This window comes from Hevea brasiliensis, chromosome 2 (genome assembly GCF_030052815.1).
Source record: "Hevea brasiliensis isolate MT/VB/25A 57/8 chromosome 2, ASM3005281v1, whole genome shotgun sequence".
In the NCBI taxonomy this organism is placed as follows: domain Eukaryota; kingdom Viridiplantae; phylum Streptophyta; class Magnoliopsida; order Malpighiales; family Euphorbiaceae; genus Hevea; species Hevea brasiliensis.
Window position 1 is genome coordinate 106,049,647 of NC_079494.1, and position 60,948 is coordinate 106,110,594.

The 60,948-nt window shown below is 32.7% G+C and overlaps 7 protein-coding genes across 8 annotated transcripts in view; 4 read left to right on the forward strand and 3 right to left on the reverse strand.

Moving 5' to 3' along the window:
- Positions 1 to 3,334, forward strand: part of LOC110638745 (uncharacterized) — a 3,506-nt gene extending 172 nt beyond the window's left edge. The window contains exons 1-6 of one of the 2 annotated variants that reach the window (XM_021789417.2): positions 1 to 99; positions 189 to 365; positions 498 to 1,510; positions 2,076 to 2,486; positions 2,559 to 2,788; positions 2,892 to 3,334. The exon at positions 1 to 99 is cut by the window's left edge and continues 171 nt beyond it. In XM_021789417.2, coding sequence (XP_021645109.2) covers positions 1 to 99; positions 189 to 365; positions 498 to 1,510; positions 2,076 to 2,486; positions 2,559 to 2,788; positions 2,892 to 3,149 — 2,188 coding nt within the window. In that variant the 3' untranslated portion in view covers positions 3,150 to 3,334. Of the gene's footprint in view, positions 100 to 188; positions 1,511 to 2,075; positions 2,487 to 2,558; positions 2,789 to 2,891 lie in introns of both variants that reach the window. The other variant, XM_021789416.2, reaches the window with a different exon arrangement.
- Positions 3,335 to 23,779: 20,445 nt separating this feature from the next.
- Positions 23,780 to 25,758, forward strand: LOC110638777 (60S ribosomal protein L34). The gene is made up of 4 exons (XM_058137573.1): positions 23,780 to 23,982; positions 24,114 to 24,193; positions 25,244 to 25,353; positions 25,434 to 25,758. Exons 1-4 carry the CDS (start codon positions 23,904 to 23,906, stop codon positions 25,525 to 25,527), a joined length of 363 nt encoding a protein of 120 aa, XP_057993556.1. The 5' UTR covers positions 23,780 to 23,903; the 3' UTR covers positions 25,528 to 25,758.
- Positions 25,759 to 26,144: 386 nt separating this feature from the next.
- LOC110638776 (glutathione S-transferase U10) lies at positions 26,145 to 27,175 on the reverse strand. The gene is made up of 2 exons (XM_021789459.2): positions 26,796 to 27,175; positions 26,145 to 26,675 (listed from the first exon to the last, which is right to left on the reverse strand). The coding sequence occupies exons 1-2, from the start codon at positions 27,117 to 27,119 to the stop codon at positions 26,316 to 26,318; spliced, it is 684 nt and encodes a 227-aa protein (XP_021645151.2). The 5' UTR covers positions 27,120 to 27,175; the 3' UTR covers positions 26,145 to 26,315.
- Positions 27,176 to 28,607: 1,432 nt separating this feature from the next.
- LOC110638783 (protein FEZ-like) lies at positions 28,608 to 30,661 on the reverse strand. Its single transcript, XM_021789467.2, has 3 exons — positions 30,064 to 30,661; positions 29,686 to 29,987; positions 28,608 to 29,548 (listed from the first exon to the last, which is right to left on the reverse strand). Exons 1-3 carry the CDS (start codon positions 30,242 to 30,244, stop codon positions 28,802 to 28,804), a joined length of 1,230 nt encoding a protein of 409 aa, XP_021645159.2. The 5' UTR covers positions 30,245 to 30,661; the 3' UTR covers positions 28,608 to 28,801.
- Positions 30,662 to 37,910: 7,249 nt separating this feature from the next.
- On the reverse strand, positions 37,911 to 42,408 carry LOC110638766 (uncharacterized). The gene is made up of 10 exons (XM_021789445.2): positions 41,993 to 42,408; positions 41,815 to 41,906; positions 41,521 to 41,628; positions 41,211 to 41,293; positions 40,784 to 40,917; positions 40,415 to 40,464; positions 40,172 to 40,264; positions 38,986 to 39,077; positions 38,709 to 38,815; positions 37,911 to 38,527 (listed from the first exon to the last, which is right to left on the reverse strand). Exons 1-10 carry the CDS (start codon positions 42,227 to 42,229, stop codon positions 38,486 to 38,488), a joined length of 1,038 nt encoding a protein of 345 aa, XP_021645137.2. The 5' UTR covers positions 42,230 to 42,408; the 3' UTR covers positions 37,911 to 38,485.
- A 6,189-nt stretch (positions 42,409 to 48,597) lies between these two features.
- On the forward strand, positions 48,598 to 53,692 carry LOC110638778 (probable methyltransferase PMT2). Its single transcript, XM_021789461.2, has 7 exons — positions 48,598 to 48,953; positions 49,656 to 50,310; positions 50,405 to 50,615; positions 50,695 to 50,989; positions 51,174 to 51,563; positions 51,979 to 52,056; positions 53,186 to 53,692. The coding sequence occupies exons 2-7, from the start codon at positions 49,663 to 49,665 to the stop codon at positions 53,415 to 53,417; spliced, it is 1,854 nt and encodes a 617-aa protein (XP_021645153.2). The 5' UTR covers positions 48,598 to 48,953; positions 49,656 to 49,662; the 3' UTR covers positions 53,418 to 53,692.
- Positions 53,693 to 56,621: 2,929 nt separating this feature from the next.
- LOC110638753 (protein PHYTOCHROME KINASE SUBSTRATE 1-like) lies at positions 56,622 to 58,797 on the forward strand. Its single transcript, XM_021789426.2, has one exon. It carries the CDS (start codon positions 56,967 to 56,969, stop codon positions 58,488 to 58,490), a length of 1,524 nt encoding a protein of 507 aa, XP_021645118.2. The 5' UTR covers positions 56,622 to 56,966; the 3' UTR covers positions 58,491 to 58,797.
- The last annotated feature ends 2,151 nt before the right edge of the window (positions 58,798 to 60,948 follow it).

The following is a 60,948-nucleotide window of genomic DNA, read 5'->3' on the forward strand; positions in this document are numbered from 1 at the left end:
TGTGTATGATAATATGTATAGGGTTGTTAGTTTTTTCTGGGGTTTTGTCTGCAACTACACTTTTCATCTGTTTGGTTCGTTGTTCAGACACATCTTCAGGTGTGTTCTATTTGCTTATCTGGGTGTGATTGATCATTCTTATGTTTTCTTATTGCGCCACATTAATGGGTTGTTTCATTTTCTGGCAGATTTCAGAAGGGAAATTTTGTGAACAAGTTTGAATCCAATTCTAATGAGGTTTATCATCAACAAGAAGATGATCAATTTGGTTCAAGTTGCTCTCAGGATTCAGAGACAGATAAAAGCGATGCAGAAGAAGAGAATTCTGTTGTTATGGAGAGTGCCTTGTCGGCAAGCACTAATAGGTATGAGTTCTTGGCTGGGAAAGGCATATGTGGATTCTTGGAAGAACCAAGAACATTGAGCTTTACTGTCCATGAAGTGTTCCTGGATTCAAATAATGATGAAATTTTGAACACTTCAATTTTTGATATCAGACGCTCCACTGACGAGGAATTCCAAGACGTTGGACTAGATGCAGAGGCAGCGGATAAAGCAGAGAAATCAGGGGCCTTGGTCAAAAGTTTTGTCGTTGACGAAGCTTCAGAAAAGAAACAGGAACAAGAAACATTGATGGGAGAGAAGAATTCTGATGAGGAAAATTTAACTTTTGATGATGGAGTCACTGTCGACAGGGGATTTGGAAATCATGAATTAGATACGGAGAAAACAGAGAACTCGATCACAAGTTCGGTCATTGAAGAGGCAGAGAAGCAAGAACTGGAAACATCCACCGGGGAAAAGATTTCTGATAACCTAGAGACGGGTGGTTTAGACCATAGCTCTGAACTTTCGGTTAATAGAACTGTCGGTGAAGTATTTGAATCTGAAAGTCTCATTTTCATCTATGAGGAGAAGATGGAACATAGTAGAGAAGCAGAAGGAGTTGGACCTCAAAGTTGCATGTCGTTGGATGAGAAGGCAGAACATAACAGAGAACTGGAAGCTATTTTAATGAGAGACCAATCCATTGATTCAGATGATGAATATATAGAATTACAACCCCAGAAACAGAATTCAATTTTATTGGATGTGGAAATATTGTCTACAGAAGATTTAAGCAATGTTGATGAGAGAGAAGAAGAGCAAGAACTAGTCCATGAAAAGGCAGAACCAAAATTTGAAGAATCTAGCTTCCAGGAGCAAAAGTACTCTGATTCACCTGTCCAAATCGAAGCAGATTACATGTTTGAGCACCAGGACATAATAGAACAGCTAAAAATGGAGCTGAAACTAGCAAGAACTGGGGGTCTTCCAACAATTCTTGAAGAATCAGAATCTGAAGAATTGGAGACTCCGAAGACGGTGCAAAAGCTAAAGCCAATGAAGATTGAAGACCAAAAATTTGAGCGCAAAGATCTCCTGGATGGGATTCACAAGGTTTACAAGAGCTACTCGGACAAAATGCGAAAATTGGAGATCTTGAACTTCCAGACCATGCACTCACTTGGTGAGTTCACCATCTAACCTTTTTGCCTGTATAAATCTGATCTTTCTCATCTGTGGATCAAACAGATTGTATTTTTGACTTGTATGACATTAGGATTAACAACCGTTATTACTGTAAATTTTCTTACCAAGGTTTCACTGTAAATAGACAACAAGACTAGAATATTCTATTTGGTTTAGCTGCCTGATCATGCTGCAGTTCTTTTTTTCTCGGAAGTGATTTTTTCTGAGAATTATATTGCGTGGCGTGTCTCCATCCTATTTATTCCCATCATTTTTCCAATAATAATGAACCTATAAAGCTATCAATCTACTTTCCAGTAATGAAACTCTGGATGCTATAATTAGTTGGAAGTCCATGTCCTGGAATTTATTGCTAGAAAGCCCCACATTTTCTCTTTGCCCCTTGTGCTAAGATCATTGGATCAATAAATTTCTCTTCTTGTTCTTAAACATCCTAAGAGAAATAGATTTCTCTTCTTTTCCTTTTGTTCAAAGCAACTTATAAAGATACGAAATAAGACAATGACCAGTCCATACTCACGGGCTTTGTGTTCCGCCTTCAGGCTTACTGCAGATGAAAGAGACAGTTCAGTTTCAGACAGCTCGGAAATCTTCTGTTACAGCAGTTATCTCTCTTCTTTCGCAGAACTTATGGTTGTGCAAAGGGACGGCGGTGGTTGATCCAGTGAAGAAGGTGATTGCAGATATGCATAATGATTTTGAAACCATATATGTTGGACAGCTTTGCCTTTCCTGGGAAATACTCCAATGGCAATACCGGAAAGCTCAAGAATTGCAGAAATATGACTCTCAAGGATCCCATCAATATAATCAAGTAGCTGGTGAGTTTCAGTTATTTCAAGTCCTGATACAAAGGTTTCTGGAGAATGAGCAATTTCAAGGTCCCAGGGTCGAGAATTATGTCAAGAGCAGATGTGTCCTTCGTAGTCTTCTTCAAGTTCCTCTAGTTAGAGGTAACGACAATTGACAAATCAATCATTTGAACCATCATAAACCATATTCAACTCTCTGTACTTGAACTGCAGATGATAGTTTCAAGGACAAGGGAAAAAGAGGAGATGACAATGAAGATGCAATTACAAGCCAAATGCTCATAGAAACAATGGAGCAATCAATGCTGGTTTTCTGGGAATTCCTTCGTGCCAACAAAGATGAAAGCAGTGTGATCTTGCAGGGTCATCAACAAGCCCATATTAATCTCCAAGAACCTGTAGATTTAGAGCTGTTAACAGATATTCGATCCGATTTTCAGAAGGTATGTTCTCTAGTCTCCAAAATTTATGTTGATCATAATTTGAAGCCTTGAGATAATAATAATAATAATAATAATAATAATAATTAATTTTCATGTGATGCAGAAGGATAAAAAGCTTAAAGACATATTGAGAAGTGGAAATTGCATAGTGAAGAGATTCAGAAAGCAACAAGAAGATCGAGTGCATCATATTCACACACTGTTCATAGCTCAGGTGGAACTGAAATTGGTTTCTAGAGTTCTAAACATGTCCAAACTAACAACAGATCAATTGATATGGTGTCATGAGAAATTAGACAAAATTAACTTCTGTAATAGAAAAGTTTTTGTGGAGTCCTCATTTTTGCTCTTTCCATGTTGACATGGTGAGTAGTCAGGATTGCAACTTTCTTTCTGTAGATAAATGCTTTTCAGAAGGTTTAAATATCAACGTATACATGTAAAGTTATCATGTCATACATACTACTACGGATTTTTATTGTTTAGACTCTGTATATCATGAAACCTAAACACGAGGTTAATAAGACAACTTTTCCTTTTCTTCAAGCTTATGCTTTATATCCATATAATTGAGACGTAAACTCGCGACATCGTAGAATTAAAATTAAATAATTTAATTATATTTTTTTATTTAATTATGTTTTAGAAAAATATGGCTCTAAAAATCCAACCCATTAAATCATTGAAGCACTTGAAATAATTGAATTCATTGAAACAATTGAAGAAATCTGGTATGCGATTTGGCAAACCAGTATTTATTTTATCGTGAATTGCACTTAATCGACTGTGATTTAATTTTTTTAGACGAATTTTTTTCTTAAAAAATTTATATTTATTAATTGATAAACTTTAAAATTAATAGAAATTTTCCATTAAAACATTCAAAATTTTAAAAAATAATTCTATTCAAGTAAAAAGTAGCAAGAAATGTTATATAATGTCTTAATTTTGCTAATAAAAAAAAATTAAATGTGCTTTAAGATCTTACCTAAAAAAAATGGTGAAAATTAAAAGTCTTTCTTCTTATATTAGAATTCTTATTCAAACAAAAATAATTAACTCGATGCTTACATAGTTTACAATTTTTAAATTTAATTATATAAAAAAATTAAATATTTATACTATTCATTAAATAGTGCATTTACAAATTGTAATATACATAAATATATAAAGTATTTAAGTAAATTAGGATACTTTTAATAGGATTTCCATTTCTCTTAACATAAAACTCAACTCAACTCAACTAAGCTTTTATTCCAAAGATTTGAGGTCGGCTATATGGATTCGCTTTCTCCACTCTAAACGATTTTGAGTTAAATTCTTAGAAATATGTAATACTTCTAGATCATGTTGTACTACTCTCCTCCAAGTCAATTTAGGTCTACCCCTTTTTTTCTTTTTATTCTCTAACCTAATGTACTCTACTTGTCTAACTGGAGCCTCCGTATGTCTACGCTTCACATGACCAAACCATCTCAATCTCCCTTCTCTCAACTTATCTTCAATTGACACCACTCCTACCTTTTCTCTAATACTCTCATTACGGACTTTATCTAGTCTAGTATGGCCACTCATCCAACTTAACATTTTCATCTTTGCAACTCTTATCTTAAACGCATACGACTCTTTCAGTGCCCAACACTCACTATCATATAACATAGCCGGTCGTATGGCTGTACGGTAAAACTTTCTTTTTAACTTATTGGGAATATTACGATCACATAAAACTTCTGTGGCACATCTCCACTTCAACCATCCGGCTTTAATCCTATGACTAACATCCTCCTCACATCCTCCATCTACTTGAAGGACTGAGCCTAGATATTTAAAGTGATTACTTTCGGACAGTACCACTTCATTCAAATTAACTCCTTCCCTATCACAAGTTTGGCCTTCACTGAACTTGTAATGTATGTATTTTGTTTTCATTCTACTTAACTTAAAACCCTTTAACTCTAAAGTACTTCTTCAAAACTCTAGCTTTATATTAACTCCTTCTCGTGTCTCATCTAAATTTTTAATTAGATAAAAAATTCTTGACAAATTATATTTTTTAATAAAATAGGATTTAAATTTAAGTAAAAAAATAATCTAACCAATCAAATTAAAGATTTATTCAAATAATATTTAATTCGTATATTATTTTTTTAGTCAATTAAAATAAAACAAATTTATAATTTAATGTATCAGTTTGTAATTTTAAGAGTAAAAAATAAATAAATATCTAAATTCTTAATTTTTTCATACAACCATATTGTACTAATTTTTGAGTTAATAATACTTAATACAAGACTCTTGCATCAATTTTAAAATATAAAAATTATGTAAGCATCAATTTTAATATATAAAAATTATGTACGGTTAAATTAATTCTAATCAACTTTAAATTTATAACTCCCGATTAAATACTACTAAATCAATTTATAGGCTTGATCTTAATGCAATAAAAATTTTAAAATTAATAATTTTTTATTTTTATTTTATTTAAAATATATTAATTTTCAATTAAAATAATGATTATGATATATTTGGTATCCGAAATAAATTTAAGCCCAAAAATAATTTTGTTAAAATTAACTTAGAATAATTTATATAAAAAAATCAGTCTTAAAATTGTATTTTTTTATATACTTTTTTTTTATTTTAAAATTGGTAATTTTTTTATTCTTATTTTTCAATCTTTTATTTTTAAAGATAATATGAATTGCAAAAATCAATACAAGTCAACTCAACTCAACTCAACTAAGCCTTTATCCCAAAAATTTGGAGTCGACTATATAGATTTGCTTTCTCCACTTTAAACAATTTTGGGTTAAATTCTAAGAAATGTGTAATGCTTTTAGGTCATATTGTACTATTCTCCTCCAAGTCAATTTAGGTCTACCCATTTTTTTCTTTATATCCTCTAACCTAATGTGCTCTACTTGTCTAACTAGAGCCTCCGTATGTCTACGCTTTACATGACCAAACCACCTCAATCTCCCTTCTCTCAATTTATCCTCAATTGGCACCACCCCTACTTTTTCTCTAATACTCTCATTATGGACTTTATCTAGTCTAGTATGGCCACTCATCCACCTTAACATTCTCATCTCTGTAATTCTTATTTTAGATACATACGACTCCTTCAGTGCCCAACACTCACTACCATATAACGTAGCCGGTCGTATAGCTGTACGGTAAAATTTTCCTTTCAACTTATTGGGAATCTTGTGATTACATAAAACTCTCGTGACACATCTCCACTTCAACCATCCGGCTTTAATCCTATAACTAACATCCTCCTCACATCCCCCATCTACTTGAAGGACTGAGTCGAGATATTTAAAGTGATTACTTTGGAACAGTACCACTCCATCCAAACTAACTCCTTCCCTATCACCAGTTTGGCCTTCACTGAACTTGCAATGCATGTATTCTGTCTTCGTTCTACTTAACTTAAATCCCTTTGACTCTAGAGTACTTCTCCAAAACTCTAGCTTTCTATTGACTCCTTCTCGCGTGTCATCTATCCGAATAATATCATCCACAAATATCATGCACCAAGGAATACTCTCTTGTATATGTTTCGTCAATTCATCTAAAACTAATGTAAAAAGGTAAGGGCTTATAGCTGATCCTTGGTGTAATCTAATTGAGATCGGAAAATCTCGTGTCCCCTCCCACTGTGCGCACAATAGTAGTTGCTCCTTCATACATATCTTTCAACACTCGTATGTACCTAATAGATACTCTCTTTTATTCTAACACACTCCATAAAATATCTCTTGGAACACTATCATAAGCCTTCTCCAAATCAATAAAAACCATGTGTAGATCTTTCTTCACATCTCTATATTTCTCCATTAAGCTTCTAATGAGAAAGATCGCTTCCATAGTTGAACGACCGGGTATGAAGCCAAATTGATTGAGAGAGATGTAGTCGATGCTCCACAACTCTCTCCGACAACTTCATAGTATGGCTCATGAGTTTAATTCTCCTATAGTTTGAGCAATTCTGTATGTCTTCCTTATTTTTAAAAATAAGTACTAAAATACTCATCCTCAATTCATCAGGCATTTTCTTTGAGTTTAGAATCTTATTAAATAATTTAGTTAACCATGTGTCACGACTCAACCAATGGGCCGGACCGGCACTAGGACCTAGGCCAGCCTAAAGCCCCCGAGGCCCGTAGTAAGCCTAATTATTCATTAATCCAACTCTAAGGCCCATTTGGGCCCAATATCAAGAAATCAACCGGACGGAGTCCGGCCATAAGGTGGACCTTTCAACGGGGAGTTTTTGACTCACCCGACCTGTAAACAAAATATATCATCAATTGGGGAGCTCAGCTCACCCTCCACATACTCATATCAACATAAAGATAAATGGGAGCTCAGCTCCCTCATCCAGTCCATCAAACATGCATATAGTAATTTTACAGGTCCACATAACAATTTATATTACAGACCCGAATCAATTAATATTTCTAACACATGCGGAAATTCTAGGAGTAAATAAAATTACACAAATATTGATAAACAACCTGCGAAGGAGAAAAGCAGGTTAACCACAATAAAATCCTCCTGTAGCCTGAAAAAAATATTGAACAGGAGTGAGCGTTCGACTCAGAGAGTAAAATATCAATTTTAACCATAATCTCTATAACTATCTAAAACTAATGCACCCTGTAGAGTGAAATGCAACACCAGCAATAATTTCACATCATAACATCAAAAAGGTAATTTGGAGCACTCACGCACCCGGTAATATCAATCATAATATATATGGGAGCTGATCCCCTATACAGCTCTCTTAATTCCAACTGTGCCAGCGAAGAACTCAGCTCGGACTTCCACTTAATAACCAAATTGGGGTCCCAGCGAAGAACTCAAGCCGTGTCTACCCTGAAGGACCGGGTCCCAGCGAAGATCTCAAGCCGTGTCTACCCGTCCTATCCATAGTCCACACCACATCACACGCACGCCAACGCACGCACACTGCTCCAAATTACCACAACAACATACATGGCACTTTCACAGTTATGAATGCAACATAAATCGTGCCTAAAGTTTATCTACATAGATATATGCATATAAGTGATGCATGGGCATGCTTAAACATATAATAATAGTGAAATTACAATTAAAATTAATATTTTACTCACAGACTTGACAACGGTCACTATGGCGGCTGGGCGGAGGAAGAAGGCTGTCCCGGCTCACCTGACAATTACATTATAATTATTTAACACAATTGACTCAATACAAATCATAAAAAGACCAAATACGTCCTAAGTCGTGCCGAAAATTCTGCAGAGTCTCCCCTACACCTAGGACCTACCCAACCTGCAAAAGGGCTCAAAACACACTTCTATATTCGTAACTCATAGATCCACAATTCAATCACATTACACAGCCCCTCCTGGGCCCATCAACTCAGTCATCCATCACAATATGTAAAATTTCAATTTAGTCCTTATAATTGATCATTTTTGCAAAAACTACCCAAACAAGCTCTAAAAATTCTAAAATTTTGCCCCGTGGTCCTTAGCAATATTACTAGGCTATTGCAAAAAGAATCATAATTTTCTGAGCTACCACGAATATTTTATGGATTTTTAATCCTATTTAAGCACTAGAAAATTACGAAAAAATAAGGTTCGGGTTTACCTTTGCCGATTCTGACTTCAGGGATGCGCTCGGGACGTCTGACAATGGGGGGTAGCCAAAACCTCGGTCCAATTCGGAGACTTTTCCGGTAACGGGTTTATCTGGCCGGAAATTCATAAACCCGGACAACTGTCGAATTTCCGCGAATTGAGGATACCTACACGAAGCCCACAACACGGGGGTTAGTATAGAAATTTTACGGAATTTTCTAAGCTCATTTAATGCTCAGAAAAATACTGCGAAGTTCCGTGGGACCCACCGAAAAACGGTGTCGGAAAAATTTGAAATTTATATCGCCGCAAAGCTCTCGACGAGTGGAGCGCTCTGGTACTCTCGGTTTTCTCATGGGGTTTACGGTTTGTGAGAAATCTAGCCCAAAAGTCAAAATGGGCTAAAACTTCACGGGCAAAAATTGGACAAACCGCTATATGGATTTTGGTGTTCTTGGTGTCTATGAAAAGCTCTCGACGAGTAGATGAGTTTAGACACAAGACCTGGTCCGATTGGTGGCCGGATCGGCCGAATTTTGGCCAGGAAGATGAACGGTCGCGCGCGCGTGAGCGTCGCTTCAGGAGCCGTTTTCCGGAGTTCCAGGCGGCGGCCGGCCATGGGGGAGGGGTGAGGCGGCGCGCCAGCGAGCTGGGGTGGCAGGGGAGGTGGCAGCGCGGCAAGGGGAGGAGGGAGGAGAGAGAAAAAGAGAGAGAAAGGGAGAGGGGTCGGGACGCGCGGGGAGGAAGAAGGAAGAAAAAGAAAAGGCCGGTCCGATTCGACCGGTCCGATCCGGTCTGGTTCGATTCGGCCGGTTCGATTCAGGATACAAAATTTTAAATTTTTACTCTGCCTCGGGACCGAAAACGAGGTCCAAAAATTCCTAAAAAATTCCAGAAAACTCAAAAAAATTCGTAGACTCCAAATATATTTTTAGTTTTGCCACGTGGTCTTTAAATAAATTTTTAAAAATCATCAAAGTTTATATTTTCGGAAAATCGAACCCGATTTTTAAAATTCGAAAAATCTCAAATAATTTCTTAAAATTTAAATAAAATTAAAATATCAATAATACTCATAAAATAATAAAATTTAAAATTTTGGGGTGTTACATTCTTCCCCCCTTACAGAAAATTCGTCCTCGAATTTTACACAAGGCAGAATAAAGTACAAGATTACACATTGAACAGATAAGGGTACTTGCTATGCATGTCCCGTTCTGACTCCCAGGTACACTCTTCCACCGACTGGCTCCTCCACAAAACCTTAACCATAGGGATCTGTTTTGATCTTAACTGTCTCACTTGGTAGTCCACTATGGCTACAGGTTGCTCCTTAAATGTCAAATTTTCTTTTAACTCTATCACATCCGGCCGTAGTACATGGGAAGGATCTGGAATGTATTTCCTGAGCATGGAGATGTGAAACACAGGATGAACATGAGAAAGGTTGGGTGGTAGGTCCAACCGGTAGGCAACTGCTCTAACTCTATCAGTAACCTCAAAAGGTCCAATATACCGAGGTGCCAACTTGCCCTTCTTTCCAAATCTCATGACTCCTTTCATCGGAGAAACCTTCAGGAATACGTAGTCGCCTACTGCAAACTCCACATCCCTTCGTCTGGGGTCTGCATAACTCTTCTGCCTACTGAAAGCTGTTTTCAATCGTTCCCTGATTAAAGGGACTATCTCTGAAGTGTACTGCACTAGGTCTACATCATGTACCTTTGCTTCTCCCATTTCCGTCCAACATAGAGGAGACCTACACTTTCTTCCATAGAGTGCCTCATAGGGTGCCATCCCGATGCTGGAATGGTAACTATTGTTGTAGGCAAACTCCACCAAAGCTAGCTGATCATCCCATTGACCTCCAAAATCCAAAACACTCATGCGAAGTATGTCTTCCAGTCTGTGGATTGTCCTTTCAGACTGTCCATCTGTCTGAGGGTAGAAAACCGTACTAAAGTTCAACTGTGTGCCAAGTGCCTCTTGTAACTTTCTCCAAAACCGAGAAGTGAACTGGGGCCCTCTGTCAGATATTATGGAAGCCGAAACTCTATGCAATCTGACTATTTCTCGAATGTAGAGTCGGGCGTACTGTGCCACAGAATATGTAGTCTTCACAGGCAAGAAGTGAGCTGATTTGGTTAGAACGTCTACAATTACCCATATCGAATCATATCCTCGCGTGGTAAGAGGCAACCCAGTCACAAAATCCATAGTGATCATTTCCCACTTCCATTCTGGGATAGGGAGCTCTTGCAGCTTCCCTGACGGTCTCTGGTGTTCAAACTTCACCTTCTGACAAGTCAAGCACTTGGACACGAAGTCTGCTATGTCTCTCTTCATGCCATTCCACCAATAGCTATCCTTCACATCATGGTACATCTTGGTGGAGCCTGGGTGGACATTGTACAGTGTATAGTGTGCCTCTTGCATGATTTCATTTCTGAGATTGTCCACATCGGGCACACATATCCTAGAACCTTGCATAAGGGCGCCATCATTGGCAAACCCGAACTCACCACCTTCACCTTGCTGTACTCTTTCTATGATCTTCATCAATTGTTGGTCTCTGTGCTGGGAAACTCTAACTCTGTCCCACAAGTCTGGCCTCACTGAAAAATGAGCCAACAATACCCCCTCATCTGAAAGATCTAGGATTAAACCTTGATCCATTAACTCATGTACTTTCCGAATCAACGGTCTTTTCTCTGCTGAAATGTGCACCAAACTGCCAGAAGATTTTCTGCTCAAAGCATCTGCTACTACATTGGCCTTCCTAGGGTGGTATTGGATAGTGCAATCATAGTCTTTCAGAAGCTCCATCCATCTCCTTTTTCTCAAGTTTAAATCCCTCTGTTGGAAGATGTACTTCAAACTCTTGTGGTCGGTGTATATATCGCACACTTCACCATACAGGTAGTGTCTTCAGATTTTTAGTGCAAAGACTACAGCCACCATTTCCAAATCATGGGTGGGGTAGTTCTGTTCATGCCTCTTCAGCTGTCTTGAAGCATAAGCCACTACTTTTCCATTCTGCATCAAAACACAACCTAGGCCAACTCTGGAGGCGTCACAGTACACGGTGTATCCTTCACCACCCTTAGGTAGTGTCAACACAGGGGTGGTGGTTAGACACTCCTTAAGCTTCTGGAAGCTCTTCTCACAGTCATTTGTCCAAATGAATGGAACATTCTTCTGAGTTAACTTAGTTAGGGGAGCCACTATCCTAGAAAAATCTTGCACAAAATACCTATAGTAGCAAGCTAGACCCAGAAAACTTCGCACCTCAGTGACTGTTGTAGGCCTAAGCCAATCAGTTACAGCTTTAATTTTCTTGGGATCCACTTGAATGCCGTCACTAGAAATCACGTGTCCCAAGAATGAGATGTTTTCTAGCCAAAATTCACATTTAAAAATTTGGCATATAGCTGGTGCTCCCTCAAAGTCTGCAACACCATTCTCAAGTGCCACACGTGTTCTTCCTCGGTCTGAGAGTATACCAAAATGTCATCTATGAATACGATGACAAAACGGTCCAAAAATGGCTTGAACACCCTGTTCATCAAGTCCATGAAGGCTGCAGGTGCATTAGTGAGTCCAAAAGACATCACCAAGAACTCATAATGACCATATATTGTCCTGAATGCCGTTTTGGACACGTCCTCATTCCTGATTCTCAACTGATGGTAGCCTGATCGTAAGTTTATCTTGGAAAAGAATCTAGCCCCTTGGAGCTGATCAAACAGGTCATTGATCCGAGGAAGTGGATACTTGTTCTTCACAGTTACCTTGTTCAGCTGTCTATAGTCAATACACAATCTCAATAACCCATCTTTCTTTCTTACAAATAGCACAGGAGCACCCCAGGGTAAAGTGCTCGGACGTATGAAACCCTTGTCCAAAAGCTCCTGTAGTTGCTCCTTTAACTCTTTCAATTCTGCTGGTGCCATCCTGTAAGGCGGCATTGATATGGGGTTTGTACCCGGCACAACATCAATGCAAAACTCTATTTCCCTTCCTGGTGGTAACCCTGGAAGCTCATCGGGGAAGACATCCATGAATTCTCTGACAATAGGAACATTTTCCATGTTAACACCTTCTACAGATGTATCTCTCACCAATGCCAAATATCCTTGACATCCATGCCTCAACATTTTTCTAGCACTAATTGCTAACACCAAATCATATAGAGCCACGCTCCTGTCTCCATCAAAGCTAAACTCTTCCACACCAGGTATGTGGAAATGCACCTTTTTGTTCCTGCAGTCTAAAGTGGCATAATGAGTTGCCAACCAGTCCATCCCCAAAATTACATCAAAATCTATCACTGGTAGAGGAACCAAGTCTGCTGGGAGGATCTTTCCATCCACCACTACTGGGCTACCCGGAAAAACCATATCTACATCTATGTTGTCACTAAGTGGGGTAGCTACCGACAAAGGGCATTCTAAAGTTGTAGGGTTTTTACCCAACCTCATGGCAAACACAGGGGAGACAAATGAGTGCGTAGCACCTGGATCTATTAAAACACGAGCCTCATAGGAACAGACCAGAAGAATACCTGCCACAACTGCATTTGAAGCCTGAGCATCCTGATGGGTCAGGGTGAAAACCCGAGCTTGACCCCTACCCTGAGTGGCAGAACCCTGATACTGACTTCTACCTCCTGATCTGCCTCCAAATCCACGTCCCCCTTGTCCTCGGCCCTGTTGGCCAGCGAATCGATCACTGCCATGCTGGAAGCACCCGGATACAACTGACGAGGAACATTTGCAACAGAACCTTGTGACCCCATCTGTGGCTCGCTGAACATGGGGTATTCCCTAGCAAAGTGACCTGGTTGGCCACACCTGAAGCATACTCCTGAACCCATCATACAAGGTCCTGAATGTCCTCTTCCACACTGTGCACAAGGTGCCAAGGATCTGAACTGCACCAGACAGGCTGTACTCGAATCGTGACCACCGCCTGGATCCGCACTCAGTCCGAACCCTCGGGATTTGTGTCTAAAACCACTTCTCTTATTCCTGCTTCTTCCTCTGTAATTAGTTTGGCCACCACTATCCGTAGTACTCATGTGGGAAACACCTAAAGAACCCTCTGCTCTGTTTTTCTTTGCTCTTCCGCTGTCATCCACAGCATAGCTAATCTCTATCTGTCTGGCTCGATCAACTACTACATCAAAAGACTGATCAGATATCATGGCCAGGTTTGCATACCTCCTGTCTAGCCCCTTTAGGAATCTCTTCACCTTCATAGTTTCTGTAGATACTGCTGTAGGGGCATACCTGCTCAACTCCAGAAATTCTGTAGCATACTCATCTACAGACCTGCCATTCTATCTTAAGGCCTCAAAGGCCCACTGCTTTTGATCCCTGAAGCTTTCTGGCACAAACCGATTGATGAACAGTTCCACAAACTGAGTCTACGACAAACCCTCCATCCGAGGTAATATGTAGTCATTCATCCATTGTCTAGGCATAGGCCCCATGACATGCTGCATACACTCTATAAGTCTTCTATCAGTCAACTGCAATTCTATTCCTGCCTGTCTGCAGGAATCCAAAAACCGATATGCATCGTCTGACACATCATAAGTACCAGGCACCAACTTCTTGAAATTTATGATCTGTTTGTAAGATTCCCCTCTTGGTGCGGTGGACTGCTGCTGCTGTGGAGGGTGGACCATATACTGCGCCATCATGTCGATGGTTCTCTGCAACCCAGCTAGAGTAGCTGCCATGGGGTCCATGGGACCCTGTGCCATGAAAGACTGATCCTGAACTGTTGGCAGCTGCTCTTCTACTTGAGCAGCTCTAGGCCTCCTACCCCGCCTCCTCGGGGTAGGCGCTTCATCCTGTGCTGACACCTCGTCAGGCACATCCGGTTACAGTGCAATGGCGCCTCTCCTGTTTCTACGCATTTTCCTGAAATTCAGCAGCATTAGCCCACAAAATTCAAAATTACTCATTACATAGCTCTATAGACTCATATTTACACACAATATATGAAGCAGAAACTAGAAGCAAAGATGACAATGCAAGACGAATGTGGACCCTATTTTTTCTGCATGTGACTCCTAGTAGACTCTTCCCAACACCTTAGATGAACATTCCCTAAGAATCTGGAGCCTAAGCTCTGATACCACATTTGTCACGACCCAACCTATGGGCCAGCCTAAAGCCTCCGAGGCCCGTAGTAAGCCTAATTATTCATTAATCCAACTCTAAGGCCTATTTGGGCCCAATATCAAGAAATCAACCGGACGGAGTCCGGCCATAAGGTGGACCTTTCAACGGGGAGTTTCTGACTCACCCGACCTGTAAACAAAATATATCATCAATTGGGGAGCTCAGCTCACCCTCCATATACTCATATCAACATAAAGATAAATGGGAGCTCAGCTCCCTCATCCAGTCCATCAAACATGCATATAGTAATTTTATAGGTCCACATAAAAATTTATATTACAGACCCGAATCAATTAATATTTCTAACACATGCAGAAATTCTAGGAGTAAATAAAATTACACAAATATTGATAAACAACCTGCGAAGGAGAAAAGCAGGTTAACCACAATAAAATCCTCCTATAGCCTGAAAAAAAAATATTGAACAGGAGTGAGCGTTCGACTCAGAGAGTAAAATATCAATTTTAACCATAATCTCTATAACTATCTAAAACTAATGCACCCTGTAGAGTGAAATGCAACACCAGCAATAATTTCACATCATAACATCAAAAAGGTAATTTGGAGCACTCACGCACCCGGTAATATCAATCATAATATATATGGGAGCTGATCCCCTATACAGCTCTCTTAATTCCAACTGTGCCAGCGAAGAACTCAGCTCGGACTTCCACTTAATAACCAAATCGGGGTCCCAGCGAAGAACTCAAGCCGTGTCTACCCCGAAGGACTGGGTCCCAGCGAAGATCTCAAGCCGTGTCTACCCGTCCTATCCATAATCCACACCACATCACACGCACGCCAACGCACGCACACTGCTCCAAATTACCACAACAACATACATGGCACTTTCACAGTTATGAATGTAACATAAATCGTGCCTAAAGTTTATCTACATAGATATATGCATATAAGTGATGCATGGGCATGCTTGAACATATAATAATAGTGAAATTATAATTAAAATTAATATTTTACTCACAGACTTGACAACGGTCACTGTGGTGGCTGGGGCGGAGGAAGAAGGCTGTCCCGGCTCACCTGACAATTATATTACAATTATTTAATACAATTGACTCAATACAAATCATAAAAAGACTAAATACGTCCTAAGTCATGCTGAAAATTGGGCAGAGTCTCCCCTATACCTAGGACCTACCCAACCTGCAAAAGGGCTCAAAACACACTTCTATATTCGTAACTCATATATCCACAATTCAATCACATCACACAACCCCTCCTGGGCCCATCAACTCAGTCATCCATCACAATATGTAAAATGTCAATTTAGTCCTTATAATTGATTATTTTTGCAAACACTACCCAAACAAGCTCTAAAAATTCTAAAACTTTGCCCCGTGGTCCTTAGCAATATTACTAGGCTATTGTAAAAAGAATCATAATTTTCTGAGCTACCATGAATATTTTATGGATTTTTAATCCTATTTAAGCACTAGAAAATTATGAAAAAACAAGGTTTGGGTTTACCTTTGCCGATTCTGACTTCAGGGACGCGCTCGGGATGTCTGACAATGGGGGGGTAGCCAAAACCTCGGTCCAATTCGGAGACTTTTCCGGTAACGGGTTTGTCTGGCCGGAAATTCACAGACCCGGACAACTGTCGAATTTCTGCGAATTGAGGATACCTACACGAAGCCCACAACACGGGGGTTAGTACATAAATTTTACGGAATTTTCTAAGCTCATTTAATGCTCGGAAAAACACTGCGAGGTTTCGTGGGACCCATCGAAAAATGGTGTCGAAAAAATTCGAAATTTATGTCGCCGCAAAGCTCTCGACGAGTGGAGCGCTCTGGTACTCTCGTTTTTCTCGTGGGGTTTACGGTTTGTGAGAAATCTAGCCCAAAAGTCAAAATGGGCTAAAACTTCCCGGAAAAAAATTGGACAAACCGCTCAATGGATTTCGGTGTTCTTGGTGTCTATGGAAAGCTCTCGAGGAGTAGATGAGTTTAGACACAAGAACAGGTCCGATTGGTGGCCGGATCGGCCGGATTTTGGCCGGGAAGACGAATGGTCGCGCGCATGCGCTGCCGCTCAGAGGCCGCTTTCCGGCGTTTCCAGTGACGCACGCGTGAGGGAGGTGAGGCGGCGCCGCGAGCCGGGTGGCAGGGGAGGTGGCGGCACGGCAAGGGGAGGAGGGAGGAGAGAGAAAAAGAGAGAGAAAGGGAGAGGGGTCGGGACGCGAGGGGAGGAAGAAGGAAGAAAAAGAAAAGGCTGGTTCGGTTCGATCCGGTCCGGTTCGATTCGGTCGGTTCGATTCAGGCTACAAAATTTTGAATTTTTACTCTGCCTCGGGACCGAAAATGAGGTCCAAAAATTTTGAAAAAATTTCGGAAAACTCAAAAAAATTCGTAGACTCCAAATATATTTTTAGTTTTGCCACGTGGTCTTTAAATAAATTTTTAAAAATCATCAAAGTTTATATTTTCGGAAAATCGAACTCGATTTTTAAAATCCAAAAAATCTCAAATAATTTCTTAAAATTTAAATAAAATTAAATTATCAATAATACTCATAAAATAATAAAATTTAAAATTTTGGGGTGTTACACCATGTCACTCCCATATCTCCCAAACACTTTCGCACTTTAATTGGTATTCTATCGGGTTAACAGGCTTTATCCACTTTCATTCTCTTAAGTGCTTCCTTTACTTCTAAAGATTTAATCATTCTAGTATAATTCACATTCTTTTCTATTATTCTATAGTCTATATTATGCTATTACCATTTTGACTATTATTAAAGAGATCATTAAAATAATTTCTCCATTTTTCTTTAATGTTCTCATCTTTCACCAACACTTTTCCTTCTTTATCCTTAATGCACCTAAATTGATTGAGATCTTGACATTTCTTTTTTCTCTTCCTTTTTAATCTATAAATATCTTTCTCCCCTTCTTTAGTTCCAAGTTTCTTATATAACTTTTCAAAGGCCTGTGCTCTTGCTTGACTAACTGCATTTTTTGCCTCTTTCTTTATTATCTTGTACTGTTCATATGCCTTATTATTATCACATTTAGGTAATTTCTTATCCCATTCCATTTTTCTCTTCACTGCCTTTTGTACTTCTTTATTCCACCACCATATCTCTTTTGAGGGTGGTCCATGTCCTTTAGACTCTCCAAGTACTTTTCTAGCTACTTCTCTAATCTTTGATGTCATCTGTATCCACATATCATTGGCCTCCATATCCAGCTTCCATGCTTCGGACTCGAGAAGCTCATTTTTTAACTTCACTTGCTTTACTCCTTTGAACTCATACTACTTTGTTCGAGCTACACTATTTCTTCTGACCTTACTTGAATTATTCCTAAACTTGACATCCAAGACTACTAACCGATGTTGACTTGTTAAAGCCTCTCCTGGAATGACCTTGCAATCCTTGCATAAAGCTCTATTTGTCTTCCTGGTTAAGAGGAAGTCAATTTGGCTTTTATGTTGCCCACTTTTGAAAGTCACTAAATGTGACTCTCTTTTTATAAAGTATATATTTGTTAGTATTAGGTTGTATGCCATAGCAAAATCCAGATGCTTTTTTCCTCATTATTTCGACTGTCAAAACCAAAACCTCCATGAACATTCTCATAGCATTGCCTATCACTTTCTACATGTCTATTCAAATCTCCACCAATGAAAACATTCTCTTCATCGGTATGTTTTGCATTAAATCATCCATATCTTCTCAGAACCTTTGTTTACTCTCACTATCTAGTCCTATTTGTGGGGCATAAGCACTAACTATATTTATTATTTCTCCTTCTAGTACTAGCTTTACTAGTATGATTATATCTCCTACTCTTTTCACAGCTATTACAGCGTTTTTCAATGTCCTGTCTATGATTATGTCCACTCCGTTCTTGTTTCTCTCCTTTCCAGTAAACTATAGTTTGTACCCTGAATTATCCACTTCCTTGCTTTTCTCTCCTACCCATTTAGTCTCCTGAATGCAAGTAATATTCACCATTCTCCTTTCCAAAGTATCCACAAGCTCTATTAATTTTCCTGTGAGTGATCCAATATTCCAAGTACCAACCCTGATCCTCCTCCTATCATGTTCCTTCCTAATTGGTCTTTCTCTATGATATCTTTTATTGTTTTCTATGTCTATCTTGTGTTCTGTTCCAATATCTATTCTACTATCTGTCCTATGGAGTAACTTCTTTACCCACACTCGTCTATGATGTGAAAACTCTTGCTCACTTAATACCACACCCGGGCGTCGGCATAGCGCGTCACTTTCGGTGAATGCCCTACACCCTTGCATATTTCTCACTACACCCCGGCTCCAATGTAGCGCGTCGTAAGTAGAGGATGTCCCAACGTTTATACCATTTGAATCCATATCATAAAGTGTGACGAAATTTTTACGCTGGTTATCACCTATCGCAACCCTCCTCCTTTATCTGGGCTTGGGACCGGCTAAGCGCAAGCTACTTAGGTGGAGTTAATTGCAAAAATCAATAATAAATAAAAAAACAAATAAACTCAAAGGAAATTACTATATTATTTAATTTAGCAAGTGACATTAAGTAAATTAAGTTAAATGAAAATATCATCTCACTTGGATTATATCGCTAATAAAACTCTTCAACATTTATGATAACAAAATAAAGAATATATAACACTTTTGAAACAAACTTGGGAAACAATTATTAATTATTATAAATAAATTAATATTTTAAAATATATTTTTACTTGTAATTAAACTTACAATAGATTTTTAATAGAATAAAGTTTTTTTCAACAATTTCATTAACTTAATAACTTTTTTTAACTTTTTAATATCTTTTTTGTCAACGATTTTTATAACTTTTTTTTTTAATTTTTTATATTGTAACTTATTTTAAAATTATTTTTAGTTTTCAATATTTTATTAAATTTAATTTTTAATTAGTATAATTAATTTTAAATTACATAACCAATTAAATTTAATCCTTTATTATAACAATGCTAAATTATTATGGTATTTTGGACATGTCCCCACTTTTCATATTTATATATTATATAGATTATAGATTAATTATATTTTTATTTTTTACTTATTAATTTCTTATTTTAATTAGTTAATTCTTATAAAATTTTATATTTAATTGAAATTAAGTATAAATAGGATTAAAAATTTTAAATTTATATGACATCTAAAATTAAAAATTTTAAATTTAAATAATCATTTAAAATCAATTTACATAATAAAAATATAAATATAATTAATTTGAGGAATAAGTGGCATTTTAAGCAAAGTGAATATTTCCCATTTCTACATTTACATATAACTAGTTTTTTTTTTTTTTAGTGCATTGTACATTGTTTGTGCCCATTGTATATATTTATAATTAATTTTTTATTTATAATTTTTATTAATTTTTCATATATAATATAATATCATAATAATAATAATAATAATTAATTATTAAATTAATATATAATTTATTTATTTAAAAATTACTATGAGATAAATTATTTATAACAATGTTAATTTACAATATCAGACCCTCAATAATCATTATCTTATTGTGTTTGTGCATGTTTCTCAAAGAGATATTGATAAATGTAAAAAAAGACTCAATATACATAAAACACATATTCTAATGTGTTTGTAAATATTTTATAAATCTCACTCTACCTTAACTTGAAAAAATGAGTTGAATTCATTATAATAAAATGACAACGGTAACCTAATATGCAAACACTAAAATACAAAATACTTGCCCTAGGTTATGGTAACTCAATTATTTAATTAAATAAATGTTTATTATATTTATATTAAAAATAAAACTATAGAAGTCCTAATTATTTATTTAAATATATTATTGGTTAATGTATTTTAAATGGGTAACACACAAAACTAAAAAATATTATGAGAATTAGTGAGAAAGTATGAGAGAAGATATATAAATTATTCACTGCATACTTCCTAATTATTTATTTAAATATATTATTGGTTAATGTATTTTAAATGGGTAACACACAAAACTAAAAAATATTATGAGAATTAGTGAGAAAGTATGAGAGAAGATATATAAATTATTCACTGCATACTTTTAATTATTCTTAATAAACAAAATAAATATAATGATCGTTTAAAATAAATCTTAATTAATTAAGAGTATATAAATGGATTGCAATCCATAAAGATAGGGGAAATTTGTATTATTATTATTATTATTATTATTATTATTATTATTATTAAGTCAACGGAGACTTATAACAGGCAGAAAAAAATCCATTTTTTTTTAAGATTTACTCTTTAATTTTTATTTAATTAAAATTTTATGTTATTAGAATTTCTTTTCACATTTTGTCGTCAAATACACAATCATTTTTGTATAATTTTATTAATTTAATAGATATTTAATTAGAATCACATAAACTAATTTTGGTAAAATTTTATATTCCCTTGCTATGTTTATATTATTTTATTTATATTATTTTAATTGATTAGTTTAATATTTCTTATTGAATTTATTTTCTTATAAGTTTTTGAATATTAATTAGAAATAAAATATTGTCATGATAATTTAATATTACGATAAAAAATTTTAAATTTAATTAGATATTAAAAATAATTAAATTGTGATAATATAATATTACATAAAAAATTGTATATAAAAAACTTAAATTACAAGTGTGTACAATGATTACAAATAACATGCAATGCACATTATAAAAAAAAGTTATTTTAAAATTTTAAAATATAAATTATAATTAATCTTTTTTTAACTATTTCCTTACTTTCGTTAATAAAAAATTTACTTTTAACCGTAATATTATATTATAAATTATACTTAATCTTTTTTTAACTATTTCCTTACTTTCATTAATAAAAAATTTACTTTTAACAGTAATATTATATTATATATAGATTTAAAATTAAGTAAATAATTTTAATAAATTAAAAATAAAGATATTTAATTATAATTTTGTCAAACTTCAAATTAAATTATAATTTATGCTAAAATTTTATTGAAATGAATCCATTTTGGACTCTATATTGACCGACATACCTAAGTGCAATTAAAAATAAAATATTTATGAAAATTTATTTTTAATTTTATTATTTTAAATCATGCATTTTTTGAAAAATTATATATATATATATACAATATGCGTTGCACATTTATCAAATAATTTATAATTTATAATTCATAATTAATTTTATCTGAATAAAGAAATAAAATTTAATTATAATAAATTTTAAATTATTATGTATATAAATTATACTTTATTTTAATATATTGAGTGATAATTTTAAAAAAATAATTATACAAAAACAAAAATAATAGTGAAAATACTCATAATTAATTAATTAATTAAAATTTTTTAGCGAAAATTTTTGTTCACCTTATTACATGCTTATTTTTCAAATAATTTACATTTAATTTATTATTAATTAAATATTTATGATTTTTTTAAAAAGAAACTAATCTCAAGTAATAAAAGTCATGCTCTTTATTTTAAAAATTGATTAAGAATAGTTATAACAAATTATCATAATTTTAGAATAGTCTTAAATTTTGTAACTATTCATATTATATAATAAAAAAATCCAATAACAAACATATTTAAAATCAATTAAGCAAATTTTTGTTACAGATTTTATTCTCATATCATTTTCTATATATATATATATATATATTAATAATTATTTAAATTAAATAAAAAAAAAGAAAAACTTCAAATAAATATTTTGTATAATGTGTAAGATTTTTTTTTTTAAAGCATTCAATAGGTGAAATTTTCAAAAGAAAAAGTTAGAAAATCTAAATTTTGACATTGTTCCATGAATCTATTCAAATATAGTACATCTTTATTATATTTAATTTATAATTATTTTGTAAAAATTTATAATTTTTGATCTAAAATATAAATATGTTCAATTTATTTAATTTCATTATGTAATAATAAAACATATTAAAGAATTTAATATTATTTAAATTATAGTGTAAAAATTAAAATTATATTAAAATTTCATTAAAAATGTAAAATAGTTTGAGATAAATATTTTGCATGAGTAACATATAATTTTTTTTTCAAACCATTTAATTGGTGGGCATATTAATAAATCTATTCATACAAAGTGTATTTTTATTATCTTTAATTTTTAATTATTATTAAATTTTGTAAATTTTTATCTAAAATATAAATATATTCAATTTATTTAATTTTCCATAATTATAAAACTATTATCATCTAATTTTTCTAACATTTAATCTATATTAAAAAAAATTAAATTATATTAAAATTCATTAAAAAAATTAACTTTTTTGTAAACCTAATAATTAAAATTTTAAAATTTATTCACCTTAAAATTCAAAGATGATAATTTAGAGATAATCAATATGAAATAATGTGTAATAAATTTTTTTACATATTAAAATAACATCAAAAATAAAAATAAATAAATAAAAATAAAACTTTTTTTAACAATAGAAGATTATTAACTCATTTTATAATTGCATGTCTAAAGTATCAAAATTTATATACCATTATAATTAAAATAATACATTTTATATAATATAATGTAAAATATTAAATTCGATAATAATTTTTAGTCTTACCTTTTTAATAAAATTTTTTAATGGAAGATATGTTAATTAATTTGACTTTTATTAAATTTTTAATCTTGTTTAGTTTTTCATTGATAATCTAATTATATTTTATAAAATATAAATAATAAATTTATAATATTACTAATTAAACTTCTTATTAGAATAGCATTCCTAATAATCTAATTATATTTTATAAATACAAATAATAAATTTATAATAGACTTTGTTTCTAAATTTTATTCAATTGAGATTCTATATTAATTAAATAATTAATATTTTTTAGTAATTAAATTAAATAATTATATTAAATATATAAAGGTATTTTTATTCATTTAAAAGTTTGCCATTCAGTCGTGCATTTATAATATATATATTATAAATAAATATAAATGAGAGAGATGAATTGTAATTTGCAATTAGAGGACAAGTGAGATATTCTAATTGGGTCAAAGCCCAAACAAAGAAATCCACTAACCCCAACTCACTAAGCCCATGCAGCGTCGTCATTGTGGGTAACTCGTCCAAACATTCAGGCACTAAATCTGAGCCGTTCCTTTCCATCAAACTAAAACCGTAGGATCTAGGGCGACAATCCTAGCAAATTACTCCCCTTTTATATATCATCTCTCTCCACCGCTCAAAGCCTTCCTTCTCTGCTTTAGCAAGCAGCTCCCACCCTCAAAATTCCAGGTGAGAGAGAGAAGTAAAAAATGGTTCAGAGACTGACATATCGGAAACGGCACAGTTATGCCACCAAATCGAACCAGCACCGGGTCGTCAAAACCCCTGGTATCATTTTTCGCTCTCTTTCACTTTCTGTATACGTAGATGTGTTTGGGATACAAATACATTATTGGATCTCATGCTCTGTAGATGGTTGTGTTCTTGTAACGTTCTGAATCGGGTATGGATTTGAACAGGAGGAAAATTGGTGTACCAGACTACAAAGAAGAGAGCTAGTGGTCCGAAGTGCCCTGTTACTGGCAAGAGGATTCAAGGGGTATGTTATGCTATACTTTTCTTTTGGGCGTAGAAATTGAGGGTATTTGGAATGTCATCAATGCTTGTTTAAACTTTGCCTGATAAAGAGTAAACAGGTGCTAATATCGTTTGGGCTTATATGTATTTGAATTTTGAAAAAGATCAGGACTGAGCTATGGGTATTGAATTCATTTTTGCATCCTGCAATGTGTACCAAATGATCAACTTAATGTTCCCTAATCAATCAACTTCTTTTCTGGAATGTTATCAGGGGGAAAAAAAATTAAATACTGATTATATCAGATTTGTGTGTTATCTTTAAACATTACAAGGAAATGAAATATGATGAATAGAAAATGGGATTTTGGTTGCTAATATTAACATTGCAGTATCAAAATGCAGTTACCTAAGTGATATTATGTGTTATAGGGTGATATTAGAATATCAAAGCACGCTACTTGTTTGTTTTGAATTGCATGCCTTTCTTCTAGTATTATTAGCAGGCATTACGGACTTACATCCCAAATAATGGCAAACAGTTTTGGGAAATAACTTTTTTGTTTTATTAAAGAGAGATAATGCGAGATTGCTTTGTGGGAGGAGGCAATCTTTAGAAGTTATTGGCCTAGAGACTTTTAACTATTGTTGCAAGATTGTTATATGAACCAAATTCTCCAACCACAAAAAATTAAAGCTGCAATTAAAGGCCAGTGGATTTGCACCTTTGTTATGCTTGCCATTGTATGGTGGACAACCTCAAGTCTGGTGTTTTAAGGGATTTGAGTATTTTGGACTGTTTGGTTGATTTTGTACAAAGATGCACGTAAATCTAAATTGTTGGATCTTCTTCTGAAGAAGCTAAATTAATTTAGAATGCTAGAAGATGGAAATCTTTGGGCTTAGTATTTTATATTTGAATCTTTAAGTCTGGGGTGGAGTTTAGTATACTATATGATATTTGGAAGCTTTTTTTCTTTTCTTGTCTTTTCTTTTCTTTTCTTGTCTTTTCTTTTCTTTTTTATTTGTGATTATAGATTTGATTCTGATACGTTGCCTTTGATATCTGCAGATTCCTCACTTGAGACCTGCTGAATATAAGAGGTCAAGATTGGCACGAAACAGGAGAACTGTGAACCGGGCTTATGGTGGAGTACTGTCCGGTGGTGCTGTTAGAGAAAGGTTTGTTTTTATGTGACCCCAAGAATTAGAAATTGTTAATTTGTTGTATGGAGTGGTTTTAACTGAATTCTATTGCACAGGATTATTCGAGCCTTTTTGGTTGAAGAACAAAAGATTGTGAAAAAGGTCTTGAAGATTCAAAAGGCAAAGGAAAAACAAGCCTCTAGAAGTTAAGATTGAAATGTTCAATGACTTGGATGATTTGTCGAAATGGCCAGTGTTGTGAGTCAAGAAAAGTACCGAGGGCATTGTTCCCTTGTCATCCATTTTCTAAGCTTTATCTACAAATTATGCTGCAATTTTGTGCTGTTTTATTATTTATCATTTGATGCTTTCTTGAAACTCTTTCTTGGTTGACATGTGTAATGACAGATTACTTGGTAATTGCAGTTACTGGGTTATTTACATGCAAGTTTAAGTCAGAATGTCTGGTTATCTTTGATGAGCTTGCATGGGTGACATTCTTGATTCAACAACTTGAATTTTAGAGTTTTGATTGCATTTCTTTTCATTAACACAAGTTTTGAGGATGAAGAGGTATGGAGAGGCTTGAACCAATATAAATTTACAGACTGAGGTTCCATTTTTTTTTTTTTTTAATTTTCCAGTCATGTCGTGTGAGATGGATGTCAACACTCTTGTTTGCAGATTTAGTGTGTTTAGGCATGTTACTTGAGCTGGTGTTTGGTGGGTTATCTGTTCTCCCAGGTGGAGCCATGAGCAAATGATTTGGGTTTCATGAACGAATTTTAGGTAGCTAATTTCGATTCATACGGAAGTGAGAAAAAAAATTGCGGCATGAAAGTGCATTTCTACGTTATATATACGAGTCATTTTCAAATCAGGCTCAGGCTGCATATGCTGGTGACGTTAACTCACATTGGATCTCTGTAGATGTTTATTTCAAAGTACACGTACACTGAACGGTAGATTTATTCGTATATTTGCTATATTCCTAGTGATTAAGCCTTTGGAGCCTGGAAAAACACCTCTTTGATTTTGGCAACCAGCTTGTCATGTGGAGGGAGAGTTTCCTTAATCAAAGGGCTGTCCTTCAGCTTAGCCACCCACCATAGAAAAGCTGGATGCTTTTTTGGGTCAAAAAGCACAGTCACAGCCTCTTCAAAAGCTCGATAATTGCAAGCATGTGTGCCTACAACGATATCAAGAAATCCCAAGGTCTCACCGTTGAAAGGAAATTTTATTGAGAAATCTTTCTCGATGCCTTTTTCAAACGCGCCAAGCAACTCATCGAACTCTTTAATGGCGTTCACTTGCTCTTTGCCCTTGGACAAGGCGACAGCGTGTGAGCTTGGGAAGATCTAGCATCAATCATGACACTTCATTAGCATTAAGATAAAGTTCCCCAATTTCAAAAGAAAGGAAAATGAAAAAAAATGGATGGTTTACAAAAGTTTAATGTAAACGAACTGTTGGACTACCTTCTGATCATAAAAATTGGCCCAAAAACGAACTTTGGCTCTTTGGTAAGGATCCTCGGGCAATAGTTTGGGGGAATTGTTCCAGCAATCGTCAATATACTCGAGAATGACGAGCGATTCAGCCACGGGCTTCCCTTTGTGCACCAAAACAGGCACCTTCTTGTGGACAGGGTTGTAGTGAAGTAGGGACTCGCTTTTGTTGGTTAGATCCTCCTCCACGTACTCATAGGTTATGCCCTTGAGTTTAAGGGCCAACCGCACCCTCGTGCAGTAGGCACTAGCCCATGTCCCATACAACACAACTTCACTTTGCTGCTTCTCCATTTTCTTCTCTTCTCTTCCTGAGTTTGATTTCTTATGATTTCATTGCCGGATTTTTATAGAGTGAACCAACCCCTTAAGATTACTTTAAGAAAAATAAAGAAGAAAAAAATTATTTGAAAAACAAAAGTCAAAAACTTGGGGCAGAAGACAGCTCCCTTATAATATAAATTAAAATGCAACTAATTGTAATAATATTAAAATATTACCATGAATTGTTGAACGTGTCCTCCAAGATAGAAATAAAATAAACTTTACAACTTACTATCGATTAAAATAAATAAATAAATAAATAAAAGTAAAGAATGAATAATGAGGAAATTTATTATAAGGTAAAGCGCTTTAGTTGGGGGATATAAAATTCCTTATAACTCATATCAACCTTATTGATTTCATTTATATTTTATTAATAATTATTATTCATTTAATGACTATTATCAACAAATAAATTTTTACTTTATTATATCTTTTTATTAATCTGTAAATTTTAAAAAGAAATAATAATAATGATAATAATAAATAAAATAATAATAATAATAATTATTATTATTATTATTATAATAGCAAACCAATTAAATCAAACCTAACAATGTTTGATTTGATCAATCAGTTTGAACTGTGATTGAATTTGTTTCTCAGTTTACCATTTTAATATGAGATATATCTTTTAAAGCCTATTTAGAATTGAAATTTAATTTCTTTTTAAAATTTTTTTTTAAATGTTATCAAAAAATAATTTAAAAATATTATTTCGCTATTTTAAAATTGTTATAATTAAAATATATTAAACAAAAATTAAAAAAAAAATAAAGTTTTCAGATAAATATATTTTTAAGATAATATTGTTATTAATAGCCATTTAAATATTAATGTTAAATAGACTTTTAAAAAAATAAAATAAATTAGTTGAAATGAGCTTTAAAATTCACCAAAACACCAAGTCAAACTCAATTGTTGGGCCATTGTGATTTGTACTGTGGGGGTTCAATGGTGGAGTTTTTGGTGATTATGGTCTGAGTCTACCAATAACTGAGGGCATTTCTACGTTTTGGCCCATTTTTCAGTAGCAATGGCACTTTCTTTCTTGCTCCATTACAAACTCTTATTTATTATAGACTTGATCGCTCTTCACACTAAATTTATAATAATTCCAAAGTCATTAGATATAATTTATTTTTTAAATTAAAATATTAAAAATTTTTAAAATCATTATTAAAAGTCCGCATTGAAAAATATGAATTGAAATGGCAATATATAAATTACAGGACTATAACATTAAATTAATTAATTTTGATACATAAAGTAATACAATCACTTATATAAGTCCATATTAAAATAAATTAATATGTCACTCTCTCCAAATTTTAATAACCATAAACAACTGAAAGATTATAAAAAAAAATTCAAAATAAAAATTTTATTAACTCTTTTCAAGCTCTTGTATAGAGTATAAAAATCTTATACCATATTAGGTTTCTGTAAAAATTAAAGTTGCTGTTAAATTAATTTCCATTAATTGCAAGAAAATCTAGGATTCAGATTTGTTACAAATTCTAAAATTGTCTAAGGCAACAAAATTCTATATGTTAATGTGAACAGAATAATTTTCTCCTTTTTTTTCTAACATAAAAACTTGCAGTCTAACTTTGAGTTACGTACTACTTGATATTGTTATGGTAATGTCCTCAAGTATAGCACTCAGCTGTGGAAAAACTTGAGGACATCTCACTAGGACATGAGGAAGAATCCCAAAGCAAGTTTGGCTTCCAAGCATCACCTACATCCATTGGCAAACTGAAGGGAAATCCAATGGAACGGACTGTCTCCCATTGATCATCGATAGGTGTCGCGTTAGGATTCTTTATCGGTGTATTATCATCTCCATTACCAGCATTCACTTGCATTACTTGTGGCAAACAAGTTAATGAGATGCCATTGCAATGATCTTGTGCTCCTGCAAAGTCAGTGCTACTCTCAGTGGCTACCTTGCCATCTCCAAGATCTCCAAGCATGGAGGAAGACATGTTCAACAGCAAAGAAGAAACATCAACCGTGCATTTTGCAGGAGCTAATGTTTCAAGGGGAGAAAAGAAAAAATTGCCAGTCAGGTCTCCATTTGAAATGGGAAGCTGATGAGAGAGTTTGCTTGGCAATGGATTATTATAATTCAAGGGCTTGTATGCAGAAAAATCCAAAGGAGAGAAGTTGGTAACAGAAGAATGTTGTATCTCATGATTGTTATAGTTCAACTGGATGCCTGAACTGGTTTCTGTTGTGAGTGGCATGTTTTGTGAACTGAAGTGATGATGACTAGTTTGCAAGCCTATGGAAGAAGCAGAAGGCTCAGGTAATGGAGAAACCCAAGAATGAGAAAGAGCCCTTTGTGCTGTTGAGTTGGTTTTCTTGAATATCCTGCATATTGCCCATGAGTCCTGCAAGTCCAAAGATTGAGATGTAATCATCAAAATCTGAATCTTAATTATTAACTATATATATCATGATCTAAAAAACAAAACTTATTCCTTAATGCCATGATATTTATATATTACTTGGAAATTAAATACTTTACATTGGCAGGAATAGTTTTCTCGGTGAATCTCTTTGGTGGTGCAGAGTCCGTGAGAGAAGGCAACCGAAACTCATGCATCATCCAATCGGTTTTGATCCCTTTGGCAGCTCTACCTTTGTAGAAAACAAGGGATTTCTTCAAGCCTATGCACCTGTTCCCTTCTGAGGAGTAGATAGGCCTGTCGGTTCCTGTGGCTTTCCAAAACCCAGCTCCTGTAACCCTATTAGGCCTTGCGCTATTTCTATATTTCCTGTCTCTAGGGCAGTAGAAATACCACTCCTTTTCCCCAGTCGTCGCTAACTCTGCATCCAGAAACTAAAACGTAAGTAACTAGCTACTGTTGGACATAAAACCTGACATAATAGCAGTTTATCTTACTTGGGAGATCCCATGGATCGTATTTGTAGATGTCAAGTTGCTTGATAAGCTCGATCGAGAGAGGCTGCTGTTGAATCTTCCTCTTCAGATAAAACCCAACAAGCTCCTCATCTGTTGGGTGAAACCTAAACCCTGGCAACATCACTTCGTCTATTTTATCAACATCATTTGTCTCTTCCATGTCTCTTTCACTTCGATCAACAAGCTCCAAGCTCAAAATTTTGTAGCAGAAAAAGATTAGAATGAACTAGAAACCAAAACAAACGAAACCCAGAGATGCAGAAGCAGAGAGATGTTTTCTTATTAAGAGGAAGAAGAGAGAGCTTCAAACTGTGAACTGCAAACCCTAGGGAGCAAGGATTCAGAAGAGAAGTGAAGTGAAAGAAAGAGAGCTAGCAAGTTGACTATAAATTTGTATTCACTTAATTTGAAGGCAATATATGCTTCCTGAGAAGGGGTCTGCCCCCGAAGGATCAGCCGCCTTTTCTGGTAACTTTAAAGGAAAGAGTGAGCGTGTGTTTGGCGAGGATCGCGTTGGCTCACAGGGGAAGCTCTAATGGCAAAGCTCTTAATAGAACAACTACCTAGAACATGGATTTTTTAGTTCAAGACTACTCTTATTATTTCTTATAATGAACCCATTGAGGGTTTTTTTTAGTTTAATCCAAATTGAGGAATCTCAAGAAACCACCAAATTAAACAGTTCACTATTGGGATACTAAATTAAGTTCATTTTATTAATATCCCATTAATCCCATTGATCCCATGAGAGTTTTGCTCTATCCACTGCAAATGAAGACAAAGAAAACTTCTTATATAAAATTATATTTTTGGTCTAGGTTTGAATTATTATTTGGTAAGTGGACCTGAACCAACTTCCAAGACATACGCTCAAAATCATAATCAGGTGTGAAATTCCTAAAAGGTTAGTTTAAGATTAAACAAGTGATTTAGGATCTCAGAATCCGAAAATCCTGCTTCTATTCCATTCCCTCATCTTCTATTCCACTGATCTTGTCAGATTTGATATTTCATTTCTAATCTGTATTATTTGCAGATACTACCAAGCAATCGTGTGATATAAAGTCCTGTGGCTAAACAGCCTAAAGGGGACCACCTGCCCCATTAGGACATTGTTAGGGCATCTGTGTGTTGACCCTTTTGAGAGAGGAAGGACAACCCAGCTGTCAATAATCACTCTTTATTCTTGACTTTGGGTTCTTAATTTGACAATGAGAGAAATTTCTCTTTTATTTTAAACCCTATTCACAGCCTCACAGGTCACCAACTTTCGTTCAACATATTCAGCATCCTTAAATTCAGAATATGGATCCACGTATCCGAATAATATTTTATTTCTTTATTAGATAACTGATTAAAAGTTTAAATTTTTAATATTTGATTAGTATAAATTTTTATTTTTCATTACATCGGATATTATTATTATTATTATTATTATTATTATTATTATTATTATTATTCTTTACTATTTCTAACATAGGTAATTATATTAATAATTAAAATTCTTTCTTTACTTTTTTTTTCTTTTTATTTTATAAAAAAATAACTCAAATTAAGAGCCAGCTAAATTAAAATATGCACCTATTACTAAATTAAATTTGAATTTTTATTTTTAAGAATGGCAAAACGTCAAGTATTTTTGGGAATTTTTTAAGTTTGGAAATGCATGTGTGCTTCGGCTTCTCTAAAGCAGCACTAAGGCTGTAAAAATTCAAACTTAAAAAATTTTCAGATTTTAAATCAATGAGTATTAATTCAAATTACTGAATAACCAGAGTAAAGGTTACATAAACCCTAAACATTATTATTCCCACAATGTGTGGGATTCATATCCCACCGCCCACCGCTTGGGTGGGACGTTTGTAAGCGTAGAATATTGAACTCTTAGATGCAGCCCAATTAGTTGACTTTAATTTCTAAGATTTCAGGGATCCATTTACATTGAGGTTGTGTTAAATGCTTTGAAGGAGCCATAGAAGCTTTCTATCTGTCTAGTGCATGCAATTATTGATCAGCTACTTCTTAAGTAGCCATTGCTTTGTGCATAGAATCGATATACAAGGAAGAAGCCAATAAGGGGTTTGATGCACTTAAATATAATTTGTTCTTAAAAAAAAAAAAATAATCATTTGGGAAAAGAAAAATAAGAATTTATACTACCATAAAAAGTTAGATAACATCCAAAAAAGATAGTTGGCAGGCTATGAAATTGAAATTAATTAAATTTACGGCCTGCTAATTAAACTTATGTTAATGTTAAAAAAAAAATTAACATATGACTACAGACAACATGTGTATTCATTAATTTGTATGAGTGTCAAGTGTGCATACGATTAATCAAAGCAAATTAAATTAAAATTAATAATTAACTGAAATTTTTTTAACACTTTTAAATTAGTAATTAAACCGTATTTAGTAGAAAATTGAACATAATTAAAATATTTAGTTTGGTTATTCAGTTATAATTATAAGATTATAATATAATTTTAAATTATATTATAAATTTATAATTTATTAAAAATATATATAAACATAAGTATAAATTATTAATAAAATAGTATATATATTTGAATATTATATATTATAAATTACTAATAAGAATTATAAAAATACTATTAAATAAAATTTGAATAATTTGATTAGTTCAGTACACGTAACCAAATTGAAAATAAAAATCAAATTTTTTCATAATTTATTAATAGAACCAAATTTTTCTTTACTAAATGAACTTAATTTTATCAATTTGATCCCATTTTTGTAGTTAAAATAAAATAGTGGACACCCTATTAATTTGTAACTTGGAAGATACATATTTATATATCTTAAAAAACTATCTATGACATGGTCCTTTTTTTTTCAGCACAAACTTTAATATTGGTTTCACATGTCTAACCCTTGGGCGGCTTTTCTCGTAGGACCTGCCCTTAAAAGAGTAGTCGGTTTTGGTTATTTTTCAGATTTACAGATGGTTCAAATAATGGGAAAGCTTTGAACATGAAGTCAATTGGGCATGGTTTTTTAGTAAGAAATTATAGAAGTGAAAATTTGAACTTAATTATGTTAGACGAGTGATATGTTTTAGCCATTAAATCAAGTTTCACTAAGTGACATGAATGTTTATTAGCTTGCTAAAGCCAAGTTCCTCTCAGTTTGTGGGGTTTGGAAACCCAAATATGGGATTCCCCAATTTCTTGCTTTTGGAAATGTAAGAAACGAAACCAAAGATGTGTATACATAAATTTTATTTTCTAGTCCACATTGTCACACATAAGTTTGTCAATATGTAGTAGTTGATTAGCAAAAGAATTAGTGAAAGGACCATGAATTTAATGGGTAGGTTCACAGAGTCAAATGCCAAACTTGGGAACCCAAATTCAGTGAAACTCCCCAAATCTAGCCCTCGTTTGGAACCATTTTTGTCTGTTGCTTGACCTAGGGTTTGCTACCCAAGCGTGTAATTAAAGCTTAAATAAAGGGTCAAACTCTTCAAACCCAAGCTTCTCTACCTCTTTCTACGTGAAACATTAACCCACTTTGCTAATCACAATCATGCAAGTTTCAAGTCCACTTGATCAAGCACTTAATTCTACAAATTCAGGACACTTCATTAAAGTTATTTAATGCTGTAAGACTAACTCAAATTCAATCCCACTTCATTTCAAAACCACTTGGAGCAAATTTCCTCATATAATACAATAGCTTTTTTTTTTTTTTGACTCAAACTCGATGTTTCACAATCCTTAAAACACACACTGAAGTAAAATTCATTAGTAAATTATTAGTGATTTTAATTTATAAGAATTTTTTTATAATATTAAATTTATTAAATTTGTTTTCATCGATGGAGATTTTAATGGACATGTTGGAAGTCATAGGGAAGATTATGAGAATGTTCATGGAGGTTTTGATTTTGGCAGACGAAATGAAGAGGAAAAAAGCATCCTTGATTTTGCTATGGTATACGACCTAATACTAAGAAATACCTAATTTATAAAAGAGAGTCACATTTAGTGACTTTTAAAAGTGGGCAACATAGAAGCTAAATTGACGTTCTCTTAATCAGGAAGACAAATAGAGCTCTATGCAAGGATTGCAAGGTCATTCTGGGAGAGGTTTTAACAAGTCAATATCCGTTAGTGGTCTTAGAGGTCAAGTTTAGGAACAATTCAAGTAAAGTTAGAAGAAATAGTGTAGCTCGAACAAAGTGGTAGGAGTTCAAAGGAGTAAAGCAATTAAAGTTCAAAAATGAGCTTCTCGAATCCAAAGCATAGAAGCTGGATATGGAGGCTAATGATATGTGGATACAGATGGCATCAAAGATTAGAGAAGTAACTTGAAAAATACTTGGAAAGTCTAGATGACATGGACTACTCTAAAAAAACAGATGGTAGTGGAATGAGAAAGTACAAAAGGCAGTAAAGAGAAAGAGGAAATAGTATAAGAAATTACCTATGTGTGATAATAATGAGGCATATGAATAGTACAAGATAGCAAAGAAAGAGGCAAAAAAGACAATTAGTCAAGCAAGAGCGCAGGCTTTTGAAAAGTTATATGAGAAACTTGGAACTAAAGAAGGAGAGAAAGATATTTATAGATTAGCAAGGAAGAGAGAAAAGAAATGTCAAGATCTCAATCAAGTTAGGTGCATTAAGGATAAAAAAGGAAAAGTGTTAGTGAAAGATGAGAATATTAAAGAAAGATGGAGAAATTATTTTGATGATCTCTTTAATAAAAATCAAAATGGTAATAGCATAAATATAGACTACAGAGTAATAGAAAAGAATGTGAATTATGCTAGAAGGATTAGATCTTTAGAAGTAAAGGAAGCACTTAAAAGAATAAAAGTGGGTAAAGCCTTTGGACCCGATGAAATACCAATTGAAGTGTGAAAGTATTTGGGAGATATAGGAGTGGCATCATTAACTAAATTGTCTAATAAGATTCTAAACTCAAAGAAAATGCATGATGAATGGAAGAAGAGTATTTTAGTACCTATTTTTAAAAATAAGGAAGACATACAGAGTTGCTCAAACTATAGAGAAATTAAACTCATGAGCCATACTATGAAGTTGTGGGAGAGAGTTGTGGAACATCGACTACGTCATGATACTTCTGTCTCTCCCAATCAATGTGGCTTTATGCCCAGTCGTTCAACTATGGAAGCTATCTTTCTTGTTAGAAGCTTGATGGAGAAATATAGAGACGTGAAGAAAGATCTACACATGATTTTTATCGATTTGGAGAAGGCTTATGATAGTGTTCCAAGAGATGTCTTATGGAGAGTATTAGAATAAAAGATGGTATTTATTCAGTACATACAAGTGTTAAAAGATATGCATGAAAGAGCAACTACTAGTGTGCGTATAGTGGGAGGGGACACAAGAGATTTTTCTATCTCAGTTGAATTACACCAAGGTTCAACTGTAAATCCTTACCTTTTTATATTAGTTTTAGATGAATTGACGAAACATATACAAGAGAGTATCCCTTGGTGCATGATGTTTGCAGATGATATAGTTCTGATAGATGAGACACGAGAAGGAGTCAATAGAAAGCTAGAGCTTTGGAGAAGTACTCTAGAGTCAAAGAGCTTTAAGTTAAGTAGAACGAAGACAGAATACATGCATTACAAGTTCAGTGAAGGTCGAACTGGTGATAGGGAAGGAGTTAGTTTAGATGGAGCGGTACTATCCCAAAGTAATCACTTTCAATATCTCGGCTCAGTCCTTCAAGTAGATGGAGGATATGAGGAGGATGTTAGTCATAGGATTAAAGTCGGATGGTTGAAGTGGAGAAGTGCGATAGAAGTTTTATGTGATCGCAAGATTCCCATTAAGTTGAAAGGAAAATTTTACCGTACAGCCATACGACCGGCCATGTTATATGGTAGTGAGTGTTGGACACTGAAGGAGTCGTATGTGTCTAAGATAAGAGTTACGGAGATGAGAATATTAAGGTGGATGAGTGACCATACTAGATTAAATAAAGTCCGTAACAAGAGTATTAGAGAAAAGGTAGGAGTGGTGCCAATTGAGGATAAATTGAGAGAAGAGAGATTGAGGTGGTTTAGTCATGTGAAGCGTAGACATATGGAGATTCCAGTTTGACAAGTAGAGCACATTAGATTAGAGGATAAAAAGATAAAAAATGGGTAGACCTAAACTGACTTAAGAGTACAGTAGTACAACATGACCTAGAAGCATTATACATTTCCAAGGATTTAATCCAAAATCGTTTAGAGTGGAGAAAAAAATCCATATAACCGACTCCAAATTTTTTGAATAAAGGTTTAGTTGAGTTGAGTTGAGTATTAAATTTATTAAATTTGATTTGATTCATCGATTCGATTAACTCAGGACTTAATTATTTGAACTAGAAAATGAAAGACAAGAAGATAAGAAAATGGAGAGAAAATAGAGGGAAGAAACACGGACAAAGTGCTCCTTTCTTGTTTTGTTTTTCCTTTCTTTTTTTTTTCTTAATCTTCGGTTTTTTTTTTTAAAGCAAATCTTCATGTTTGAAACAAAGAAAAATAAAGGGAAGAACAACAATTTTAAGAGCTTCTTCTGTAATCAATAATCATAATGCTACATTATTTTAAAGACTAATGTTTTGGCATGCCTTAGGCCATGTAAATGTTACACGAGCTTTATTTTCGTTGAAGGGGCATGTTGGGCTTGGTTTTTGGGCCCATTATACAATTGTTGTATAATTTAAAGCCCATAATTAAGCCCAAACCTAATTAAATGATTTAATTGGGAATTTTAATCACACAAATAATTTATGAAAATTGTTTTCATGGAATTAAATTTGAAAAAAGTTTCTAAATTTAAATTTATTTGAATAAAATTCAAATTTAATTTTTAGTTGAATATATGATATTCAATTTAATTTTAAGCATGTATATTTTATTTAATTGTTAAATTTTAAATATGCATGATAGATGATCATGAACAATAAAACACCAATGTGATTGGATTCATTTCTTTTATTTTCTTTTGGGATGTAAAATAATTAATTTTATTTTAGTGACATGTATCATAAATGTTATGATAACTTAGGATGTAATTTCATTTATTTAAGGACTTTAAAGTCCATATTCTTGTATATTCACCTTAGTATGCCAAGAGTTACAATGTAATTGGATTGAAAGAAGAACAAGGAGGTCAAGAGCATTGGTGGAACCAGTGGGAGGAGATAAAGATCAAGGAATGACCGGAAAATAGTCTATTAGAGACAATAAATATTACTGTTCCATTTCAAGTGATGTTTTTTAATTATTTTTCACATTTTATTTAACTTTTTCAAAAATTAAGCATTGATTTTTTTTTTCAACTTTATTGTTATCTATTGTTATTCTCAAAGTATTTATCTCTTTCTTATCACATTTCTCTACCTTAATTAAATACAAAAATATTTTAGTTAATTATTAATATTTTTTTATAAAAAAATTATTCGACCATTTCCTTAATTTTTATATAAAAACCTTAAAAAACACTTAAAATGAGACAAAAGGGGTAATAATGATAAAAACTCGGAAACAAAAATGTTTGTAATGTTAAAAATAGACAGAAAAGATGAAAATATATGATAAAATTAAAATTTAAAAACTAACTATTTTATTTTTCAAAATTCGAGAACTAAATCATTAATTTCACTATAATACCAAATTAATATACCATTGTTTTCTTAAGCATATAAATTATAGATACAATTAGTAGAAATTTCTAATACACATAAATTACAGATGCAAATAATTAAATGAAAATCCACACGTACTCCAACTAAATACAAAATGTTCCTTTAATCAGTGGGAAACAGTAATCTCTCAATCAATCGGAAATGAACTCCATTATTCTCGTTAATAAATTATCCAAATACCATAAACTATTCATTTGTATCACCAATCTCCGCATTAAACCCTGTCCCCAAAATGAACATATAGCCTTCTAAATAAGCTCACTCATCAGGTTGAATACTAAAACAAGGTGCCTAGAGAGGCAAGAGTTCATTGCAGAACAATAATCCCTATCCATGCAATAAATCCTGGCTATGCAATCTTCCCCTTGAGACTCTTGGCACAACATTATGTAGCTTTTATAAGAGGACACTGGCCATTATATGAACTGTGACTTCTTTGACATGTTGAGAAGAGCACGAATTGGATAACAGAATGAAGCTTTTTCAAGGCACAAAAGTTGAGTGACAAAACCTTGCCAAAAAACTTGTGTTCTCCTAATCATACGTCTAAGACTGACTAATCAACTTTACATATTTATCCTCCTGCACCTATTCTCTTTTTCTAAACCACTTGAGCAAGGTAATATATGGTATATATGCCAGAAATAAGCACTCATTGCACAAGGTCCCCCTATTGATGGGTAAAGGAACTGTGTCATTGTCAGGTTGCCTGCAATAATTCCTTGATATCATATCCTTGGAGCTGTACATATAAACAACCAAAATAAGCAGAATATTCTTTCTAGGATTCAACAACTAATAAAAGGGTAACAACCTGCGAACCAAAATATACTTTTACTGTCCCCATAAAATCAGAAACTATAAAATGCCCAATTTGAGGCCTGTCAAGCATAGAAAATACTCATGAAAAGGAAGTAATATACCTGAAGGAAGGTGAGAATTAGAATCACTCCAGAGTTCCAGAAAGCATGAATTGTAATTGGGGTTAGAAGATTGCGAGTTTGAGCATAAGAAAATCCCAGAATAATCCCTGTACAGGAATAAAATTCTTTTGATTTCTCCAACAAAGGAGGAAAAATTCGGAATCTATTTATTGGAAAGCCATAGCTTAAAATGTTATTGAACAAACTTATAAAATAGCTAAATGTAGTTCTATTGTAAGAATAAATAGAAAATATGGTCACTGTGTAATCATGTTACCTAACACAAACAGCTGGGGAAACTCTCCAGGAGTTAGATGTGCAATTGCAAATACAGCAGCACTAATTAGGACAGAAATTGGCATAGGCACCCTGCAGAAAAATTCAAGGAAATATGACAGCATAAACATAATTCAGAACAAAATGTTTGGCAATAAATTATCGGAGGAAGAATCCCGTGAAAACCAAACTCAAAATAGGTAAACTCCTCAAGGTAGAAACATGGATGAAAATATTTGTAGTCATTTATCCAAGAAAAATTACAATATAGATTACAGAGTAACAACAGCAAAATACTAAAATGGCAAAAAGATTGGAAGAAATCTAGAAAATTCAAAATGAATCAGGAAACAAGTCAATTTTGTATATTATTCAGACTACATAAGCTCATGTAATCCTTATCCCAGCTATGTAATGTTGAATATTCCACCATTTAACTTCATGAAGTTCATATACATTGCACTGATCCGTGACATGTCTTGACTCAGCTTGACTACTCATAGCACCTTCTATAACAAATGGCAGCCATCAAAGTTTTTAAACAGCAACCCAAAGGTATTTATCAATTTATCAAAAGAAATAAAAGGTACTTACAAATTTTCTCTCCCCAACTCAAACTAACATCCATTAGGCTTTAAAGTGGACAGAGGGACCCAATTGCTGGTGAAACCAAACTTTAAAGACCTAATTATCTATTTGCAAAAACACAGGGACTGAAGTGTTAGCTATGACAGAAACTGTTATCACTTTCTTTCAAAATGTTACGTTGATCATGAAACATTAGTGTCACTTACTCCATCTCCTTCTGATTAAAATTTAACTCATGTTTGTAGTTTTGAATTCGATTTCTATTGATTTTTTTTTTTTATACTTTCTGTGGATGTCAAAGCCTAGGATTCACCAACTCAGCTTAAAATTCTAACCAAATGCGGGGAAAAAAAAACAAAAAAAAAAAGACATGTTGGTGATACTAAATTTAGCTACCACATCCCCATATTCCAGAATAAAGCAATAGCAATCCACCCTCTTCACAGCCACACACATGAAGATATATCTACTTGTATCCTTATAATGAGTGGATAATGCAAAGAATATATGTATTCACATGAAGACAATAAGCTATAAGCAAAAGTTCTTTTATCAACATAAAATAGAATGCTTATTTCCAGAATCAGATAGAATAATACCACTTTGTCAGAGAAACCATGAAAAATCCTCGAAAAACATTCTCCTCCAGAATTGGAGCGAGGACACCAGTGATGCCCACCAAGCAAGCAGTGCTACAATGACAGTCCATATCATTAATTTATTAGTACAATCCTCAAATCAAGAGAAGGCAAAACTGAAGAGTAGAGTATTCCTTATCGAAAAAGCATTGTTACTTAGGCATGTTAACAGTAACAACAATAGAAGACCTTTTCGTTGAATACCTGATACTTGAAGATCCAATTAATGGAAGAAGCCGAACAAGAGAATCAGTCTGCAACCATGTTGCATACATGATAAGGATTATCTTGTAGTAGAAGACCAAAAACAATTTTAATATTCACAAGCATATGCCTCACTGAACATCAACTCACTGGGGCCCTTATTCAACAAAAGCATGATAAACTTAATCAATCAATTCTATCTAAGGCAATATGTACATAATTTCATAGTTGTGGTATAGTGATGGAGACATTTCAGCATATCATTTTGAAGATTAAGTTCACCATATGAATTTTGAAATATTGAATAAAGTACCATCTCTGCTCGCTGTAATAACAGCAGAAAATAATTTAACAGAACCAATTCCTAACCTCTCTATGTGGTGTCTCACCACTAAATGCAGACATTGCAACTCCTGTCAATGCAATAACAAGTAGAGCACCCACGAGACCAATCACTGCCCATAAAAGCCACCCCTTCTGTAGATTGAAAGGTTCCCTCAAATCTAAAACAATAATTCAATATTAAATTAAAAAAAAAAAACAGAAAGTGAAGAACTTGAGCCAAAGACACAAAAAAACAGATATTATCAAATAAAAACCGAAAGCATAAAATTTGGAACTAGATTATCCATTACAGGGGCATATAAAATTAATAATCCCTTCTCAGACTTAAAAATAAAGCAGCAGGCAGTAATTCACCCCAAAGTTTTTCAGAATTAACAGAAATCAGTGTAGTGAACATCAAACAACAAGGCATATAGGATCCAGCAGTGAATAACATTTAAAAGATCAGTACCATAGCGAAACATATCTTCAGGAAGCGGTTGAAAGGTGTTTGTGATGCCATAAATAACTCCAAGTACCACTGCAGTTGTAATGCTGCAAAATAATAGCTCAACAAAGTTAGGCCCAACAATCAGCTTCAAAGAGAGTTCCATCCACACTTCAGCATTTATATTAAACAATGCATAGCACAATCATTGACTTCTTAGCTTCTAGTCCAATCTAGTGCCTACACTCACATTCTATCATAAATTTACATAAAGAACTCCTGATGTTGAAATTAATTGTCAAACGACAAAATACCATAGAGAAGTGATCCATACCTCTGGTCCAAGAACAGCAACTCCGCTTTCTCATCTAAACTTAATTCTTCAATTTTGATTCCTAGCAATGGTATAGCTGCAGTCTCTGCTAAACCTGTCAAAACAAAACTGCCTGGCAAAAAAATTAACTTCACTCCAAAACCAATACAAAGAAGGGGAAAAAAAATAAAAATTAAGACCATCCAGTTTTTCAAAATTTTCTTGAAAATGACAGCATTTTAGCAAAAGCATATAACCCAATTAAAAGCCATGCATAAGTTTGGAATTTAATAGCCAACTACAGAAAAAGGAAACCTTAATCCACATGCGAATGAGGTTAAGGAAGCAGTTTGCCATTGCCAAGGCACGTCCCATCTTTTAAGTATCGGCCAGTCCAGTCCACCTTCCTGAGAAACACGTATTCGCATTATCTAATTTGCAACAGAAGGTATAGGTTAAAACCTAAAAATGAGAATAAGCTTGAAAACCAAACCTGCCCATCAAAATTGCCATTAGATTTTTCTCGAGCATCGAAGAAGCAAACTGAATGTAACCCTCTCTTAGAAATTGGACATAATCTCGAGGTACTGAAGCTTAATGATGAATTTGGTCTGTTGAAAATAAGAGGGTGATTCTGTTTCGGTAATAATTTGGGTGAAGATATCTTTGGAGAATCAGAGACACAGTACAATGAAGATTGAGGTAAAGACATGAAGATAGTCGAAACCATGATTTGGGTTCTCCTTATCGAAAGTGTTAGAACCAGAAAAGTCGAATTTAGCTGTAGCCTGTGGGTTTGTAGAAAGCCAGAGAGGCCTGAGTGACCTATCCCTGAGTGGAGGATAAGGCTGGAGCACTGTTCAAAGGTCAGAAAGCCGCTTTAATATGTAAAGAAATGCAAAAAGATAAACTCTGACACCAGGATTACTTTTTTATATTGCATAAATTTTTAAATTTTTTTAGCAGGAATTTAGGACAGTGAATGTCCGACGTGATGGAATGATATGCGTTCTGAATCAAATTAGGATAAGGTAAGTGAAGATAAGTATTTATAAATTTTAATTTAGAAATATTTAAAATTTTAAATAATGAAATTTTTTATTAAAATACTTATAAAAAATTGGTAAATAATTAATAATTTTAATAAAAATATTTTATAAATATATTTATTATTAAAATTATTAAAAAAATATTAAATGAGATTTATAATTAAATTTTAAAAATTAAATAAAAATAATATTATAATATATTTAGTTAAATTATTTTATAAGTACTACTAAAATAAAAAATAGATTCAATTAACTTATTTTCTTTAGTTTATAAATTCAATTTATAAATTTAAAAATTATTATAAATAAAAAATCAGTCTATTTTAAAATTTAAAAATTATTATATTTTTGTATTTTCGTTAAAGTGTTTATAAATGGTTATATATTGGATAAAAAATAATTTATAATTATATTAAAATGATTAAAAATATATTAAATGGGTTTATAATAAAATTTTAAAAATTAAATGATCAAAATATAATAAAATATTCGATTAAAATAATTTATAAGCATAAATTTTATAAGTATCAAAATAAAAAATTAAATTTTTTATTTTTTTTATTTTAACTTATAAAATCAAAATTATTATAAGTAAATAAGTTAATTTATTTTTAGAGTTTATAAATGCATTTGATTAATTTGTAAATTAAAATAAATATAATTTAAGATAAATACCTTGTAATTTAGTAGTAAATATAAATTTTATAGTTTAATTAATTTACTAGCAGTCCCTCAGGCCGAGTAATTGTAATGGACGGGATTAAAAGCACTATTATATTTCATCCTGCCTAATTGTAATAGACGGGCCTCAATTAGGCCGAATTGCACTCTTGAATAAATCATAAGTGTGTTGGACCTTACCTAATGCCCATGTTTTTAAATTCCAATTCTTGATGGTACGTACCTATAATACAACTATTCTTCTACATTTTATTTGTAAGGTAAGGTATTTCGTTTGTGAAAAAAATTATTGAATTTATTTTTATTAAAAACTATATATTATTTTCTTAAAAAAAAAAACCCCTAATTTCCTACTTAAAGAAAAAATAAAAATTTTATTTCTTTACTTATTTTCCCTTCACTCCTCTTTAATTTTCCAAACAAAGGGCAGACGTGTTTATGGAATCGCCCAACTGCGAGGCCGTGTAAGTCAAAAGCATTTGAAATTATGAACCGGGCATTACGCCGAGTGATAGGGTCATGATGTTATTTTATTTATTTATTATTTATTATATATTTTTTTAAAAAAAGAATACTATAATTGCTTTAACTACTTAATAATTAAATGTTATTTTTAATTAAATGTTACATTTTATTATTTTAAAATTAAGAGTTAAGATTAATTGGCTTGTTGATAATAAATAAAAAATAGTGCAACAATTAAAATTAACTAAATTAATATTTTTGTAAAGAAGGAAATGGATCATCAGATGGCTAAAAAGTTTGGTTTTCATATAATTTGACCAAGTATTCAAATAATATTTATAATTAATATTAATTCAAGCTGGATTAAATATGCATATTTATCCCTCCAAGTTGAATTAGACAAAGCCTAAGAATAATCATCATTGTAAAATATTAATTGTGTAGACAATATAGATGAATTATTTAAGCAAAGTCCATATATACTTCCTCTTTTCTTGCCTTTTAATTTTTCCTTTTAAAAAATAAGAATGAGAAAAAAGTTTAGTTATATATTTTAAGGTAAATAATAAGTTAAACTCTAAAATTTGTTAAAAATTATAGGCCGATTATCTATTTATTTTTAATTTAAAATAATTATATGTCTGAAAGTTTAATTTTGTCATTAAAATTGATTCTTCTATCTAAATTAGATTTAATTTACTATTAATTATAAGTTCAATGACTAAAATATCAAGAACTTAACGCTATACATCGGATAATAGTATAAAGATTATTTGATTTTTAGCCCATTAATGATTTTTTCAAAATTACTGAATAATTACTTTGCATTGATAAGGGGCGTTTGCCCATGAGGAAAATAAATATATTTGATTATATCTAGAGAGGAAATGAGTAAATATATTGGGTTATATTTAAAAGAAATTAAGAGAACTATGACCAGAGTTATATAGTGATGGTTCTTTTGAGCGTAATTAGATTGATAAGTGATATAATTTTGAGCTTATATTTTTATAATTATATTTAATTATAGTGAAAGATGACATGCTTATTAATATAAACTTATATAGAGAGGATGAACTATGTAAATATTAATATCATGTGTGTTTGCTTTTTTCTTTTTTTTTTTTAATTTATATGCTTCCATAGTATACATTTCTAATATCGCAAAAACTCATTTATCATCAAACTTTTTCCTTTTCTCTCCTTACTTTATCATTACTTCATCACAAAACTAAGGAAAATTCTAAATGATCTAACTATATATGTCCCAACACTGTCCCACTTAATTTTTTTTTTTTAATTTAGGTTTAAATTTAACTGTTTAGATTTAGGGTTTTAAATTTAAGATTTAAAATTTAGAGTTTCGTATTTAAAGTTTAGAATTTTAGAGTTTAAAATTTGGGATTTAGGGTTTAAAATTTTAAAGTTTAAGATTTAAAATTTTTGGATTTAAAATATTTGAATTTAGAATATTAAGATTTAGGGTTTAGAGTTTTAAAATTAAAAAGATTTAAGGTTTTGAAATTTTTAAGACTAAATTATATATATATATATATATATATATATATATATATATATATATGTATACATATAAAGAGAAGAGGGGTGAAGCAAATGGGACTGGTAGGGGAAATAAAGTTGGATCATATAGCATTACCTCAAAACAAAAACTCAAAAGTCAATACCTCAAAATTATTTTTCCCAATACACTCAATGCTATTACTTTTACACATAAGCAAAACAATTTCCAAGCCCACCTCCGGTGCTTCAATTCCAAATCAATGACTCAAACGCTAATTGCAAAAAAAATGTCACCTCATCAAGCTCCAAACAAATATATTAGTTAGAGCAACGGTGACAAGAGAGCAATGAGAAATAGGGTGGTTAAATATATTCCTTAGGGAATATTAAAATTTAATTTTAAAATAAATTTAATACATTTTAATTATAAAAATATTAAAATAATTTAAGAATATTAAAATAATTTTTTTAAAATGACTTTTATTTAAATAACATATAAAATAATGATTTTTGACTTCTAAAACTGAATGCCAAATAGTAAGATAGTTGCGAGTTGCAGAACTAAAAGGGTAGGTAGCTCGTGGCTCATGAGAAGCATAATATTTGTGGGGTGGGGGGGTTGGTGTCCTTGGGGTAACAAAGAATAAAGCAGAAGATAATGATAAGTCCTGAGAGATAAAATAAACATTTATGTTAATGAATGGTTTTATTTATTTTTTAGGTTAAAACATATAAAATTAAATGAATTTAGATATTTTTTAAGTAATAATAATTAAATTTAAAATAAATTTATATAATTAAGAATAAATTTAATTAAATTTATAATAAATTTAAATTTTAAAATTATTAATAAGATTTAGATATGGTACTCTATTATTACTGTCCCTAAATTCTTCCAGTCGCTGAAAATAAAATATCTCTAATTATATAAAAATGAAAAACCAAAAAGGGAGCTTTCCAAGAAGTGGCTTGCCATAAAATAGTTAAGTTTGAATGAATGATGTAGGGGACAGCTAAGCTAAGATCACACTCAATAATAACACCAAGTGATCTAATGTTCTTGAAAGCGAAACTTAGACATTGTCAATATTCTATGTTACAATTACGGATGATCTTTTTGGTCTTGTCGGCGTTGGCCTCGCTCTTACCCTTCAATAAATAAATTCGGGTCACCCGTCCGTGTCATGACTATCCGCTATAACATTTGCGCTCGTTACTCCTATTTCCAAACACATCCTCTTACTTTTTTGGTGTGAATAAAGTAGGTTTAACCTCGTATAAAAATAAATTTAATAAATCTCAAATTAAATATTTATAAATATTTATATTTATGTCCTTATTATATATATATATATATATATATTTTTTTTTTTAATTTATTTTATATAAATATTTAAATTAATAATTATAAAAACACGTTTTTATAAAAAGTTAAACTTATATTAAATTATTTTTTTATTTTTTATGTTTCTCTACTTTTTTAATAAAAAATACAACTATTATATATTTAAATTTATACAAAAATAAATTTAATCATTATTAAATCAAATATTTATATATTTTTAAAAATAACCAAATATTTACATATAACTTTGCATACTTATTATACACATTTTAATTAATTTTATATATATTTTAATATAAATATTAAATTTAATAATTATCAAATTTATTCTCATCAAATCAAGCATTTATTAGATGCATTGTTTTATCAATTCTCCCTTTTAATACTCTTTATTATTTGCATTGAAATTCTATGATATATGTTTCATGGAATGGTGTATCATACACACGTAAGCTTGATCTCATATGAAAATAAAGTTAATAATTATTAGATTAAATATTTATATTAAAATTTATATAAAATTAATTAAAGTGTATATGATAAATATATAATTAATTTTATATAAATTTTAATATAAATATTTAATTTTTGTTATTAAAAATATTTAATATAATAATTATAAAATTTATCTTATATTAGTTTAAACTTTTCAAAGCTGCACTTTTTATAAAAAAAATTATTTCGTTAATTATAATTTATAACGAGTCTCGTCTTAAATGTTGTAAGATTTATTTAATTTTCACTATTTATAATTTTAATTAATTTTAAAAATTATTTTATTAAAATTTTTATTTCTTATGTGAATTAATTCATATATGCGAATGACATACACTTATACTAATTGAATTTCATTTATTGACTTTGATACAGCGGGAAGATGGTTTGCCACATGGACGTTAGATTTTGAATTACAATTTTAAATAAATTGTTGATTTTTACCAATTCAACTCAGCATACGAGGACGGAATCATTCCAATATCGCTGACGAGCAGAGGGTGGTTTTGGAGATTCACCGGCACGCCGCCGTCTCACCCAATATACTGTCGGTGGCGTCGAATGTAAATTACTGAATTACCGCTGTTGGTTGGATTTAATCCACTGCTCAGATATCGGTCATTGGGAGTGGAACCAGCATTCGTTATATCTCCAATCGGATAGCCACGCGTTCGCTCTCTAATGATAAAAACACATCTAATGAATTAGCGTGTGGGTCCCATCACTTCCGCGGAAAAAATGTAATCGATCTGATTTGTACCAAAAAAAAAAGAAAAAACACGCGGGCCATGCAGATTGGTGCGCATTGTGCACCTAAATGCATTTTAGCAAACGTGGAAATGAATTTTCTCAAGGTCTCCAATTAGATTTTATTATCATATTTTAGAAAGTTAAAAAATAATTAATGATATTTCACCTAACTTAGTCCGATATAATTTTATTTTATCAATAAAAATTAATTTAAAATATTAAAACTAGTATTATTTTATATTACTAATAAAGAATAATTTATAAAATTTAATTTAATCATATTAAAATTATTTCTGTATTAAAATATTATATAAAAATAAAAATGAGTAAAATATTAATATAAATTGTCATACTTAAATTCAATTAATAATTTATATTTAAAAAAATAAACAATTTTTACTTAAATTCATTTTATATTAATTCAAATTTATTTTAAATTATTCTAATACAATTTAAATTTATATTATTGTATATTTATTACTAATTTAGATTGTAAAAATTAAATAATTTTATTAATTTTTTTATGTTTAAAATATAATATTCAAAATTAATATATTATATGTATTCTATTTAATTAATTTTTTTTTCAATAAATAATTTTAAATAATAAATATTTAATATAAAATTCAAATTCAATTTATATTATTAAATTTAAATTTATTTTATTATATATTATTTAAATACAAATTTATTTCATTAGTATTCAACTGAATCTAATAAAACACAGATAATATAGAAAATAGAAAATAAATAGCATAAAATTGAAAAATAGCTGGAGGGGAGGAGGAAAGGAGAAGGCGTGTGTGATGCGTGTATATAAGTTCGTTCACTTCTTCAACACGACGTAGTGGGGGGCAACAGACTCACCTGCGGACTCTTTTTTGTTTTATTTAATTAATTAATTTTTTTTAAATCGGCGATCGGAGGCCGGAGCCAAGGTTTTGACAGATTTATTGAGAGGACTGGTTGGGATTGGATCTTGGAGATCTCTGCTAGGAAGTATCCTTCACAATTCTGCGGCTTCATCATTATTTTCTTTGCAGAAAAGCAGCGAAGCTACTCAAGTGGAAGACTTCCTTTTGCTCTGCTCTATAATTTTTCTCTGATTGGAGTGTTGGATCTTTTAGCGGGACTGCTTCATGCGATTGGTAATTTTGCTTAATTTTATTCCGCCCTTCTTTTTTCATTCGCGTTAGGTACGCTTTTCAAAATATAATTTTCTGATTTGATATTTCAACTTCATTAAAATTTTCTCTTTTTTTTTTTTTTAGTTTAAATTACTGCGTTGAAATTGAATTATGTTTTTTTTTTCTTTTTTTTAATGCTCGTGGTTTTGGGATTAGATTTGGATCCTTTGTGAGCTTGTTAGATGTTTAAAGTTCACATATTTTAAGAAAAACTTGGTTCCTTAATATTTGGTAAACAGAAGATTTAACTGAGGATTAACAAATTGACCAAATGCTTATCTTATTCTGTTCTTTGTAGGAGTACTTGCAGATTTATTCTATCCATAATAGCGAGGATTTTATCGTTGATTTTACTTTATGGTGCTTCATCTTGTATATAGAGAGTATAAAAAATGTGTTGCCCTATTATATTATTTTTTAGTTTCTCATAGAGTTCTACTTTTTGGTGAATCGTTTGCTTGCATTTCTTTTTATAGATCTATTAGAGATTGCAATATATACGACTTAGTGTGTCACTGGAGGAAGTGTTACTTGTTGAAAAATGGGTTTTTCTCTGATAAATTAGCTTTGTGTGCATTTATGTCTGTGGATTTAGCTATTATGGTTTCTTGATTTTTAGTGAATTTGATAATTGATACTGAATCGATCTGGTAATGGTTTCAGGGCTATAATGGCATTGAAAACTAATTCAGCTGATGGTAGAACTAGGAGTTCTATACAAATTTTTATTGTAGTTGGCCTATGCTGTTTCTTCTATATATTGGGCGCATGGCAGAGGAGTGGATTTGGGAAGGCAGATAATCTTGCAATGGAGATCACGAAGAATACTGGAGACTGCAATTTAATCCCAAGTCTAAATTTTGAGACCCATCATGGTGGTGAAATTGAGACTCTAAATGATTCTGAATCAAAACCTAAAGAGTTCAAGCCTTGTGATCCGGGTTACACTGATTACACACCCTGCCAAGATCAGAGGCGTGCTATGACTTTTCCTAGGGAAAATATGATTTATCGAGAGAGGCATTGTCCTATGGAGGAAGAGAAGCTACATTGCCTAATTCCGGCACCCAAGGGCTATGTTACTCCGTTTCCTTGGCCTAAGAGTCGTGACTATGTACCATTTGCTAATGCACCATATAAGAGCTTGACAGTTGAGAAGGCTATTCAGAATTGGGTCCAATATGAGGGCAATGTATTTAGGTTTCCAGGTGGGGGAACTCAGTTTCCACAAGGGGCAGATAAGTATATTGATCAGCTAGCTTCAGTAATACCGATTGCTAATGGGACTGTCAGAACTGCCCTGGACACTGGTTGTGGGGTCTGTTCATCATTCTTTTTATTTGCCTTCTGTGGTTTCTGTTTGATTATGTGAATCTGTTGATATTCGTTATGCATTTGTTTATTTCATTCAGGTTGCAAGTTGGGGCGCATACCTTTGGAGTAGAAACGTTATTGCCATGTCGTTTGCACCGAGAGACTCGCATGAAGCACAGGTTCAGTTTGCTCTTGAAAGAGGTGTACCTGCTGTTATTGGTGTTCTTGGTACTATAAAAATGCCATACCCTTCTAGAGCCTTTGACATGGCTCACTGCTCTCGATGCTTAATTCCGTGGGGAGCAAATGGTGAGAACTTCTTCATCTACAGGAATTGCTTTTGTCTTTTGTGACAGCTGCAGTTTTGTGATGGACTTTCTCCTTGTAGATGGAACGTATCTGAAGGAAGTTGACCGAGTTCTTAGACCTGGTGGTTACTGGGTGCTTTCCGGACCTCCAATCAATTGGAAGAATAGTTACAAAGCATGGCAGCGGCCCAAGGAGGAACTTCAGGAGGAACAGAGAAAGATTGAAGAAGTTGCTAAGCTTCTTTGCTGGGACAAGAAGTATGAGAAGGGTGAAATGGCCATATGGCAAAAGAGAGTAAATGCTAAATCTTGTCCTGGTAGACGAGATGATTCTCAAGTTACTCTTTGCCAAGCTGCGGACCCAAATGATGTGTGGTATGTACCTGTAAAAGTTTTATTTCAATTTTTTGGTCATGCCACATACATGGCCTGCATAAACCTTATTATGTGATGATTCTTTCTATTCCAAGTTTCCTATTGCTGCTAAATGTACATTAATTGAAATTTATTTATCATCCAGCTTTATCTGTTATTTTGTTTATATTTGTGGTGCTGGTAGGTACAAGAAAATGGAGGGATGCATTACTTCATATCCTGATGTTAGTAGTCGAGATGAAGTTGCTGGTGGGGAATTGAAGGCATTTCCAGACAGGCTTTTTTCTGTCCCCCCGACAGTTGCCAGTGGCTTTGTTCCTGGAGTTTCTGTTGAGACATACCAGGAGGACAACAATAATTGGAAAAAGCATGTAAACTCTTATAGGAAAATCAATAAGCTTATTGATTCTGGAAGGTATCGTAATATTATGGATATGAATGCTGGGTTGGGAGGTTTTGCTGCTGCACTCGAGTCTTCCAAATTATGGGTTATGAATGTTGTCCCTACTATAGCTGAGAAAAGTACATTGGGTGTCATATATGAGAGAGGATTGATCGGAATATATCATGACTGGTAAGGTGTTCTAAAAATTTTGCTCACTTCCTTGGGTCACTGTAGTTTTTAAGCAGGGCTATAGCAATTCCATTATTTCTTTAGAGTGCCTCTGTAATGTTTAACATTTTCATGCTGCATGATGAGGAAGTTTAATGTTGTTTAACCAACTCTTTAGATATCTCATCCTGGTGCATATGGCTTGTAAAGTACCGGCTAATGTATGGTTCCCTCAAAAATCTACTTTGTAAATTACATGCTAATGCGTGGTTCCCTCAAAAATTTACTTTTCTATGGGAGAATGGGCCTTTTCCTTTGTTTGGTTCTGAATTACTAATGTGTCCCAGATGTAGTCCAAAGTTCTTTTTTGATAATTTTTGTTTCAATTTCTGTAGTGTATAATGTTAACTACATCTTTATACTTCTTTTCTTTCAGGTGTGAAGCTTTCTCCACATACCCAAGGACATATGACCTTATTCATGCCAATGGTGTTTTCAGTTTATACAAGGACAAGTAAGTTCTTCTACCAAAAGTTGTATGATAAAATTTTTGGCATGAAGTATAATTCAATATTTATATCTTATATTGTTCAGGTTTTAGCATGAAGAATAATTCAGTGTAGTTGAATATTTGTATCTTACTGTTTGGGTTTTAGCATGAAGCATGATTCAGCGTAGTTGAATATTTGTATCTTACTGCTCTGGTTCATTAGGTGAATATTTTCAGTTAAACATTTCTTAGCATGAAGCATAATTATCCTCAGGTTGAATATTTTCAGTGGCTTTATTGCTTCTAGGACCTTTGCATGAGGCATGAGCATACTTAGCGTTGTCTTACCCATTTACTGATTCATGGGCAATTATTAAACAATTTATCTTGATATGTAACCTGAGTTTGACTTTATTCAGCTCATATGTCTCCTAATAAACTGACTCTTTAAGAAATTGAATGTAGTTTTGTGGATCAAAGAATGCAGAATGTATGGAGTTGTAGTGGCTTTTGCATCACATTCCAGATCTGTACAGGAATTTTAAAAATTCTATAAAAAATATAAAACAATAAAAAAAATGCAGAAAAAATATCTGAACCCTAAACATATCAAACTTTAACGTGGAAAAACGAGAACATTAAAATTAAGAACCTAAAAATGATAGAAAATTCACTAAGTACCTGTTTGGCATTGAGTTTGAGGGGCCCAAACTGTTTTCTGAATAAAAGCACCATTTTAGATGCTGTTGAAAAAACAGTTTGTAAAAAGTTGTTTTGTTATTTTAGTATTTTTATGATTGAAACTTATTAAATTTAATTTTAAATTATTTTTTAATACTCTCTAACTAATATATTTAAAAAATTGATTTTCTCAACAGCAGTTTCACCGTGCCGTAGCTCAGTTACAATGGTTTTGCATCACATTCAGTGTAGTTGAATATGTTTATCTAGGAGTCACAGCTTCATCAGGTTACCAGATTAATGGATTTTGTAGTACCCTTGGATGAGTTTCATCTTTTTATTTCCTGTAAATGTGCCTATGGATGAACCAATTAGTTTATTATTCTTTTTTGGATCACTTGATTCGTGTTAGATCGATAGTGAATTTTATTTCTCATGCCACTGTAACCATATAGTGAACACATGAATGCAGATGTAACATAGAGGACATTCTTCTTGAGATGGATCGAATTCTGCGACCAGAAGGTGCAGTTATATTCCGTGATGAAGTTGATGTGCTTATTAAGGTGCGGAAGATAGTAGGTGGAATGAGATGGGATACTAAAATGGTGGACCATGAAGATGGTCCTCTAGTTCCTGAGAAGATACTAGTCGCTGTGAAGCAGTACTGGGTTGCCGGCGGAAACTCCACATCCTCACAGTGATAGGAGAATGGGATTGGGTGAAACTCTGGAACATGGGCGTTTGAGCTGGTAAAGTGGCGATTCTACCTTATACCGGGCCTGACAGGAACTGATAACTATTTAAGCATGAGCATCTTCTATTGCAGAGTACTCTTTAGTCTCTAGCATAGGCACACGATATATATATTTTAACTACATTATGAATTGGCCATCTTATTTTGTAGCGGTAATTTATGAATAGACGAATGCCTGTAATTTTTATGATATCCAATCATCATTTTTTTTTTCTTGGTCAATTTTTGTAGGTTTATGTGGTTTGTCAATTTACTGGAGGATCAAGTTACAAAACATGATCGCATGACAAATATTTTTCATTTTAAATCCTAACTTTTTTTACAGGTGTTCAATATAACACCTCCATTGATTATGGTTAATTTTGTGTTATGTTTGGATGTAATGATTTTGAAATAGGGACCTGAGTGTGATTCATTGTTTACTTGGTTATATTTATTAATAAAAGATTTATTAATGTGATTAGGAACTTATTTAAAATAGATTTAAAATGAATTCTTTTATAGGACGTGATATTCTATATTTATGAAAATCCCAAGGAACAAAGAGTTTGCCTTGCTCCATTGTTGAAAATTTTAGGTTGAATTTTGCCCACGGGAGACTCTTAACTTGTATTAATGAATAGTCTCCGAACTTCAATTTATGCATAAAATTTCAATAATTTCAATTTATACATAAAATTTTTTAGATATTAATTAATGAATAATAAAGTCTGTTATTCGTTATAATCAGTAAGCAGTTAACTCGTTTACTTAGCATTACTTCAAAAAAAAAAAAAAATCGTAAATACGCTTAAATTGCTCAAAATATTTCTTCTTCATCTCACCATTTACCTCAATTGCCTCTCATCTATCCCACCATTTCTCTCTCAAGTTGGGACTCTCGGAGTCCTCATTCAACTTGAACGTAAGTTCTGCAATATTATTTTTTTTTATATGTTTTATTGTATTTTTTTATCCTAAAAAAAAAAAAAATTCGAACATCATTTGCCTTAGCAAATTAATATGCTATGCTCAATGTTGTACACGGACCCAACTGAATGAAATTAATTAGACCAACTTATTTTTCATAGTACATCATTTTACTAAGAACACGTTTAGTGCGAGTTTAATAAAAGTTAATTGTTATTTTTATATCTTTTATTAATGTTTTTTAGATATTTAAAAGATTAGGTTAATTTTTTATTTCATTAATATTTATATTTTCTCATGAGATCAAGTGTTAACTTCGAGGGAGGAACTAAGTTAATAATTATCTTTTTTAAAGTTAAAACTTATAAAGATAATATTTAACTCTTAATTTTTTAACTTTTTATTAAATACACCCTAAGTAGATTTAGATTCATACAAATATCCGACTCTCTGTCCATTTTTATCTCTTATTTAAAATTATTTATTGCATTTAAATTTTTCTTTTATTAAAATTTTTTATAACATTTAAAAAATTAAAGAGTATTATTTTTTTAATTTTATTATTTATTTTTATTAAATAGAAAAAATAATTAAATAAAATAAAAATAATTTAATCTGATTATTAATATATTTTTTTATAAAAATAAGGTTATTCAATTAGGTTAATAACAGTGCCGTATTAAAGGCTACTAATTGTTGGATTAATTGAAATACAATTCAAAAATAAGATTTTCTTCGTGCTCATATGGATATGCATACACCAACTTGAAATAAGAATAAAGTCCATTCAATATGAATGTTGACAGAGAGAATTTACAGCCCAAGCCTGATATATATGCGCCAATTCAAGCACGGCAAAATTGGGTTTCACGTGAGATCCACTCCACTGTGCTCCTACGAACGTGTGCATGGCATTTGGAGATTTCAAACCAATAATTACTACCCTATCGAATTTAAGTTTTAATTTGATTTTGTTTTAATTCTTAACCAAAATTTAAATTAGAATTGTGCCAAACTCGTATAAAAATAAATTAAAAATTAATTTTATATAAATATTTTTATAATTATTTAAAGAAAATTTATAATTTAATCCTTATATTTTATCCTATATTACACTTTAATTTTTAAATTTTAAAATATTAATTATTTAATATCTGAATTTTATGCTATATTACACTTCAATTCATGAGCTTTTAAAAATTAAATATTTAGTTCTTAAATTTTATAATATGCCATACTTTAGTTTTTATAATTTTAATATGTATAATAATTTAATCTTTTTATCAATTGGTGAAATTATTGTATGAATTAAAATTATAATAATTAAATCAATTTATATATTAAAATTAAATAGACTAAATAATTAATTTCTTAAAATTTATAGATTAAAATATAATATAGAGTAAAGTTCAAAGTCTAAATAATAAATGTCTTATTATTTAATTAAGCTTATATATATATATTATTTTTATTTTTTTATAATTTTTTAATAATTTTAATTATAAATATATTAAATCACTTTATATTAAGAATTATAATTCTACTTCTATATCATATAATATGTTTAATCCTCAACATTATATATATATATATATATGTGTGCGCGCATCCAATGATCCTTTGCAAAAAAATTTCTTCGTTGCTATATAATGTGAATACGGGAATTTTTCCTAAACTAAAAATTATTAATTTATTATTTTATTAGTCTATTTTCGGTTAGAAAATTATTTTATTTCTTGTGCTTTTACCTGTAATAGACTTTTTAATGAAATATGTATATTGACAATAATAAGAAAGCCTCCTTAAATAATCTTTTAACCTTAGTAACTGATCATTCTGATGAGATCACTGGCATCATTCCTTAAATTTGAATTGACATGATGTCTGAGACCGTACGATCAAGTTGGTCCTGAATTTGTGAACATTAGAACTGGCAGCCACCATCTACACCACATCGACATTACTTCATGTCAGGAGATGCATTAATTTCCAATACCCAAATCTTTAATTATCAAGAAATGATTGTATCCACACAATATTAACACAATAAAACGAAAAAATCTACATTTTCTGCACATTGCTAGAAGTCGGAGGGCAGATAATGTTATGATCATCAGATCCTTCTATTGGGAAAAAAAAAAAACTGGCATGGATGTGTCAGTTAGGTTACAAACATATGGTCCTACTCCTACGTACCAACATCATCTTCTGCTCTACTTGCCTACTTATAGACCTAGCTATTGATTTCTCTTTCTCAATAAGCCAAGCTATTTCTAAACTGAAATACTCTCTTTTTTCCATTCATTTCTTCTTTGATCCACAGCTTCTTCACGTTTAGTTTCTTTCAGTTTGGTGGAGAAGGAGACCTCATCTGGCTATAGCTTTCTTCATTTTCAAATCCAAATTCTTCTTGTCTCTTCAAGGACTTTTGATTGCTCTTTTTTCAGTTCTAAACTCTTTTGTGTTGTTGGGTCCTTCTCGTTTTCCTTTTTGTAACTTTGTGTGCTTCCTATTGAGTTTTTTCCTGCTTCTACACATTACTTTCTAGAGTCATTTTGTGTGACGCACAATTTATTTGCAAGACTTCATGGCTATGGCCACCTTTACATCAGCTGCTAGATTCACACAAGCATCGTCCTTGGAAAACAACCTTCGTGATGTTTCCTTCTCTTCCTTCCTGAGCAACTCAGAGGATATCTTCGTTCGGAAACTTGCAGAATCGAATCGAAATGTTAGTGCTCAGGATGTAGAGGATCATCATTACGTTGGACAAAATAAAGAAGATGGAGAAATTGGTGTATTCGGTGCTGAGAAATACTTCAATGGAGGGATAGATGAGGACAGTCCAAGAATTTCCAACAATATAACTCCGAGAAAATACCACCTTCCACCAAAGAAAGATGAACAATTAAATGATCATATGGTCCCTATAAAACCCAAAGTTCATTCTGCAACTTCGAGTATTCATTCTGAATCCAGTAGGAACAGCCAGAGCGCGTTGCTGCGAAGCGTTCACAGAAAGACTTCACAAACAAAGACAAACAAGGTGCATGGGAAGATTGGAAAGAATATTCTTGCTGGCCTTGGCTGCAAATGCTTTTGTTCTGATAAGGATTCTATTGATGTTGATGATGAACATTTTGGTGAGATCAGTTTCAAGAAAAGTCCTAATACTAATATTCTTCAAGGCAAGGCGATTACAGAAGAACTCATTAAGGCTAGTCTTGATCTGGATCATAAACCACGCTCAGGATCACGGGTCGAGGAGGAGATTCATTGCCAGAATTTGGAGAAGTTGGGAATTGGAATGAACAAAGAAAACTGTTTTACTTTCCCAACTTCAAATTCTGAGGCAGGAATTCTACCCAAAAAATTGCAACTTCGACCAGAGGAAGCAATAAAGCCACGGAAATCACTGGAGGTCTTTGGATCCCCAGTACATGACAAGAGAAGCAAGTCCTTCAGAATTGTGAGGAGGCTATCCATGTTGTCTTGGGATGCAGCTCCGAGAACGGAGGAAATCGATTATTCTGCTGCATCGGTTGGAGTTTACAATGATAATGAGAGCGATGCAAGTTCAGACTTATTCGAGATTGAGAGCCTGACTGGAAAAGTTGAGCCATTTCTTCCAAGACGAGGATCAGATGTCACCTCTGGCTATCTCACCCCAACAAATTGCTATGCACCAAGCGAGGCTAGCATAGAGTGGAGTGTGGTCACTGCCAGTGCTGCTGACTTCTCTGTAATGTCCGATTATGATGAGCTAAGGCCACCCGCAACAGTATCAAGTCCTGTCAAAACCTTTCTTACAACCGTAAATGCAAGATCTGGAAATAGTGAAGACACCCCAAGGCGCCGTTCCAGCAATTTGTTACGGTGTAATAGCCACAAGGCTGTAAGAGTTGCAGGAGATGCTTACAAAACAAATGATAAGGCAAGTTTTGATCCACGAATGCATCGCGCCTCAGATTCCTTCATGCCAGTGACAAGTTTTCAAGCTGAGACAAAGCTGATGGGGTTCGATCCCAGACAAAGGCGATATGCCCATAGCACCCATTTACTCCCGGGGTCACACCTATCAGAGAGTTTCCATACTTTCGACACTCAATAATCTCAATATTTCATAGCTTGTTTCTGTGCCTTGTGCAATCAAGGGTTTAACTAGCTACGGATACCTCTTGTTACTCTATGCTTAAGAAAATTTTACAGTCCACGAGGCATTTGAAGTTCCCTCTTTCGCATCTGTCTCCCTTATTTCCGTCTCAAATTTTATTCTGCGTTCAATTTTAACTTGTAATTTTAAGATAGTGTGTTTCAGAATCAATCTGGTTTGTCCAAGCATGCATCTTGTTTTGTCAAGTGATCCTCAATTGCTAATGCTTAAAGTTCAGGCACAGGCCTATTTACAAGGCCACAAATCTATCCTTTGGTTATCTTATACAGTAGCACATAAAACCCTGAGGACCATAACAACTCTCTTAATTACTGAAGTGCTAAGCCTATGTTGTCGGTTAAAAAAAGAATGTATATGTGAATATATTTTTGTGAAGGCCACCAGAAGGAAATGAAAGAAAAGTTCAGGGAAAAAAAAGAAAGAACCCAAAAAAGAACACCTTATTTCCCTTTTGAAGCTTTCTATATACATCTATATGTTAGTTTTCAACAATGAGAAGCCAGTTCTCGGAGTATTTTTATAGACCGTAACGGGCTCTTGGCACCAGAAAAGGGCAAAGACACTATCAGCTAATGAAGTTTGATTCCTCGTGCAATAATTCAAGATAAATTGGAGTAGGCATTCGATCACAAAAGTTGTGTTGATAAAATTGATCAAGAATTGAATATAAAATTGATCAAGAATTGAATGCCTATTAAAATGACACAGTTAATTTGTGACAGTCGCCTCTTATATGCTTCTGAGGAAATGTACGTTTTTCCAATCAATTCTGCAACCACCACATTAATAAGGTGGCCCAATGGCCCATGATTTCATTCCATCGTTTCAATTTCATTCATATTATGATATTAGTTCAACTTTGTATTCACTTATAGATACCCAGACAAGATATTCAGATTGGTCCATTTGAGATAATACTAATATCATGGACAGAGTTGCCTCCCTCTTCTCCTCTGCACATTTTATTCTTCTCTTGAGTTTGTTGAGGAATGGTAATTATAGTTCAGATAAGTCTCTTCGAAAATGTGACAATATGTCTGAATTCTGAGTGGCCTGTATTGTTTGAGATGATGAGGCACCAATCTTAAAATTAATGAGACGCTTTTCAGAAACATCCTCATTTTCCTAATCAGAATAGTAGTATTGATAATTGTATAGCTTGCCATGTGCAAGATGGAGAAAAGGGACTAATAATAAAAGCAAAGGCAGATGAATAATAAATGCAATAATTAAATATATGGTATCCATTGTCATTTCAGCAAAGAAAAAACAAAAAAATTATGCAGATTTTCTAGATGGAAGAAGCTCATTTGTGGCCACCACAAGCAGAAGAAGTGATGAGACAAATTTAAGAGACTACCCAGAATTGCCCTGAAATTATGCAGTTAGGCACTCATCTACATAGGGTAAGACCTAGGGATAAATGATGTGTCTTTTTGTCATGGACCCCCTGAGAGAGGCAGAATTTAAGGCCCTCAGGTTAGGTTTAATTGAGTGGGGCGGAAGTAAGCTTTCAAGCTATGATGGCTGATTAAAACTGAAGGCGAGTTTGATGGAAGAAAAGGTTTGTAAGTCTGCAAAAATCTATCATTTTCCAGCTCCATCAAAGGTATGTTGGTTTGCAATAATTGAACCAGTGGGATTCCAGGTGTCCTAGCTAGTTAGAAATTCTGCAGTTTCAACTCATTTTAGTGGTTGGAAATGTAACCGTTGAGATGGGATTGACCTGAAAGCTGCAAAAGCCGCCTGGAAGATGGGTCAACTCTTCGCCAATATTACTTAACACAGTCATCTATTATTGATTAATGTAGGCTTCCGACATCGAGCGGTGATGCGAGGTGTAATCACAGAGAAATATAAGACGAATTTCTAGTTCTAACTAGCAGTACACTCCATTAAGTAAATTAAAAGTTTGAAATTTAATGTGGATATAATTTATAAGAGTCAGATGATAAACATATCTAATAATTATTCTTAGAAAGACCATTCTTATCGTGTTAAATAATTTATAATGCTCTTATTATGTGTGATCTTATCAAACTCTATTATTATTTAGGGCAAAGTATACTTTAGTATCATAAATTTTTGTGTTTTTGCGTTTTTGCATGTTAAAGTTTAAGGTAAGTTTCATTTCAATTCAAGAATTTTATTTTCTTCTTGTTAGCACTTCGATAAAAAAAAAGTAGCTAATGACATTAATAGTATTGATGTGATATTAGACACTACGTTTGGCATCAATATTTTTTTGAAATATTTTTAAATCTAAGTGCAAAGGGTGGAAAGTCCATATATTAAATTGCCAATAAAAAAAAAAAAAAAGTTTCAAGCCTGGCATCTTTGAGCTGTGCCTTGCTCTTCTTTCTAAGCCATCTTTGATTCTCTCGGTGAAATCCTT

Bases quoted from the DNA above. Each gene is read 5' to 3' on its own strand.
- LOC110638766 (XM_021789445.2), bottom strand. From the start codon at position 42,229: ATGGTTTCGACTATCTTCATGTCTTTACCTCAATCTTCATTGTACTGT. The intron at 39,078-40,171 runs GTATTATTCTAT...ATTTTTCTGCAG, and splicing joins ATGGTTTCTCTGACAAAGTG to GGTGCCTATGCCAATTTCTG. The intron at 38,816-38,985 runs GTAACATGATTA...ATTCCTGTACAG, and splicing joins TCCCCAGCTGTTTGTGTTAG to GGATTATTCTGGGATTTTCT.
- LOC110638783 (XM_021789467.2), bottom strand. From the start codon at position 30,244: ATGGAAGAGACAAATGATGTTGATAAAATAGACGAAGTGATGTTGCCA. The intron at 29,988-30,063 runs GTAAGATAAACT...TTCTGGATGCAG, and splicing joins CGATCCATGGGATCTCCCAA to AGTTAGCGACGACTGGGGAA. The intron at 29,549-29,685 runs GTAAAGTATTTA...TTGGACTTGCAG, and splicing joins AGAAAACTATTCCTGCCAAT to GACTCATGGGCAATATGCAG.
- LOC110638778 (XM_021789461.2), top strand. From the start codon at position 49,663: ATGGCATTGAAAACTAATTCAGCTGATGGTAGAACTAGGAGTTCTATA. The intron at 50,311-50,404 runs GTCTGTTCATCA...TATTTCATTCAG, and splicing joins CCCTGGACACTGGTTGTGGG to GTTGCAAGTTGGGGCGCATA. The intron at 50,616-50,694 runs GTGAGAACTTCT...TTCTCCTTGTAG, and splicing joins AATTCCGTGGGGAGCAAATG to ATGGAACGTATCTGAAGGAA.
- LOC110638753 (XM_021789426.2), top strand. From the start codon at position 56,967: ATGGCTATGGCCACCTTTACATCAGCTGCTAGATTCACACAAGCATCG.
- LOC110638777 (XM_058137573.1), top strand. From the start codon at position 23,904: ATGGTTCAGAGACTGACATATCGGAAACGGCACAGTTATGCCACCAAA. The intron at 23,983-24,113 runs GTATCATTTTTC...GGATTTGAACAG, and splicing joins CCGGGTCGTCAAAACCCCTG to GAGGAAAATTGGTGTACCAG. The intron at 25,354-25,433 runs GTTTGTTTTTAT...TCTATTGCACAG, and splicing joins GGTGGTGCTGTTAGAGAAAG to GATTATTCGAGCCTTTTTGG.
- LOC110638776 (XM_021789459.2), bottom strand. From the start codon at position 27,119: ATGGAGAAGCAGCAAAGTGAAGTTGTGTTGTATGGGACATGGGCTAGT. The intron at 26,676-26,795 runs GTAGTCCAACAG...GATTGATGCTAG, and splicing joins CCAATTTTTATGATCAGAAG to ATCTTCCCAAGCTCACACGC.